This window comes from Moschus berezovskii, chromosome 6 (assembly GCF_049115385.1).
Source record: "Moschus berezovskii isolate FMDL1 chromosome 6, NW_MosBer_1.0, whole genome shotgun sequence".
In the NCBI taxonomy this organism is placed as follows: Eukaryota; Metazoa; Chordata; class Mammalia; order Artiodactyla; family Moschidae; genus Moschus; species Moschus berezovskii.
Genome location: NC_142465.1, coordinates 104,500,182 through 104,561,490, shown reverse-complemented (window position 1 = coordinate 104,561,490; position 61,309 = coordinate 104,500,182). Strand labels below are relative to the sequence as shown.

Below are 61,309 nucleotides of genomic sequence, written 5' to 3'. Positions count from 1 at the left end.
GATGAAAAGTGCTGACTCAAGTGGCAAATGAGCATCACGACCAGTGCATCCTCTCTACTCCCAGCACACTCTTTCCCACAAGCAGTACTCACTCTTGGCTGTCCGACCTCTTTTTATCTTCTTCCAATCCCCACTGCATCATTAGCTTATTCTCCTTTTCCTCTAGTCAGGAGAAAGTGGAGTTATGGGATTATTCTCTCATTATAAGAAAAAAATAACTTTGGACCATGAGGTTGAATGACTGATTGTGACATCACTTTATTAAAATGCAAGGTGCCCAGAGTTGCAAAAGTAAATATATAATTTTTTTGGGTCACTGGAGGCACAGGGACTGGGAGTCATATTATATTTGACTGTTTCCAACTACGGCTTTTCTGAACTCCATACCACCTTTCTCCTGGCTCAGATGCTCAACTAGCACCTGCTTGTGGGAAGGTGGCTCTTCTCTTTCCTACAGTTTGCTAAGTGTCTGGTAGTTCTGGTGCTATTCTGCTTCTTTTGTTAAGTCTGCCTTAAGTTCTGACCAAGATAATTCATATTTCATAGAACTGCACTGAAGGCAACGTCTCAAGGTGTGAAATTTGAGACAAGAAAAGAAGAAAAACAATAAGATGAATAGAAGATGAAAATCCATCTCTCCCTAGTTTACCCAGAAAGCTCAAAGAGTGTTGCTGTGTCCATGCATGTTTTAGATTCATATTCATTTTCTGTATGCTAGTATGTGGATACATACAAACACCTACACACCATCTCTTTTCAATCATCCTCTAGAGTGTAGGGAAAAGGAAATTTTAAAAAAATGAAACCATTGTATTTGTAAGAAACAGCTTATTTAACTGTTTTTTTAGCAAGAATTCAAATCTCATCTGATTAAAAACGGAATCTCTTATATTTTAATAAATAATGGATATTTCTCTGCTGTCTATGGGGTCACACAGAGTCGGACACGACTGAAGTGACTTAGCAGCAGCAGCAGCAGAAGACAGTGAAATGTATTCATCCCTATTTTATCTTCTTGTAATAAGGATTATATAAATACAGTTGAAACCACTTACATTGTTGTTGATAAAAACTTGTGTCTCTACTTAATAAAGATTAAGAAAAACTTTATTTTTAAATGTCCCAATCCTATTGCATTTTGTTAATCTTAATCTGAGCCTCCTGTTTTGAAGACATGGTTCACAAAGTGATTGCCTCTCAATTTTTCTCAAAATAAAATTAATTTATCTTCTGGTCACTTTAATTCAGCACTTTCCCCATTTCTTTGGTGTTTTATGTTTATCCTTCATCAGTAAAGGAGTCCTTCACTTCTCCTTTTCTTCCCTCATCAATCCAGTAAAATCTTTCCCAAAGTATCATGTCATACACTGTAAAACTCACTTTTATAATAATGTTACATATATATCTTTAGAAATCTGGAGCACTATTCTTATTTTGCTCTAAGTGTATATTTCAAGCACTGATAACACAATTGGGGAGTATGTGATTTGACTTCACCATTTCACCATACAATGTGCCAATGCAAAGATTTTATTAGTTCAGAATCCCTTTTTTTCTTTTCCCAGGGAATTCTTCCTCTCCCTTAAAAAGAAAATAATTTACAACTTGATGCTAGCAATTTTTTTTCCACGCAGAGAATGCACCCATTTTTCAATTGGTGAGATCAAAAAAATTTCTCTTTTGGGACCCTTGAAATACTATTACTATATTCTGGAACATTGATAGGCAAGGAAGAGACTTCATTCTTCATAATTAAGTGGACATCCATTAGTTTTCTCCAACTCTTGGTTCAGGTTTGAATGGTCTTTTAGTTACTGGAGTCAACATGGGCACTGATCAAGGGCATGAGTAAACTACAGGGGAGCAAAGTTGTTCCTACAGCGAACACTTGGGAAGAGGAGAATTCTGCTGAGAGCCCTGCATTTTCTGGAAGGAGAAACAAACACATAAGTGAAGCTGACATTTTAGTGGAGCTTCAGTCCGGGGTCCCTCTGCATCAGACCCCACCCAATAAAGGTTGGAGTGAAAAGCATATTTGGAATGTGTGTGGATAAAGGAGGGAGTGTTAATACAGGAAAGAGAATGTAGAACACAATAGAGGTCACTCTTTTAATCCAGATACTAGAGGAGGAGACTGGAGGCTAACACTGTTGAGTGAATCTGGTAAGTGGGGAAAAATACAGTGTTCAAAACTGCCTCACATTCAGGTCATGGTTGCTGGATTAGAGCAAATACTGAGACTCGTTGGTTAGGGCCATCCTGGTGAGAATTCCTCAGCACTTCTGGACTGTCAGGTGAGAGCCGCAAAACTTTCAGCAGTTCTAGGAGGGAAAATTTGCACTTGCTGATTTGCCATAGTTTACAAATATTCTGAGGGATGTGCGAGGGGGAAAGTGGTAACGTTTGCTTCAAGTGGAGATGAATGGTAGGGAAACTGGTACAAAAACAATTCAACTGCCCTTCTGCAAAAAGGGATCAATCAACCAGTGCTGACAGCACAGAGAGAATTAGAGGATTTTATACGTATATAAAATCTACACATATATGCTTATAAAGTCCTCTTTAATCACCTGACTTCCCTGGTGGCTCAGCAGTAAAGAATCCATCTACACTGTAGCAGATGCCGGAGACATGAGTTCAATCCCTGGGTCAGGAAGATCCCCTGGAGGAGGAAGTGGCAACCCACTCCAGTATTCTTGCCTAGAGAATTTCAGGGCAGAGGAGTCTGGCGGGTACAGTCCATGGAGTCACAAAGGGTTAGATACGAATGAGCAAGTGAGCACACATATGTATATAAAATATACACATATAAGTATACACATGTAAATATGTCTACCTATCTGTATCTGTCGTCTACTTATCTGTCCATCAATCTATCTATATCTTTTGTGTGTATATACATGAGTGCATTTAGTTATTTGTGACTTGAGATTTACATGGCTGGGCTGAACCAATCTTTGATGGATTTTTACCACCGACTTAGAGAACCTAATGAGGGAGAGAGAAAGAGCGAGAGAAGAAGAAGGAGAAGGGAGAAGTCCTTCTGATTCTACCACTTTTATTTTGCCTTCCATACTTGGGTTAATAAGGCAAGAATGAGAAGCACCACATGAAAAGTTCCAACTACTCTGTACTAAAGAAAATAAATGAAAATTAACAAAACAAAACTTATAGACACACACAGAGAGAGGCTTAATTTGAAATGTATCTTATGTGTGCTCTAGAAAAAGACTACCAGGGTTTCAAACATGTGACCTAGCTTTACTATACCTTACTTTTCTCATTGGTAAAATAAGCGTATTTATTTATCTTTATTATTAAGTCACATTCAAGGAAAAAATAAGCTAGTATATGCCATGTGCTTCATGTTTGACATGAGGTAAATAATAAACATTTTCCATTATTAAAAAAGGAAAATTCTGTGCAAAATTTTTTTGTACTAAGTAAATTTTCCTTTGGTTTGCCCATATATTCCATTTTCCGAGTAAATTTTTAAATGACTTTGATGTTCGAACATTAAAAAAAACCTTTCCTCTCACCTCATTTTGTGATAGTCAAATGGTCTGCATCATGAGGTTCAGTGAGAATTTCCTGTGTTGCGGTTCCAGAAGCATTTTAGAAGATAGTGATTTTACTACTTCTAGTCCATACTACACATCCTTGTCTCATCAGCAGATGATACAAGCACATTTTGATTCACAGTTTTTCTTTTTTAAAATTTCTTCACAGCTTTTGGGTTTTTGGTAGCCTCCAGCTTAGCTCCATGGACTAACCTCACTGTCCTTGAACAAGCATCCACTGTGCCTTATCTGCGTCGACATTAGACAACGTCTCACATGGCAGGTATGTGCAGCCCAAGTCATAAAGTGAAAAAACAAAAATAATTAAAAATATATCTCATGGGTATGGCTAATTCTGGGAAACATGTTAAGAAAAATTATGTACAGTTTTAGGTTTCTCATATATTAGCACTTTTAAATTTCATTTTTCTGATTCTTAACTCTGTCACTTAGAGATGATTTTGTGAAGTTTTCTCAACAGATTCGAAGAGTGGACTTTGACCAGGATAGCTCTAAATTCTGATTGAGATATCAATTTAGCAGGAAAATTATCCTAGGTTTCTTACCTACCTAATGGGAGTCATGTGCTCCACCTTGTTATGCTTATGTTATTGTTACCAAAATAAGTTTGTTATCAATATATCAAGGTTTTCCTGGTGGCTCAGATAGTAGTCTGCCTACAATGAGGGAGACCCATGTTCAATCCCTGGGTTGGGAAGATCCCCTGGAGAAGGGAATGGCACACACTCCAGTATTCTTACCTGGATAATTCCATGGACTGAGAAAACTAGTGAGCCACAGTCCATGGGGTCACAAAGAGTTGAGTCCATAAAATGAAACTTAGTTCCTGTTTATCTATTTTTACTACAGATCTCTAAGCTTCTTTTCAAATTAAAAAATAAGTGGTAAATACATTGTACTAAGACAGAACTGATAAAGAAGAGAAGGTACTGATAATCTCAATGAAGAACAAAGTACATCATATTGAAATGTTGGTATTGGGTAGAGTTCTCAATGGACTGTCTTCATTTTCAAACATTTTACTGGCAAAATGATTAGGTTATCAAATCAAAGAACTTCTTGGATTTTTCACTGGTTTCTGACTTTAAGAACTCCTGTATTTGATCTTTATCATTATCCCATCTTTCTTTATAGCTTTGCAGACCACTGCATGGAGGTTGATCTCTGGGGTCTTAGGAGTAATATGCATTTTGTTGATGGCTGCTTTGGGAGTTCTGTTAAAAAACTGTAAGTTTTTCTAGTCAAGCTTATATAAAAAGATCAAAATTGTGATGAAACTATCTTACAATAAAAGTTTGATTTTTCTAATGTGTAGTATTTTGTTATTTCATAAAACAGTGTCTGATAAAGTACATTTCTTACAGCACTTACTAAACAAAGTGTTCAGCCTGGACCCTCCACAGATCTTCAGGAAGGTAGGGTTCCTACTTTGGAGATCTTTCTTGTTGATAAAGAATAAAATAAGCAGTTCCCTGTTTTTCTCACACAGAAGCTTGATGGAATATTACAGTCATAAAAACTTGCCTGCTAGTTGCAGGATAGTCTTCTTTCATTGTTCACATAAGAATTTCTTAGATTTCATCAAATACGTAGTATTTGTATTTTAAAGAATAAGGAAAATATTACCCTGAAAAAACATTTTCCAATATAAGTGTTCATGTTTAAGTAACAAATAAAAAATACATTATATTTTTAAATTTATATTATATATATACATTATATTTACATTAAAGTAAATATTATAGCCAATCCTAATTACCTGATTGTATTTGCTTATAACCCATACATTTATATCTCTTTACCTTTACCTCTGCCTTTTCTATAACTCAGAAAGCAGCATGGAGATTTTTGCAGTTCTAAACCCTACTTAACACTTAACCTGTGAAAGTCAGCTCAAAGACCTAGCTGTTTTTTTTCCATCAAACACTCTCCAAGTTGCTTTACTATCTTCTTTGTTCATATAGAACTACATTCATATCTTTTTTTTCCTGAGCATTTTCCTGGCTTTATTAAGATACAATTGACAAATGATATTGTGTAAGTTTAATGTCTGCAATGTGTTGATCTGATATACCTATTATTATAATATTATTACCACTGTAGCACTAACTAGTACCTCCATCATGTCACACAACTATCTTTTCTGTTGGTGGTAGAAACATTTAAGAACTACTCCTGTAGCAACTCAGGAGCATTTACACTACAATACTGTTAGCTCTAGTTATAATGGTGCACATTAGTTTCCCAGAATGAATTCATCTCTGACTGAAAGCTTATATTTAAAGAAAGCTCTTGGGATTTTAGTTCCCCTACCACAGATTGGAGCCAGGTACTCAGCAGTGAAAGCACTGAGTTTTAACTACTGGACCACCAGGAAATTCCCATGTACCTTTTGACCAACATCTCCCTATTTTCCCCATATCTCAGCCTTTGTTAACCAGCATTCTACTCTACACCTTCAAAATTATTTATTTGACAAAGATTTGAGTGTCTACCATGTCATAGAACTTTTGTCACTGAGGATGGTCAATACTGAAGACACGACCACTAATATATTGGGTGGTCAGACTTCTAGCTAATCATTTTATTTATCATCATTTTGAAAATAAAATATGCAGAATTTTTCTCTCAGAAAATATGCTATAGTTCTTTTTTCCTTTTAATACTTTTTTCATCTAGTTTACTTTTAATTAAGTAGAAGAAAACAACTTTGGATCACTGCCTTAAAAGTGTTCTTCTAATCACCTCACATCCTACGATCTGCTATACTGTATTTGAACACAGTGAATTTCTTGTGCATACTTACCCAGATTAGCATTAAAAATAGTTCATAAAGACTAAAATGCATGCAAGTCTCTCTCTATCTCTAGAATATAATTTCCATGAAGAAAAAGAGTCATGTCTGGGTTGTTCAGATAAATATCTGCTGATGTAGTGTATGCAGTAAATTCTCAAAGAATATTTGTAGACACAATTAATGAATAATAAATGCTTTTTGAATGAGAATGTAGCAATGAAAAGAAACTGGATCTCCAATGTCATCAAGTCATGTTTTATTTTTTCTCTTAGGATCTGGCTGCTATTCTTGCCAAGAAAAGTGGATTGGTTACCAATGCAACTGTTATTTTGTTTCTAGTGAATTAAAAACATGGAAAGACAGTAAGGATTTTTGTGTTTCTCATAATTCCAGTCTACTTCAGTTAAAAACCAGAAATGAACTGGTAAGTATTTAATTCTTATTTTCTACATTTTATTTTATCCAGAAAAATATATTATCTATACTTTGATTCGTCTTTAATCAGATAGTAAATAGATGATTATATTTGAACTAATTTCCTATACTTTGAAACCATCATAAAACCGAGCCAAACTTTCTCTAAGGTTTACATTATAGGGGTGCTGACAGATAAAGTATAAGAAACTGTTTAAAGTGTAATCAAAGAAGGAATAATAGGTCATTATTTTTATTCCAACAACTTTGAACTTTTAGTTCTTTAAGTGAATTTATAACTGATTTTGTAATTATACAACATTTGCTATCACTTGGGTATACTGTGAAATGAATATGTAGAATATTATAAAATAATAACCCAACTCTTAATAAAAAGTTCTGTAGCTTCCTGGAGAAACTGTGGTAAAGATTTATCTATCCCTCCAGATGAGGTTGGTTTGGGATCAGATTTGATTATTGATCCCATTTGAAGGAAGTGTTCCATGAAAACTCTCATGCCCTTTATGACGTCTTTCATTCCTTCAAGAAATGAGATTTTTGTGGGTTTTTTTTCCTCCATAAATGAATGGATTTGATGAATGAGAAATAATAGGCATTTGACTATTTTTCCCAAATTAGAAGTTAAAAATGATTTTAGTGTGCATAATTGAAAAACTGATGCTGGACACTGGCCCCCTTAAACAAACATGATTCCTAGAGTAGATTCAAAATAGATTAATATGTTGGTCTCTGTTTCCATGCAGGGTTTTATGAAGTTCAGTACCAGTTTTTACTGGATTGGGCTTTCTTATAGTGAAGAACATCATACCTGGTTGTGGGAGGACAATTCTACTCTCTCCCAAGATCTGTAAGTTTCTGGTATTAAAATCTTTTTTTCTGTTCTTTTTGAGTTTATCCTTGGATCTGATCAGATAATTGAATATCCAGGAGCATTATAACTAAGATATCCTATTTTGGGCATGAAACTATAAAAAAGAGAATAGATACAACATAATAAAATTTTTAACCACATCCACAACATCTAAGTGTTTGCTCAAGAGCTTTCGACATATGATTTTGTTTCCTGCCTTGGTACAACCACTTGGATATGTATGCATATGTACAGATTTTCACATGTATGAAAGCACTCCAGAGAAAACAGTATGTCCATTATTTTTCTTAGTCTGGTGGAGACTGATATTCTCAGCATTGGCCCATGTTTCAAATATTCTGGGTTTATTTCCTGTATATTTATAAGCTTCAAATCTCATTTTCATTTTTAAATATGAGATTTAACAGTATCATCATTGAGAATTTTTATAATATGATTTTTTCATAGACTAGACTTAGTTAATACATCTTTAAACAACATAGAAGCAAAAAATAACACATATAAAAATCATTGAAAACAACAACAAAACCAAAAAATCCCTAACCTCAATGCTTATTGAGCATACTGTGTTTTGGGAACATTGTACTCTGAAATTGTGACAAATGACTTGAATGAAGAAGATAATGACTCGAGATGTAATATCTCATTCAAATGCTTTTAAATGTTCCCTAATTCTATCATTTAGCAAGAATGGCATTCTTGAATATTTTCATTTCCTGTTCTTGTATATTACAATTTTCTTCTTCCTTGCAGATTTCCTTTCCTTAAATCTGTAAATCCAAAGAACTGCATAATACATATCCCAGGAAGAAGCATTTTGGATAGACACTGTGGAAAGAAGTCTCATTATATCTGTAAACAACAGCTTATTTAGATGTTTATTGGGGCAGAAGTGTTGTGCAATGAAGATTCAGTATTACTTAGAATGGCTACAAATTGTATTACCTACCTCTGGGATCTTTAAAATGTTCCAAATTGTGTTTTATCAATCACATAATTTTCATGTATTTGAAAATATATATTTAAATTTTTTATCACTTTTCAATTGGTGTATAACATTATGTTAGCTTTAGGTATACAACATAACAATAACTAAGACAGTATGCCTAATTCATCAATCAACATATATAGCTACAATTTTAAAATTTTGCCATGTGTTTTAAAATTGATGAAATTTGTGTACCTACACCTGAAATTATAGAGTCAAGATAAATAATTTGATGAATGTTCAATGTATATGGTATGGACTTAACAATTTATGCATCTATTTTTGGAATTTCTTTCTGCTGAAATTTAAATAAAACTTATTTCAGGCCAAACAATATACATTAACATCATATTAGTTCTTTGTATGGTGTGCTAAATTGAAAAGTCCCATCCTCATCTTTTTTCCTCTGAAAGTAAAAATAATTTTAGTGTTTGTTTTTAAGTTTTTGGTGGATTTCTATTCATCTATATGTTCTAATTTAGACCTGAAAGTGACATATAATAATTTCTTCATATGTATCACAAGGGTTAAGTAACACATTGGTGTGTCTTCTCTTGATGTTACCAAGTTCTGCAGAACAATTGGAAAATTATACCCAAGTACGTGATCTTACAAGACTGCCTTCACATTTTTCAAGGGGAAGGGGAACCCAAGCTCTGATCACATGAATATAGTCTTTTTTTTGTTGTTTTTTCAAGTATTTTTCTTGCCTTATGCTTTTCTGATAGTAAAAACAGCCACTCTTACATATGCATTTCAGATTTCAATTTCTAATCAATCCCCAAAATCTTTTCCTAAATGGCATGTGATAAAATACTGGACATTTAGTATTTAGGAGGACAGGGAGCAGGCTTTTTTATTGAGGGGTTTCTGAGTGGGTCAGTGAAGAGAAGGGCACATGATGAGTTGTGAAGATTGTGACCTGAATAGATTTTTTCCGACCCTCAGAAATATCAAAACCCAATTCCTTCTTTTAAAAAATAGCTGTTGAATATACATCTGAAAAAAGTTGTACTGACATCTCTATCTGTTCACTTCTTTTGTATTTCAATTAAATGATTATAATTAAGAGCTCAAGGTTGATTTTCAAAACACAAAGAGTCAGGAAGAGATAAGAATCTTTCATGTTTTATTTCTCAAAATACAAATATAATAGTAATACAACTTGAAATCTTTGTTCTTGTATGAAGATTGACTTAGGAAAAATGCACTTAGGTTATACTATGAAAAACACAGGATAGCTGTAACATCTTTCGTGTATTTAACTTGGACATGCATTGTACTTTCTACATATTTAAAATGTTTTGCCTTTGCTGTCTGTGTCATTTTCATAACAATATAGTTTTTAAATTGCGTTTATAAAGAGCAGTATAGACAAGCTTATTAAGAAAACAGCTTTCTGTTCCAATTGTCCAATCAATCTGTTCTCTTCCCACACAAAAAATTTTCCTCTGAGTATTTTGCTTGTATGTTTTCCCTACAGAGAAAAAATGTAGGAAATATATTTCTACATAGGATATGTATAGATCTATGTTTATTTTCTATGCAGGAAATAAGTGAAATTATGAAAATTCTATTTTCATAATTTTTGTCAAGGATGAATATCAACTATATTCTTGTAGTGACATTCAAGCATAGGTTGAAATTGCTATTCTAACATCATCACTCTGAATTTTACATAGTTCAATCTTTTTTTTTTTTTACTGAGAACTCATGAATATTTATTACAATATCACAAGAGCAATGAGGAAACAAAGGTGTTAAATGTTACAGATTATATCTAATTTCAGAGAATAATCTATTTCAAAGTTGTCTTCACTGAGGAAGGAAAATTCCTGTTGCCTTCTAAAGATAGCTCAGAGGTTTTCTTCAGTTCCCATGTCATATCCATATCATCAACTCCTATATCCTATATTTCAGCTCCCATATAATTTCAGACTGGGAGCTGACTGAGGTTCAGATAATGAACTCCTTATTGCAAAATTCAGACTTAAATTGAAAAAAGTAGGGAAAACCACTAGACCATTCAGGCATAACCTAAATCAAATCCCTTATACAGTGGAAGTGAAATAGATTCAAGGGATTAGATCTGATAGACAGAGTGTCTGAAGAACTATGGATGGAGGTTCGTGATATTGTACAGGAGGCAGTGATCAAGACCATCCCCAAGAAAAAGAAATGCAAGAAAGCAAAATGGCTGTCTGAAGAGGCCTTACAAATAGCTGTGGAAAGAAGAAAAGCTAAAGGCAAAGGAGAAAATGGAAGATATACACATCTGAATGCAGAGTTTCAAAGAATGGAGAGATAAGAAAACCTTCTTCAGTGATCAGTGCAAAGAAATAGAGCAAAACAATAGAATGGGAAAGATTAGAGATTGCTTCAAGAAAATTAGAGATACTAAAGGAACATTTTGTGCAAAGATGGACTCAGTAAAGGACAGAAATGGTATGGACCTAACAGAAGCAGAAGATATTAAGAATAGGTGGCAAGAATACACAGAAGAATTATACAAAAAAGATCTTCATGACCCAGATAATCACAATGGTGTGATCACTCACCTAGAGCCAGACATCATGGAACACAAAGTCAAGTGGGCCTTAGGAAGCATCACTACGAACAAAGCTAGTGGAGGTGATGGAATTCCAGTTGAGCTATTTCAAATCCTGAAAGATGATGCTGTGAGAGTACTGCACTCAAAATGCCCACAAATTTAGAAAACTCAGCAGTGGCCACAGGACTGGAAAAGGTAAGTTTTCATTCCAATCCCAAAAAAAGGCAATGCCAAAGAACGTTCAAACTACCACACGATTGCACTCATCTCACATGTTAGAAAAGTAATGCTCAAAATGCTCCAAGCCAGACTTCAACAGTACGTGATCCATGAACTTCCAGATGTTCAAACTGGATTTAGAAAGGCAGAGGAACCAGAGATCAAATTGCCAACATCCGTTGGACCATCGATAAAGCACAAGAGTTCCAGAAAAACACCTACTTCTGCTTTATTGACTATGCCAAAGCCTTTGACTGTGTGGATCAAAACAAACTATGAAAAATTCTTCAAGAGATGGGAATACCAGACCACCTGACCTGCCTCCTGAGTAATCTGTATGCAGGTCAAGAAGCAACAGTTATAACCGCATATGCAACAACGGACTAGTTCCAAATCGGTAAAGGAGTATGTCAGGTTGTGTATTGTCACCCTGCTTATTGAACTTATATGCAGGGTACATCATGAGAAATGCTGGACTGGATGAAACACAAGATGAAAACAAGATTGCTGGGAGAAATATCAATAACCTCAGATATGCAGAAGACACCACACTTATGGCAGAAAGTGAAGAACTAAAGAGCCTTTTGATGAAAGTGAAAGAGGAGAGTTAAAAAGCTGAGTTAAAACTCAGCATTCAGAAAACTAAGGTCATGGCATCCAGTCCCATCATTTCATGGCAAATAGATAGGGAAACAATGGAAACAATGACAGACTTCATTTTTGGGGGCTCCAAAATCACTGCTGACTGTGACTGCAGTCATAAAATTAAAAGATGCTTGGTCCTTGAAAGAAAAGCTATGACCAGCCTAGACAGCATGTTAAAAAGCAGAGACATTGCTTTGCCAGCAAATGTCCATCTAGTCAAAGCTATGGCTTTTCCAGTGTCCATGTATGGATGTGAGAGTTGGACTATAAAGAAAGCTGAGCTCAGAAGAATTGATGCTTTTAAACTGTGGTGTTGGAGAAGACTCTTGAGTCCCTTGGACTGCAAGGAGATCTAACCAGCCCATCTTAAAGGAAATCATTTCTGAATATTCATTGGAAGGACTGATGCTGAAGCTGAAACTCCAATACTTTGGCCACCTGATACGAAGAGCTGACTCATTGGAAACGACCCTGATGCTGGGAAAGATTGAAGGTGGGAGGAGAAGGGGACAACAGAGGATGAGATGGTTGGATGGATTCACTGACTTTATGGACATGAGTTTGAGCAAACTCCAGGAGTTGGTGATGGACGGGTGGCCTGGCTGCTGCAACCCATGGGGTTGCAAAGAGTCAGACATGACTAAGTGACTAAACTGAACTGAATTGATAATTTTAGGGCATTATCATGTAAAGTACTGGCTTAAAGAAAGGTTACTAGTCACCCATGGCTAAGTCCCTTCTTACTATTGGCCTCATCATATCAATTACATTCAATCCAGGACCATCTGACTCATTTCATTTTTATTATTTTTTTTCTCCCACTCTTACCTGCATTATGTTTCCTTCATCCTGAAAATCTCTTTGTACTCCTTGGGATGGGAACAATTCCTTTAATAGAAAGATTTTGCACAAAAATTTTTTTCTTTCTGATATGATGTTTCCGATATATTCTCTGTAGGAGTCACTTACTTTTATTTTGATTTCTGCTTTTTGCTCTGAAATGAGCTGATTTACATGGAAGGATATAGGTGAATGACTATCTCAGTGTTGGATATAAAGCAAAGGTAAGAGGGTATGGAAATGTGTAAAAATCAGACACTATAACACACTGTATTTCCATAAGTTAGTTCAGTCTTTCTTCATTTCATCCTAGTACTCTGAATGTGTTACTCATTACCCTGAATGCATGTAATATGGGTTATGTATTGGTGGCTAACAAATTATGTTATGTTTAGAAACCTAAAACCACACATGTTTATTATCTCTCACTATCTATGGATCTGGAACCGGACACAGCTTAACTATAGTCTTTGTTAAGGGCCTCACTAGACAGAAACCAAGGTCTTGGCCAGGTGGTATTCTCACCTAAAACTCAGAGTCTTCTTCCAAGCTCAATCAAGCTTTTGAAAAAATTTTGTTCTTCGTGTTTGTAAGACTAATACCCATAGCTTACAGAGGACTCCTCTCTGCGTAGATAGTCACACCAGGGTTACTTTCATCTTGAGGATAAGGAATAGCACCCCTGACTCCTCTCTTTATCATGTTTATGTCTCTTTTGGACTTCCCTGGAGTCTCAGATGGTAAAGAATCAGCCTGCAATGTGGGAGACCTGGGTTGGATCCCTGGGTTGGGAAGACCCCTGTAGGAGGGCATGGCAACCCACTCCAGTATTCTTGCCTGGAGAATCCCCACAGACCAAGAAGCATGGTGGGCTACAGCCCATGGGGTCACAAAGAGTTGTGCATGACTGAGTGACTAAGCACAGCACTCTTTTAATTGTTTCCCCAATGAGGTCAGGTCTCCCCATAATAATCTCTCTTTTGGTTACCTGAGAGTTGACTAATCTGGAACTTTAATTACATCTGAAAAACAGCTTTATTTTTGCCATTTAATGGAATCTAATTACAGCAGTATCCCATCATATTCACAAACCCCCCTGGAATTTAGTTGGAAGGGATTATATAGGTGCACACCAGGGAGTGAATACTCTGAAGGTCATTTTAGAGCTCTGCTACCACAACAATTTATCCCCCAAAACTATGCTGTAATGGTACTCAATAGTTTATTGAATTTATATACTGCCCTTTGATTCCTTCCGTTCCGTTCCGTTCCGTCGCTCAGTCGTGTCCGACGTATGCGACCCCGTGGACTGTAGCCTACCAGGCTTCTCCGTCCATGGGATTCTCCAGGCAAGGATACTGGAGTGGGTTACCGTTTCCTTCTCCAGGGGATCTTCCCGACCCAGGGATCGAACCCGGGTCTCCCGCATTGGAGGCAGACGCTTTAACCTCTGAGCCAGCAGGGAAGCCCTTTGATTCCTTATAACTAATAATTTAGTTCACATGTGTCACGACAGGTAATCTTTTTAATTGCAATATATTATCTCTAAGGTCCTCTATTGTTGTTGTTGTTGAGTCGCTAAATCATGTCTCTTTTTGACCCCCTAGACTGTAGCCAGTCAGGCTCCTCTGTCCTTGGGGTTTCCCAGGTAAGAATACTGGAGTGGGTTGCCACTTCTCCAGGGGATCTTCCCAATGTAGGGACCGAACCTGCATCTCTTACATTGGCAGATCGATTCTTTACTACTGGGCTGCCATGGAAGTGACTAAATCTAAATCTGATTAATGAAAATAGAGTTATTTTACAGCTGGACTCTTTGCTTACCTCCAGAGAGACTTGAGAATTGTTTTTTGTCTGTTGACCTTGATAAGGGCAATTAGTTAATCAACCAAGTAACTAATTAACGCATGACTAATGATGAATTTATTCTTAAAAGCAAGCCTGCTTTTATTTTTTTTCCTTTTTTTAAAAATTTATTTATTTTAATTGGAGGCTAATTACTTTACATTATTGTATTGGTTTTGCCATACATTGACATGAATCTGCCCTGGGTATACATGTAGAATTCCTGAGTGGAATGTATGACCAATTTTTTTTATTGATAACTTAAGCTTGAAGTAATGAGTTAGATATTTAATCTTCACCATGTGAACAGTCTCAGCAGAAAAATTCTGCCTGAGCTGTCCTGTAACCAAGTTTCCACACACATCCATCAGCACAAATACTAGCAGTTTCATCCAGAGAGATGATGAATCATATCTTCAGACAAATAAGAACATTGGGGAGCTTGTTTCTGGATGTTTCTTTGAATTATCTTTCTCCTGTTGTCTTACATTAACTGCCTTTATTAAACACTTTATATGAGTATTCTCTTTGGAGCCTTCAATTTGTTTCAATTATCTAAACCTGGAAATCTTTGGAATATTTAAACCAACTTTTTCATTTCCATAATTTTGGAACTTTTGAAACATCTTTTATCCTAATGTAGCTAAAGGAGATCAGTCCTGGGTGTTCATTGGAAGGACTGATGCTAAAGCTGAAACTCCAATACTTTGGCCACCTCATGCAACGAGTTGACTCACTGGAAAAGAGTTTGATGCTGGGAGGGATTGGGGGCAGGAGGAGAAGAGGACAACAGAGAATGAGATGGCTGGATGGCATCACCGACTGGATGGACATGAGTTTGAGTGAACTCTGGGAGTTGGTGATGGACAGGGAGGCCTGGCGTGCTGTGATTCATGGGGTCGCAAAGAGTTGGACACGACTGAGTGACTGAACTGAACTGAGGGGTTGGAAAACTTTCCCTGAAGAACTGGATCATAAATACTTTCAACATTGTAAGTCAGTCTCTGTTGAAACTTCTCAACTCTGTGATTTGTAGTGCGAAAGAAGACTTTTATAATACATAAATTAATAGTTTGACTGCAATACAAAAGCACTATATTTTCTTTTTTTTTTTACAAATGGGGTAAATGTTCACCAACCCCTGTCAAATGTGTACAAGGAGAATATATGGACATCAGTGCTACTCTGCACTTCACTTTATCCTTTTCCTGGTTGCATCTTACCAGTTGTAAATGTACTTACAAACTTTGCTGTATAAAATCAGCTGTATCTTATTAATATCAGTTTGTACTACTTATTATAAAACCTGCATTGTAAAATCCAATGTGACAATCTTCCTCTGTATGCTTTTACTTTATTGAGCACAATACAATGGTTAGACTTGCATTTTTTCCAACCATTATAAGCTCCTTTTGTTTGTTAAAACACTAAAAAATAACACAGTGAGGCTATAAGAAAGCAAATGTATACATGGAGATCATAGCCACCTCAGGTTATCATGTTAGAATGCTCATTCACTGAGAACTTATGAATCTTCCGTAAAAGCTTTTAAAGGTGAAGAGTGTGGAATAGATTTTAAGTAAAGTTCTGAAAGAAAGAGTACTTTAATAAATACCTCCAAATCCTCAGTTTTATATAGCAAATATGGCTTTATAAAGCAAACCATATTTGCTATATTATATATATAAATAATATACCAATATTCCAAATCAAGCAGTATCTTGCTCCAGTCTACCACTGAATGCTTATGGTGCTAGTTAGGGAAATTAGTCCTTAAAATTGTCTATGAAAAAGTGAAAATAGAGAACATAGCTGAAGTATAGACACAATGAACCTATAAAGATAAACCTGCAACAAAAAGTTCCAAAATACTTAACAAAGGTTGAGACTCGGTAGTTTATAAAACTGGAAAAGGGTTTGAAATGGAAGACAAGAAGTGAGAAATTTGGGAAATCATCTTTTTTCCTTATTATTATTTTTTCTACTATCTGAGAAACAGGTAATATACATACGGTGATATCTCTTAGAGCTGTGAGTACAAAAGCAAAGACTTAATTTGGAGGATTTAAGAATACTGAGGAAACGAAACACAAAAAAGACATCCCTTTGCCCTCCCTACTTCTATCGCAGTATACCATCCATGAAGGAAACTGTCAAAAATAGGGCAGAACTGACAGAAGAGGGAGCTCTCTAACTAAGAACCTTAACCATTAAATAAATGCACTTGTGTTCAGTATCTAAGCATTGCCCTACTCTTTGCAAGCCCATGAACAGTAGCCTGCCAGACTCCTCAGTCCATGAAAATTTCCAGGTAAGAATACTGAGGCGGGTAGCCATTCCCTATTCCAGGGGATCTTCCCAGTTCAGGGATCCAACCCACATCTCTTGTGTCTCCTGCATTGGCAGGCAGATTCTTTACACTGTTGCCACTTGGGAAGTTCTATTAAATAAAAGGAGTAGAAAAAACAGATTTCATCTATATAAACAACTTTAAAAATTCAAGAATGTGAATATATTATTTTTACCTACAAAAAGTCATCTACCTAAAAAGGGAAATGAGCATAAGGCTAAAGAAGACTATATATATATACCACAAATTAGATATTTTCATACAGTCATGAAAAGAAATGCACACAAAAAAGATTGAAATAAAGCAGAAGTTAATGATACTCAGGAAAGCAACAGAAAGCTAAAAGCAAAGAGATGAATTAAGATTTATAAGGTAAAACGAAGCAAAAAGAAAGCAATAGTTGAAATCCTGATACTATGTACCTATGAGAATTAAATGACAAAGAAAGACATTTTATAATGATAAAAGCCAAATGCTACCATGAAGATTAAATAATTCTGAATTCATCTAGGAAATAACAATGACTATATAATATAAAAATTCTAGGAAATAAAAGAAGAAATACATAGTAATGTGTTTGCAAAAAGTGACTTAACAGGTCACTGTTAATATAAAACAGAAAGTTTGGACAAAAAATAAGCTATATTACAGATGATCTAAATGATATAGGCAATGTGATAGATATTCTGAACACAAATTGACCACTAAACACTGATAATATAAAATATACCTTCCTTCCAAATGTACCTGAAACATCTGCAAAAATTGAATATGCAGAGCTCTTGAAAAAAGTAAAAAGGTATAGATACTTCCTTAACTTGATAAAGTACATGTACACACTTATATGTGTGTAGGTAAATGTGTGTATGTGTGTCTGTGTATTCTAAAGTTAGAATTTTACTTGTAGAAATCTAATGAAAAAAGTGTAAAAAATTCCTGAAACACAAAAAAATAGGCTTCAAAAATATAAAGCTATATTCTGGTTTAGGTTAGGAACTTTTATTGTTAATTTATAAATTTGAAATGATACCAATAAAAATCCAATGACAGATGGATCAAGATAAGCTGACACTGAAGTTCATATGGGAAACTTAGCACATAGAATGTAAGTACAGTCAATATGACTGTAAAAGTATAGTTATGAGGAAGTACTAAACCTACTAATTATTAAAACATATCTCAAGAGCCTCCAGGTAAAACAGTGTACTTGGTAATGTCACACAAATAGGCAGACCAAAGGAATAGAACAGAAAGGCCAGAAATAGTCTCAATTTATCAATACATATGGGCTTCCGTCTATGGGGTCACATAGAGTCGGACATGACTAAAGTGACTTAGCAGCAGCAGCACAGAAATTTAGATTACAATAAAGGTGGTGTCCTCAAATCATAGAGTTTTAAATAGATACTATTGTTTGGAAACTAGATAGGCATTTGTAAAAGGTTAAAATTAGATATATGTGCACCTAGAAATTACTCAGAGTACAACCTTCAGTTACATTAAGATAAAGATAACTTTCCAAAAAGGATTTTATTATTGACAGTGGTAAAGTGATGGAGATTTAAAGTCTCTAGAAGCTTAGGCAAAGTTTAATTTGAATTCTTAGTCAAATTCTGAGTATATTTGAAGTTTCAAGCAAATAATTTTATTATCAGAGCCACAATTTTTAATCTACACAGTGGGACTATCTATCTGTGAATTTGCTGAGAAATTAAAAAAAAAAACACCTGAAAAGTAAACATATAAAACAGAAGTGAGAATATAGTTGATGCTCAGTTAAGATCCTCTGAAGGAGGAAATGGCAAAGCCCTCCAATATTCTTGCCTGAAAAATTCCATAGACAGAGGAGCCTGGTGGGCTACAGTCCATGGGGTAGCAAAGAGTTGAAGACGACTGAGCAATGAACAACTAAGCACACAGCTGTTTTCTTATTCTAGAGTTTCAAGGCTCCTTTGCCACATTCAGTTCAGTTCAGTTGCTCAATCGTGTCCAACTACCTACAACCCCATGAACCGCAGCACGCCAGGCCTCCCTGTCCATCACCAACTCCTGGAGTCCACCCAAACCCATGTCCATCGAGTCGATGATGCCATCCAACCATCTCATCCTCTGTCATCCCCTTCTTCTCCTGCCCTCAACCTTTCCCAGCATCAGGGTCTTTTCCAATGAGTCAGCTCTTCGCATCAGGTGGCCAAAGTATTGGAGTTTCAGCTTCAACATCAGTCCTTACGGTGAACACCCAGGATTGATCTCCTTTAGGATGGACTGGTTGGATCTCCTTGCAGTCCAAGGGACTCTCAAGAGTCTTCTCCAACACCACAGTTCAAAAGCATCAATTCTTCGGCGATCAGCTTTCTTCACAGTCCAACTCTCACATCCATACATGACCATGGGAAAAACCATAGCCTTTGCCATGTTTCTGTCTTCCAGAAGTGGAAGAGAGGAGCTAACAGAGATACAGAAGAAAATGTAAGAATAATCTCACTGAGGAATACAGTACTCCACTTAAAATCATGGAGTTAAGGGCTTGAAAAGAACATCTTACTTTTCCAATGTTTTGTTGCCCAAATGACTATATATCAAATAAATGACCTAAAGTCTAAGAGATACATTCAAATATTTACTACAAGGATCCCTGAGCCTTTTGAATCCTCTCTAGCTAGTTCCCACTTTTAAGATCTCCCTCCCTTGACTCTGTGGATCACAACAAACAATGGAAAATTGTTAAAGAGATGGGAATACCAGACCACTGACCTGCCTCCTGAGAAATCTGTATGCAGGTCAAGAAGCAACAGTTAGAATCACACATGGAACAACAGACTGGTTCCAAATTGGGAAAGGAGTATGTCAAGGCTGTATATTGTCACCCTGCTTATTTAACTTATATGCAGAGTACATCATGAGAAACACTGGACTGGATGAAGCACAAGCTGGAAACAAGATTGCTGGGAGAAATATCAATAACCTCAGATATGCAGATGACACCACACTTATGGCAGAAAGTGAAGAACTAAAGAACCTCTTGATGAAAGTGAAAGAGGAGAGTGAAAAATTTGGCTTAAAACTCAACATTCAGCAAACTAAGATCATGGCATCTGGTCCCATCACTTCATGGCAAATAGATGGGAAACAATGGAAACATGGTGAGAATTTACTTTTTGGGGGCTCCAAAATCACTGCCGATGGTGACTACAGCCATGAAATTAAAAGATGTTTGCTCCTTGGAAGAAAAGTTATGATCAACTTAGACAGCAAAGCAACTCCTAAAGCTCCATTCTAGAAAAATAAACAACCCAATCAAAAAATGGGCCAAAGAACTAAACAGACATTTCTCCAAAGAAGACATACAGATGGCTAACAAACACATGAAAATATGCTCAACATCACTCATAATCAGAGAAATGCAAATCAAAACCATAATGAGATACCATTTCACGCCAGTCAGAATGGCTGCTGTCCAAAAGTCTACAAGCAATAAATGCTGGAGAGGGTGTGGAGAAAGGGAACCCTCTTACACTGCTGGTGGGAATGCAAACTAGTACAGCCACTATGGAGAACAGTGTGGAGATTCCTCAAAAAACTGGAAATAGAACTGCCATACGACCCAGCAATCACACTCCTGGGCATACACACTGAGGAAATCAGAATTGAAAGAGACACATTTACTCCAGTGTTCATCGCAGCGCTGTTTATAATAGCCAGGACATGGAAGCAACCTAGATGTCCATCTGCAGACGAATGGATAAGAAAGCTTTGGTACATATACACAATGGAGTATTACTCAGCCATTAAAAAGAATACATTTGAATCAGTTCTAATGAGGTGGATGAAACTGGAGCCTATTATACAGAGTGAAGTAAGACAGAAAGAAAAACACCAATATAGTATACTAACGCATATATATGGAATTTAGAAAGATGATAATTATAACCCTGTATACAAGACAGCAAAAGAGAGACAGATGTATAGAACAGTGTTTTGGACTGTGGGTGAGGGTGGGATGATTTGGGAGAATGGCACTGAAACATGTATATTATCATATGTGAAATGAATCGCCAGTCCAGGTTCAATGCATGATACAGGATGCTTGGGGCTGGTGTACTGGGTTGAACCAGAGGGATGGGATAGGGAGGGAGGTGGGAGGGGGGTTCAAGATGGAGAACACATGTACACCCAGGGCAGATTCATGTCAATGTATGGCAAAACCAATATGATAATGTAAAGTAATTAGCCTCCAATTAAAATAAATATATTTAAAAAAATAAAAATAAAAAGTAGAGACATTACCTTGCCAACAAAGGTCCGTCTAGTCAAGACTATTGTTTTTCCAGTGGTCATGTATGGATGTGAGAGTTGGACTATAAAGAAAGCTGAGCGCTGAAGAATTGATGCTTTTGAATTGGTTCTGGAGAAGACTCTTGAGAGCCCCTTGGATTTCAAGGAGATCCAATCAGCCCATCTTAAAGGAAATCAGTCCTGAATGTTCATTGAAAGGACTGATGCTGAACTGAAACTCTAGTACTTTGGCCACCTGATGCAAAGAACTGACTCATTGGAAAAGACCCTGATGCTGGGAAAGATTAAAGACAGGAGAAGAAGGGGACAACAGAGGATGAGATGGTTGGATGGTATCACCGACTCGATGGACCTGAGTTTGAGTAAACTCCAGGAGATGGTGATGGACAGGGAGGCCTGGCGTGCTGCAGTCCATGGCGTCACAAAGAGTCAGACATGACTGAGCAACTGAACTGAACTGAGCTCCATTGGCTCTTCTCTCCATTGCTTCCTCTGCATCTTTTCAGCCTTCTCCATTAAGTCTTATTCCCAAGACTTTAGAAGTGTTACACCTTGTATTGAATTATGGTGTGAATCTAGTTTAAAAATGATAAGTATTACTAACGAAGTTTTTATGAGACTCAAGCTTTTCAGATGTATTTTGACTATAAACGTTTTATTTCACCAATACATAACATTTTTAAAATTTCATGTACTTCCTGAAACCTGAACCTAATCTCATAAATATCTAATGCCTTCTTTTTTAAAAAATTTATTTATTTTAATTGGAGGCTAATTACTTTACAATATTGTATTGGTTTTGCCATACATTGACAAGAATCCACCCCAGGTGTAAATGTGTTCCCCATCTTGAACCCCCCCTCCCACCTCCCTCCCCATCCCATCCCTTTGGTTCATCCCAGTGCACCTGCCCAGAGCATCCTGTATCATGCATCGAACCTGGACTGGCAATTCATTTCACATATGATAATATCTAATGCCTTCTTACAACATTTTTCTAAACACAGTTTTCAGGTAAATTCTCTCCAGAAACCACTGTAATCTTGGAGGTTCTAATATCTGTAAATATTTGCGAACCAACCCCAGTGGCTGGTTTAATCTCAAAATAGAGGGTTTCAGTATTTCCCCACTCAGGAGTGTGAGAGAATATAACAGGAATAGTCTCTCCCTTTCTCCATTGTTCAGTTCAGTTCAGTTCAGTTCAGTCGCTCAGTCGCATCCGACTCTTTGTGACCCTATGAATCACAGCACGCCAGGCCTCCCTGTCCAACATCAACTCCCGGAGTTTACGCAACTCATGTCCATCGAGTCGGTGATGCCATCCAGCCATCTCATCCTTTGTCGTCCCCTTCTCCTCCTGCCCCCAATCCCTCCCAGCATCAGGGTCTTTTCCAGTGAGTCAACTCTGCATATGAGGTGGCCAAAGTATTGGAGTTTCAGTTTTAGCATCAGTCTTTCCAATGAACATCCAGGATGGATCTCCTTTAGGATGGACTGGTTGGATCTCCTTGCAGTATAAGGGACTCTCAAGAGTCTTCTCCAACACCACAGTTCAAAAGCATCAATTCTTCTGCACTCAACTTTCTTTATAGTCCAACTCTCACATCCATACATGACCACTGGAAAGCCTTGACTAGACGGATCTTTGTTGGCAAAGTAATGTCTCTGCTTTTTAATATGCTATCTAGGTTGGTCATAACTTTCTTTCCAAGGAGTATGCGTCTTTTAATTTCATGGCTGCAATCACCATCTGCAGTGATTTTAGAGCCCCCCAAAATAAAGTCTGACACTGTTTCCACTGTTTTCCCGTCTATTTCCCATGAAATGATGGGACCAGATGCCATGATCTTAGTTTTCTGAGTGTGAAGCTTTAAGCCAACTTTTTCACACTCCTCTTTCACTTTCATCAAGAGTCTTTTTAGTTCTTCTTCACTTTCTGCCATAATGGTAGTGTCATCTGCATATCTGAGGTTATTGATGTTTCTCCTGGCAATTTTGATTCCAGCTTGGTTGCTCATAGAAATGAACAGATGCTTTTTGATTGAATAAATGCCAGTTAAAATGTTGAAAATTCCAACATTAATTATGTTTTATATTCCACCTTTAGACTCTGGCTTCTGTGCTTGTCCCGAAAATAGATTGAATACAGATGCAACTGTTAGTTCTTTAAATGAAGAATAAAGTTTAACAGAAAGCTGGATTCTCTGTGATACTCAGAATTTCATTAGACTTAAACTGGAAAGCAAGGATGAGTTAGGTGTACTTAATTCTGATTTTACACATTTTCCTTTGGCAGGCAGTTTATCTAGGGAACTAGTCGATCTGATCACATGGACCACAGCCGAATGTGGTCCACTGGAGAAGGGAATGGCAAACCACTTCAGTATACTTGCCTTGAGAACCCCATGAACAGTATTAAAGGGCAAAATGATAGGATACTGAATGAGGAATTCCCCAGGTCGGTAGGTGCCCAGTATGCTATGGCTGGATGGCATCACCAACTCTGTGGACATGAGTTTGAGTGAACTCCGGGAATTGATGATGGACAGGGAGGCGTGGCGTGCTGTGATTCATGGGGCCGCGGAGAGTAGGACATGACTGAGCGACTGAACTGAACTGAACTGAAATTATCTAGGGAAGGAAAGTAACCAAGGAATATGAATGCTTTGACCTGGCTTCCCATTCAAATACTAAATGAATAGTTCTTTAGAAAATATTGCTGGTTAATTCCCTGTACCTTGAAATACTCATTACAAAACTGGAAAAAAGCACCTCAAAGATTTATATAATAAGGATAAAATTAAAGATATCATGTAGAGTGTATATAGCATTTTAGGAACAATTTAGTAAGGGATGATAAACCAATACTTATATGGACGGAGGAGCCTGGTAGGCTGCAGTCCATGGGGTCGCTACAAGTCAGACATGACTGAGCGACTTCACTTTCACTTTCCACTTTCACACATTGGAGAAGGAAATGGCAACCCACTCCAGTGTTCTTGCCTGGAGAATCCCAGGGACGGGGAAGCCTAGTGGGCTGCTGTCAGTGGGATCGCACAGAGTCGGACACGACTGAAGTGACTTAGCAGCAGCAGCATATATATATCAAAGGTCCGTCTAGTCAAGGCTATGGTTTTTCCCGAGTTCATGTATGGATGTGAGAGTTGGACTGTGAAGAAAGCTGATGGCCGAAGAATTGATGGTTTTGAACTGTGGTGCTGGAGAAGACTCTTGAGAGTCCCTTGGACTACAAGGAGATCCAACCAGTCCATTCTAAAGGAGATCAGTCCTGGGTGTTCATTGGAAGGACTGATGCTAAAGCTGAAACTCCAATACTCTGACCACCTCATGCGAAGAGTTGACTCACTGGAAAAGACTCTGATGCTGGGAGGGGTTGAGGGCAGGAGGAGACGGGGATGACAGAGAATGAGATGGCCGGATGGCATCATCGACTCTATGGACGTGAGTTTGAGTGAACTCCGGGAGTGGGTGTTGGACAGGGAGGCCTGGCATGCTGTGATTCATGGGGTCACAAAGAGTCAAACACGACTGAGTGACTGAACTGAACTGAACTGAAGCTAAAATAATGCTAGAATTGTCAAAATGTTTTAAGTGTTTTCTATTCCACAAAGAGTAAAATGATTTTGAGAAAATGAATTTTATATAAATGTGAATAATTCATTGATTAGTATTTGAAGTTTTGTTTTTTAGTGACTACAGCTGATTAAAATTATTTGGGAATTAATAACCCACTAATAATAAATGCTGAGAGCTGTGAAAATTGTGCATGAACAATCTAGTGATGAAAAATAGTACTTACCCTAGAATGGAAAGAGTTCACAAAGAAACATCACAAGTGTCTATAAATAATAGTTCCAAAATAGCAAGTAAAATGTAAATATAAAATGAATGTAAAATGGAATAAAGTCCACTGGAAATAATTAAAAGTACTTGAAGCTACTTTTGTTATAAAACAATAAATGATGTATTCAAATACGTCTGTGACAAAGCAAGGGTTGAGTAAAACTGGTCTTTAGTGAAAATATGTTAGGTATCTTGTGTAATTCAAGGTAAGGTTGATGACATGCCCAATCTAGTGATGATACAGAGCTAAACTGAGCAGCAGTAAAACAGTTTCCTGTGTGGCTACATCCAGAGCACTCTTACTCTTGAATTCTGCTCTCACCTGTCAGAGTCTCTCATACGACAGGCAAAGGCATTATTAGCCTGTGTATTTCTTTTCTTGGCTTATTTTCTGGACTCTTGATGATCAAAATTCTTAAATTCAAACTGCTGTGATAAAAGATAAGATTGCCTCTTCCGAAGATATATACACACACTCTCCAAAAGTTCAGACGCTGTCTTCTAAAAATCAGGTATTTGTTAACTTCCCAGATTTCTATTGTTTCTCAACATGTATTTTTGGAATTTTGAGGGAATTTGGATCAAAGAAACTTAAGTTATAGATGCAAAGACAAACTTGTATATCAATATGTAGATATGTTTAAAAATAATAATATAATTTTATATGATTATATATAATTTTCAATCACACATATATATACATTTATATATCTCTATAAATATCATTTGGGAGAAAAGGAGTGAGTGACAGAGTGGGGAAAGAGAAAAGAGAAGAAGGAAGGGGGAAAGAATTGAAGAAAAGATGCTATAAGAGAAATCAGATGAGTTGGAATAAAGAAGGGATTCTAATTATTATCTCTTTTTAGTAATTTCACTTATACTATTTGATATTACATTATTATTATCACTGATACTGTTTAATTTGACATTTTATAATACCTTGACATTATTAACTGGTATAAATTTGAGATTTAAGGAAAATAAATGAAGAAATATAAAATTCCATCAGGGTAAAGCATAATTAGACATAATTAAACTATGCATAAATTGGATGTATTATCCTTCAGTAAGGGCATAAAAAATTTTCACACAGATTCCTAATAAATTTTCTAAAATGTTTAATCATGAAAAATATTTTTCACATTTTTCAAATTAAAGTTTAATACACAAATCGTTACTTTTAATATTTCACATAGAAATTTAATAAACAATTACAGCAGTAACAAAGGTTAATAAGACGCATCAAGAAATTCACAATACATTGGGGAGACATTCATGAAAGATAAGGTAAAAGGAGATAACTAATTGGATGGTGACAAATGAAAAATAATGAGAAAAATTGGAATAAGAGATGAATTGTTATTGGAAGATCTGGAAATTTTATTAAAGGTGGTAGAATTTGATCTACAGATTATTATGAGCAAATAGAGGAGGAAAATGTACTTGAGAAGGAAGAATTTGAGCAAAACATTGAAATTGGAGAAGTGCTTGTGGTATGTTGAGAAAGAACAAACATGTCAGTGGACTTATGGGGAAAATGAAAATAGATTGAGTTGAAAGATGAGACTAGAAAGAAAGCAGGAACAGGTGAAACTGTGAAAGAATGGAAATGCCAAGCTATAAGGATAAATTTCTGTCGAAAGAATTCAGTAAAGCCATCAGATCATCTTTTGCATTTTTACTTATAGATAAATGATATTAACAGGTTTGCAATTGTGAATAGACAATATTTAAAAGGCCAAAAGTAATATACCACAACTACTTTGCATGTGTGCTCAGTCCCTCAGATGTGTCCAACTCTTTGTGATCCATGGACTACAGCCCCCCAGGATCCTCAGTCCAGGGGATTTTCCCAGCAAGAGTACTGTAATGGGTTGCCATTTCATCCTTCAAAGGATCTTCCTGACCCAGGGATTAGACCTGCTTCTCCTGCATTGGCAGGTGGATTCTTTACCACTGAGCCACTTGAGAAGTCCTACCAACTGATTAAGTAACAGTTAAAAATTAATATTTCTTTATTCTTAAAATATTTTCATATTTGTAATTATATTCTAATCAATCACTAGTTACTCAAATTCTTTCCCAATATCACTTTATTCAATACCAATTTTACTTATGGATTTCACAATTTGCTTGAATTAAAATGTATTTTTTTGTTCATTTTCTTGTATCTCTGCCTTTCAGTAATGGGTGAAGAAGTTGTAACTTACTCCGATTTGCTATTTCAACCATCATCTCAGCCACAGAGGAGGCAAAGACTTGAAACTAACAAGAGAAAAGGTCTTTCATGTTTTCTACTTAAAAAATATACAGAATCATTCATTATCAGGCTCATATGCACACATACATGATCTAATTTTTTTTCTCTTACTAAACAAGGAAAATAAGTGCTTTTGAGGGAAGATTATATTTTTCCCCATGAGAGTCATCACTGTAACTATGTTGTAAACATAATATCAGCATTTTTAGAATGAGTGAAATGTTTGAGGATTGAGATATGTTGTTTATCATTTTCTATTATTTAAGATATCAACACTATATAGTAGGATATTTGGAAAATAGAGAAGTGAGAAAATGAAGAGATAATTTCATTATTCTAACACTGTTGCTGTGAATTAGGGACTATTTTTCTTGTTTTCCTGGTTTGTGTATTTGCTGGCATAGTGTGTTCAAAGTGTACTTTTTCAAGTGCCATGTTTCTTGATACATAAACGCTGATGTTATTACTTTATTGGTGCATATGATTATATGGAGTTCAAAGCTATATCTTCCTATCATTTAAAATTTGCTTTCATTTGTACTTTTCCTGTTGCTAATTTGCAGTCCTCATATGTTTTAAATCAATATGTGGAATGATTAGAAGTGAGCTGTGTATCAGTGTGCTAGTTCTATCTTGTCTTACATCAAATGGAGATTCAATACTCTGGCTAAGATGTATTATTTTAACAGGGACCTCAATTGATTACTTTCCAAGTTTTTGGATTGTTAATTATTACAATACAGTTTATGATATACAGATTCACCATGAAGTTAATGAAGTATTTTAAAATTTTGCTTAATATATTGTTAACAAATTTTAAAGACCCTTTGATACCTAATACACTCTGCTTGTTATAGATTCATAAATTGTTTTCTTTTTAAAATTCTGATGAAGAATTCATCTTACCGTTGTCTGTACTTCTCATCAATGCAGTTACCAATAGACTTATATGGGAAAATCTACTGGTTTGGGAAAACTTTATTAATGACATTATTAATTATATGTATTTGCATAAGTATGTATAAAATGACATACTTCACCACAGTTCATATTTTACCATGGATCAAACAGAATGACTTAGAGTCATTATCCTGTTTTATAAGTTTATTTTTACCTAACAAAGCTTCTTAGATTTTCACTGTCTATAAAGTTCTTTCACAGATGGAAATCAATTATCAAAAAACTCCACAAGGTAAGTTTCATGTTTATACCCAATATAAAAATATAAACAGAGACATGATGGTTAAATGTTCTAGAGATTAGAGTATGTAACTGATGGAAAAGACCAAAACCTTTTCTTCTTCTGATGACAACAGGTGGATTTTCTGTCCCTTCCTCTGTGGCATGTATCCTGTATTGGTGGATTTTGTGTGTTAGGCAGTTTCTTCTCTCTGCCCCAGCTAAGGTCCTCTGCTTTGTACAATTTCAGGGTTTGGGGAAGAAGCTGGTTTTCTGTCTCTTCTCTAGAAGCAGATGGCTTTTGCCTACTGTCAGTGCAGGGTACAGGGTGGGCTTGTTGTTGTTTTTTAGTCGCTAAGTTGTGTCTGATTCTTTGTGACGCCATGGGCTGCAGCTCACCAGGCTTCCTTGTCCTTCACTATCTTCTGGAGCTTGCTCAAACTCATGTCTATTGAGTTGCTGATGCCATCCAACCATCTTATCCTCTGTCATACCCTTCTCCTCCTGCCTTTACTCTTTCCCAAGCATCAGGGTCTTTTCCAATGTGTCTGCTCTTTGCATCAGGTGGCCAAAGTATTGAAACTTCAGCTTCATCATCAGTCCTTCCAATGAATATTCAGTGTTGATTTCCTTTAGAATTGATTGGTTTGATCACCTTGCTGTCCAAGGGACTCTCAAAAGTCTTCTCTAGCACCACAATTTGAAAGCATCAATTCTTTGTCCTTCAGCCTTCTTTGTGGTCCAACTCTCATATCCATACATGACTACTGGAAAAACCATAGCTTTGACTAGATGGACCTTTGTCGGCAAAGTGGTGCCTCTGCTTTTTAATACACTGTCTAGGTTTGTCATAGCTTTACAGGTTTCTCAGGAGGTTGGTAAGGTGATCTGGTATTCCTATCTCTTTAAGAATTTTCTATAGTTTGTTTTGATTCATACAGTCAAAGGCTTTAGTGTAGTCAATGAAGCAGAAGTAAATGTTTTTCTGGAACACCTTTACTTTTTCTATGATACAACAGATATTGGCAGTTTGATCTCTGACTTGTCTGCTTTTAGCCTTGAAAATTTGTTGAAATACTTCACTCTCATATGGCTGCCACTTTTCCTCCTATGCTTTGCCAAAGGTGAAGTAGAGTCTGCGCGCTGTCTGTCCATAGAGTCAGGGCTTTCTATCTTTAGAATTCAGATCACCCGATCACTTTATCAATTCAGCTGCCTCATTCCCTCAATATGAGCTATGATTTTGTAGGTTACCTTCCTTTGCTCTATTTTTAGGATGTGAGCTACATTGCTGTAGAGTTTACTGCACCTAAAACAGAAGCAGAACCCTGAATAAACATTTAGAGTTGATGTTAAAGACGTATTCATCTCTCTATATATAGATCACCCTACTCCACTTTCTTCATGGAAATATGTTGCTGTGTTTCTGTGGATCATTTGCCTGGGGCTTCTTCTGTCCGTTGGATACTTGGTCATTGAGTGTAAGTCAAAAATGAAATAAAAGTTCACTTTTCCATTATTCACATAGTGAAATATGTTGAAGATAATACATCATTTTGATCAGTTCTATTTCTTAACAAAGTAAATATTCTCTGGACAGAACTTAAGTTAATTTCTTAGAGACATATAAAAATGTCCATTTTCAAGCATATCAAGAACATTACATACTGCCTTACTATTTGTTCTCATGTTTCCTTTACCAGAAATATCTTTAAAATCTCTGTGAAAAGCTTTCTTACACTGTTTTCAGAACAATATTTATTTCTTCTTTGATTTATGTCTGTGTGAACTTGTTGTATATGTACTATAATTTGATTTTTATGATTATGACTTTATTACATTTAAGTTCTTTGAAGTAAATGATGTTTTATTCATCATTTTTGTAGCTCTGAATTCAGGACAATGTTTTACCTATAGAAATGTGTCAAATTTTCCTTTTTGAGTTTGAAACTGACTTTTCTGAGTTCTCTTCAGTGAATAAGAAGCCATTTCAACCAGAAGGATGTCCAGGAAATAGCTCCTCCAACAAGGAAGCAAATAAAACAGGTAATTTTGGATGAGTCCCTGAGTCATAAATTTATTTGCAGGAGATAAGAGACAATTAAGTAATTTGTTTAATGCATGTAACTGGATATGTGTAAATATATATATGTCAAATCTATTAAGACTCAAATGATGATTGCCCTATTAAATGACAACCTGAAGTTAAATAAAATATTTCCACAGGCATCATCATTTTGGGGCATATCTATATGATTTCATTTATGCATTTGTTATTGTCTTATTTTTGAAGCTTACAGCTTTTTAAAGATAATTATATACATATTTTATTTTCGTGTGAAAGCAAAGAAAGAATATTATGTTGATAATTTTGACAGTCATATACACTGGATAGGTTTCCTGACACATTTCTAATTTTGTCATTAAAAATTATTTCCTAATATACAGCTTATGAATCTTAAAGACCAAAATGTTTTCAATGAACTGAGTTATTAACTTAAAGATAAATTTAACACTAAATTTAAGTGCACACAGCCTATAATGTAAAAATCAAAAAGTGCTTTTGTTTGTAGATGGTAGATTTGCTATGTCAGCCTATAGATGTGATTTGCCCTGATGGAAATCATTAAGTTATATTTTAAATTTTTAATAGTTTGGAAATACCCTACTTGTTCAAACAACTGGCATCAATATGGAGAAAGCTGCTACTATTTTTCAAGAAACATTTTGCCTTGGAAGGAATGTCGCCGTTATTGCACTGATTTACATTCTGGATTTCTTACATTGAATACTGAAGAAGAGATGGTAAGGACAAGATTTTGTTTTATAAATTTTGGTATCAGAAAATTTTCGGATGACAGCAATCACTCAAGTTTTATATTCTTCTGAATTACTTTCCATAGTATAGTCACCAAAATCTCTGCAATTTGTAATTTTGAATGTGTACTTCAGTAAAACCTGAGTGGTTTTCCTCTAGCACTTGGGGTAAAGTCTAAGTAAAATGTAGATAAGATCACTTGTAGTCTGATTTCTGTCTATTTCTCTATCTTCTTCTGTTGTTAGGGACTCTCCATCACACTGTTCTATGGAAAGTGTGCCATAGTCTCCAACTGTATTGAAGTTATTTAAATTGATCGTGGCTCCCTTATGCGCTTTTATGTCCTTGTTCTGTTTACCTGTGACAAATTTTATTTCCTCTCCCTCCTATCCCAAACTATCTTCTCTCAGTTAATACATCTTGTTTTAAGATTTTAGCTTACTAGATGATCCACTTGGAAAACATCTTTAGTTCACTAAAATTTGTTACAATACCTTGTTAATTTCTCTCCTTCAATCCTGTATTTCTGTTCTTGTACCATGTGTCACTACTACTTATTACATAAGTCAATGAATACTATTCATTTTTTCAGTGCCTAATATGATCAACTACAGTTTTAAGATTTTATGCTTGCTTTTACAACCCATAACTTAAGAAAATGACTAGAATAAAATATGTACCAAAAAATTACTCAGTGAATAAATGAGTTATTAGCTCTGAGCATCCAGCCTATGGCTTAAGAATTTAGGGTTAATCTTTTCCAGATTCTTTCAATATAAAGAACAGAGAATCCAAAGAGAAGTAAAATATGCATATTTAAACTATAATATTTCTCTTTTGCAAGAAAAGGTCCACTTTTTGATTTATTTTCCTCTTCCTCTCTGCAGAATTTTGTAATAAAATTGTCAAAAATGCAATGCGATTTGCAAAAAGAAAAGTTTTCAATTAGCTTACACTACAGCAATAAACAACTGAACTGGGTTTGGCTAGATGATACAAAACTTACCCTGGACAAGTAAGTCTCTTGCTGTTTTAAAATTTCAGTACAGAACAATATTATTTTCTTCCAAATAGAAATATTTAATGTGGATGTGGGTAACATTTATAACAGATGCACCTGTAAGAAATCAATAAGTAAAAGACAGGAAAGATGGAAAGCAAGGAGTAAAATACTTAATAAAATACTAAATACTATACTAAGTTAAATATGTTCCTTTCAAAGCTTGTTGAAATTGCTTATTGAAGTATAATTATTTTGCATTTTAATTAAAGGTAATTGAATAAATAAACTTGCATAAGATTACAAAGTGAGTATGCTTCAGATTTGTCATTTCAATTTCAGGGTAGTTTGTCTGACTGCAAGACATGTGCATGTATTGAAATTTTCTTAAAATGTGCTCTCCAATTCTCTAGAACTCACCTAGTGTGCTTTGTATAGTTTGCTGTCATAAAAAAATCACTACAAACTGGGTGGCTTTAACACACAGAAATTTATTCTCTCAAGCAGAGGGAACAGAAGTTTGAAATCAAGATCTTGGTAGAGTTGGTTCTTTTCTGGAAAGATCCTTTGTCTGAAGGAGCTTGCTAAACTTTTCCAGAGAGAAAGCTAACTGTTGTTGATGATTACAAACAATTTTTTGTTCTGTATATACTGTGGAACTTGTTTATAAAGATGTTATTGTATAAAGGAAATACAGTAAACTTCCATGAAAATACAAGATATTCTGCCAATCCTTGGCATCATTTAAAGACAAGCCAGCCCTCTGTATCTGCGGGTTCTGAATTCTCAAGTTCAACCAACCATGTAGACACAGAGGACTGACTGGGATTTGAGCATCTGTGGACTATGATATCTTGGGGATCCTAGAAGAATCTCCTCACCCCCACATGCTGGATACAAAGAGACATTTGTCTAAACCCCCAACTTTGCTCCTTCTCTGCATCTCTCTGGGTATGTTGCTCTCCCATAAGGATATTCTTATTGGATTTAGGGTACAATCCAGTATGGTTTCATCATGACACTAGTCTCTTTTTTTCTTCCAATTTATTTATTTATTTAAAAATTTTTAAAGTTTATTTATTTTTAATTGAAGGATAACTGCTTTACAGAATTTTGTTGTTTTCTGCCAAACATCAACATGAATCAGCCATAGGTACATATGTCCTCTCCCTCTTAAACCTCCCTCCCATCTCGCTCCCCAACCCACCCCTCTAGGTTGATACAGAGACCCTGCTTGAGTTCCCTGAGACATACAGAAAATTCCCTTGGGCTATCTATTTTACAAATGGTAATGTAAGTTTCCATGTTACTCTTTCCATACATCTCACCCTCTCCTCCCATCTCCCCATGTCCATAAGTCTGTTCTTTATGTCTGTTTCTCCATTGCTGACCTGCAAATAAATTCTTCAGTACCATCTTTCTAGATTCTGTATATATGTGTTATTATACAATATTTATCTTTCTCTTTCTGACTTACTACACACTGTGTAATAGGCTCTAGGTCCATCCACCTAATTAGAATGGACTCAAATGCATTTCTTTTTATGGCTGAGTAATATTCCATTGTGTATATGTACCACGACTTCTTTATCCATACATCTGTTGAGGACATCTAGGTTGCTTCCATGTTCTAGCTATTGTAAGTGTGCTGCAGTGGACATTGGGGTACATGTGTCTTTTTCAATTTTGGTTTCCTCAGGGTATATACCTAGGAGTGGGAAGGCAGGGTCATATGGTAGCTTTATATCTAGTTTTTAAAGGAATCTCCATACTGCCTTCCATAGTGGCTGTATCAATTTACATTCCCACCAACAGGGTAAGAGCATTCCCTTTTCTTCACATCCTCTCCAGCATATATTGTTTGTAGACTTTTTGATGATGGCCATTCTGACCAGTGTGAGGTGCTATCTCATTGTAATTTTGATTTGCATTTCTCTAATAATAAACAATGTTTAGCATCTTTTCCAGAGAAGGCAATGGCAACCCACTCCAGTACTCTTGCCTAGAAAATCCCATGGATGGAGGAGGTAGGCTGCGGTCCGTGGGGTCGCTGGGTGTCGGACACGACCGAGTGACTTCACTTTCGCTTTTCACTTTCACGCATTGGAGAAGGAAATGGCAACCCACTCCAGTGTTCTTGCCTGGAGAGTCCCAGGGACGGGTGAGCCTGGCGGGCTTCCGTCTGTGGGGTCACACAGAGTCAGACACGACTGAAGTGACATAGCAGCAGCAGCAGCAGCAGCAGCATCTTTTCATGTGTTTGTTAGCCATCTGTATGTTTTCTTTGGAGAAATGTCTGTTTAGGTCTTTTTCCCACTTTTTGATTGGTTTGTCTTTTTTCTGGTATTGAGTTGAACGAGTTGTTTGTATACTTTGGAAATTAATCATTTGTCAGTTCCATTTGCTATTATTTTCTCCCATTTTGAGGGTTGTCTTTTCACCTTGTTTATAATTTCCTTTTGCTTTGCAAAAGCTTTTAAGTTTAATCAGGTTCCACTTGTTTACTTTTGTTTTTGTATCCATTATTATAGAAGGTGGGTCATAGAGGATTTTGCTTTGATTTGTCTTCGAGTATTCTGCCTATGTTTCCCTCTAACAGTTTTATAGTTTCTGGTGTTACATTTAGGCCTTTAATCCATTTTGAAGATGCAAAAATCCTCAACAAAATTCTAGCAAACAGAATCGAACAACACATTAAAACAGATCATACACTGTGAGCAAGTTGGGTTTATTACAGGGATGCAAGGATTCTTCAACACACACAAATCGATCAATGTGATACACCATATTAACAAACTGAAAGATAAAAACCATATGATAATTTCAATAGATGCAGAAAAAGCCTTTGACAAAATTCAACACCCATTTATGAGTAAAACTCTTCAAAAAATGGGCATAGAAGGAACCTACCTCAATGTAGTAAAGACCATATATGATAAGCTCACAGAAAACATTACTCTCAATGGTGAAAAACTGTAAGCACTCCCCCTAAGATCAGGAATAAGACAAGGGTGCCCACTCTCACCACTATTATTCAACTTAGTTTTGGGAGTCCTAGCTATAGCAATCAGAGAAGAAAAAGAAATAAAAAGGAATGCACATCAGAAAAGAAGAGGCAAAGCTCTCACGGTTTGCAGATGACATGATACCATACATAGAAAACCTTAAAGATACTATCGGAAAATTACCAGAGCTAATCAGTGAATTTAAAAAAGTCATAGGAAACAAACTCAATACACAGAAATCACTTTCATTCCTATATACTAACAATAAAAGTCAGAAAAAGAAATTAAGGAATCAATCCCATTCACCATTGCAGCAAAAAGAATTAAATATCTAGGAATAAGCCAAAGCCTTTGACTGTGTGGATTACAATAAACTGTGGAAAATTCTGAAAGAGATGGGAATACCAGACCACCTGACCTGCCTCTTGAGAAACCTATATGCAGGTCAGGAAGCAACAGTTAGAACTGGACATGGAACAGACTGGTTCCAAATAGGAAAAGGAACCTATTGTCACCCTGCTTATTTAACTTCTATGCAGAGTACATCATGAGGAACGCTGGGCTGGAAGAAGCACAAGCTGGAATCAAGATTGCTAGAAGAAATGTCAATAACCTCAGATATGCAGATGACATCACCCTCATGGAAGAAAGTGAAGAGGAACTAAAAAGCCTCTTGATGAAAGTGAAAGAGGAGAGTGAAAAAGTTGGCTTAAAACATTCAGAAAACTAAGAACCAGATCATGGCATCTGGTTCCATCACTTCATGGGAAATAGATGGGGAAACAGTGGAAACAGTGTCAGACTTTATTTTTTTGGGCTCCAAAATCACTTCGGATGCTGATTGCAGCCATGAAATTAAAAGACACTTACTTCTTGGATGGGAAGTTATGACCAACCTAGATAGCATATTCGGAGAAGGCAATGGCAAGCCACTCCAGTACTCTTGCCTAGAAAATCCCATGGATGGAGGAGCCTGGTAGGCTGCAGTCCATGGGGTCACTAAGGGTCAGACACGACTGAGCGACTTCACTTTCACTTTTCACTTTCCACTTTCACACATTGGAGAAGGAAATGGCAACCCACTCCAGTGTTCTTGCCTGGAGAATCCCAGGGACAGGGGAGCCTGGTGTGCTTCCGTCTATGGGGTCACACAGAGTTGGACACGACTGAAGTGACTTAGCAGCAGACAGCATATTAAAAAGCAGAGACATTACTTTGCCAACAAAGGTCCGTCTAGTCAAGGCTGTGGTTTTTCCAGTGGTCATGTATGGATGTGAGAGTTGGACTGTGAAGAAAGCTGATCACTGAAGAATTGATGCTTTTGAACTGTGGTGCTGGAGAAGACTCTTGAGAGTCCCTTGGACTGCAAGGAGATCCAACCAGTCCATTCTAAAGGAGATCAGTCCTGGATGTTCATTGGAAAGACTGATGCTAAAGCTGAAACTCCAATACTTTGACCACTTCATGCGAAGAGTTGACTCACTGGAAAAGACTCTGATGCTGGGAAGGATTGGGGGCAGGAGGAGAAGGGGACGACAGAGAATGAAATGGCTGGATGGCATCACCGACTCGATGGACATGAGTTTGAGTGAACGCCGGGAGTTGGTGATGGACAGGGAGGCCTGGCGTGCTGTGATTCATGGGGTTGCAGAGTCAGACACGACTGAGCGACTGAACTGAACTGAACTGAACCATAAAATATTATGACTAAAATATGCAAAATTTCTTCCAATATATCTACTTTTAACAGACATGATTTTCTAACATAATTTTTGTTATATTAAGATTTTGGATTTACTTAAAATTCTGAGTGATTATGTATTCATTTCTAATTGCTGCATTTGTAGTAAATGTATGCCCCTTTTCAGGAATTATATGATATATTTCTTTAAATGCTTATAAATTGCTCTGATTCTCACTGACATATCCAAATATTTAATCTTTTAAAACTATTTTCTAGACTTATCAGTAAAGAGGAATCTGATCTTTACTCTGGGGTAAATTTTCCCAGGAGAGAAAGAATTGTCATTAATGATTCATGATGATTTTTTTTTTACTGTATATATAATAAAATGTTTATAAAAACATTAATGTATAAACAAAATATAGTAGACCCCTGTGAAGATGGAAGATACTTTGAAATTGTCTGAGGTCACAAAGATGAAAGTCAGAATTGAAGACATTGTTAACACTCCAATTCTAGATTTAATATGAAATTTCAGATGACAAAATATTCATTATTTTATTATTAGAGAACTGAGAAAATGATATTTCTACTTTTTTATAAGTATGTCAAAGTATTATGAATTTAAAAAGTACAATTGATACATAAAAGAATTTCAGAACTTAATGGAAAGTTTTTTTTTTTTCTAGGCTTCAACTTCCAGGACATGAGAATGCTAATAATAAATGTGCACACATAAAATACGGCCAGATAATTGCTGAAGATTGCAATAGTAGTGGTGGTTATTGTATCTGTAAGAAGACAATATATTCAGATTAGATAAAGTGCCTGAGATTTTCCAGTGAGATGACTTCAACTATGTAAAAATGTGTTTAGCTAAAAATAAATGTCATTAAACATTGAAGTCTATATGTTATTCTTTAACTGTAATCCATAATTTGTAACAGGATTAATACAATAAACAGTATTTTCGTAACATTGGAAAATTGTTGTTTAATTGTTAAGTTGTGTTTGACTCTTTTGTGACCCCATGGACTGTAGCCCACCAGGCTTCTCTGTGCATGGGAATTCCCAGGCAAGAATACTGGAGTGGGCTGCCATTTCCTTCTCCAGGGATCTTCCTGACCCACAAATCAGACTCAAATCTCCTGCATTCCAAACACATTCTTTACAACTGAGCCACAGGGAAACTCAACATTGGATAGTACAGAGAAAATAAAGAATATGAGGGAACATTATTGAGATAGAAGTATGAAGGAAATTCCCCTATTACTGGGACAGAGGTACTAAATAAATCAAGTTTTATTCAGGTCTTCCAGTACTTTCAAAATAAATTTTATCACTTTCAGTTCAGTTCAGTTATTCAGTCTCATGCTTTTGTTTGATTTTATATAAAACACAACTCTTTCTTTGCCTTATTATGGTCATCTATCAGAGAAATAAATAGTTAAATAAGAAGACCCTGATGCTGGGAAAGATTGAAGTCAGGAGGAGAAGGGGATGACAGAGGATGAGATGGTTGGATGGCATCACCGACTCAATGGACAAGGGTTTGGGTGAACTCTGGGAGTTGGTGATGGACAGGGAGGCTTGGCGTGCTGTAGTTCATTGGGTCGCAAAGAGCTGGACACAATTGAGTGACTGAACTGAACGGAAGAAGATAAAATTGTCTCATAAAATGAATCTCAAAGAAAAATTGCATTTTTGATAAGCTAGAAAATAATGATTTAAAAGTGGTTATAGAGAGCCAGAAGATGTTAAAACTTTGTTAGCCACAAAAATTATCAATTCAAGAAATGAAAATGGATAGTCTCAGCAGGAGTGGAATAAATAGTATTTATTTCATTCAAAAACAAGATTTTTTTTTCCTGTCACTGGTCAGGCACTGAGTTTTAAAGACTGGAGATCCACATTTGTATAAATCAAAGAACTATGTCTACTTTCATAGAGCTTTCAAACTAAATGAGAGGACAGATATTAGTAAAGTAATCACATTGGTAGATTCATAATATAAATAAGTTCTTAGGGGGAAAAGATAGTGAAAAAGGGAAAAAGTAGTTATCAGATTATAACAAAGAATTTGATCTAGACTGAGAATTTAGTGAAGAACTCCCTGATGTGGAGAGATGAGAAATTAATAATTTTATTAAAGGAAAAGAGAAGGGATCTGGGAGTTAAGAGTATTTCAGAGACAACCAAGCAGCAGGTGGAATGGAGATCAGGGTGACTGAATCGCAGAGATGGAAAACAGTTTGGTGTAATCCTAAAAGAGGGAAAAAACCCAGAAAACACAAATCTTTGAAAACTGTGAGAAATTCTTGACTTCTTTAGGGTATTTTCAACCTTTAAACTCACCCAAGATTTGAAAGCCTACTGTATAGCACAAGGAACTCTATTCAATGCTCTGTGGTAACCTAAATGGGAAGGAAGTCCAAAAAAGAGGGGATATATATTTATGTTTAGCTGAATCACTTTGCTGTACAGAGGAAACCAACACAACATTGTAAAGCAACTATATTCCAATAAAAATTGATTTTTTAAAAAGGATAGAACAGAAAATCCAAATCCATACACAGTCACAAACAAGGTTGCAAAAACCACCAGATGACATGGGGCCACAGACAAAAATTATTAGATACCTAAGGAGCACAATTCCTCTAAAAATATAGCAAAATAAAATTTCTAGTTCACACAAATATAATAGCACAAATTTAATAATAATTTTAAAATGATTATTCTAAGAAAACCTCAATGAAATGAAGGAGGATATGGTAATATAAAACAGAGGCTCAAAATGCACATTTCTGCTTCCAGATATAATGTAGATAAGAAAAGTCAAAGCAGGAAAAGAAAGACTCTTTAAAAAAATGTTAAAATACATTTTTAAGGCATTAAAGGTCTACAGAAGGATTACTGTGCTTAGTTGCTTAGATGTGTCCAACTGTTTGCAACCCTATGGACTGTAGCCCGCCAGGTTCTTCTGTCCATGGGGATTCTCCAGGCAAGAATACTAGAGTGGGTTGCCATGCCCTCTTCCAGGGGATCTTCCCAACCCAGGGATGGAACCCAGATCTCCCACATTAAATTAGTTTAAATTCCAGAATAGGGAGCATTAGTTATCAATTTGCCATTTTTGCTACTGTTTTTTTTTTTTTGTGTGTGTGTATGGATCAGATCTTGGCCAAAGCAGACAGCCTACGACCAAAGAAAGAGAAAATGAAAAGCTTTCAGTGATTACATAGACTAGAATGACAATACTAGAGATTTGAAGATCCTCAAATTGTCACCTTTCCCATAAGCCATTTGTTAAAGTCTGAGATAAAACTGAGAGAAGACTTTGAAACAAAGTCAAGAGATTCTGAGGGGGAAAAAAAGAGAAACCTCCCAAAGTTTTCCTGTTGTTTAGGAGGCAAAGACTAACCAGAAGAAAGAGTTATAAACAAACAAAAAACAGTATATAGAAGCCATGGATGGAGTAGTGAACCAAGATTGGAGACCTGCACCAAGGTCACACCTGTGAGAATGAGTCTGGGAATAGCTAAAAAACAAGTTAAAAAGCAAGCTCGTCCTTTAGTAGAAGAAAGGCATAGATTCAGGACAAAAAAAAAAAAGTGGAGATTTTACTGTTTAAAAGTGGGGGTGGGATGACAAAGCTGAAGCATAGTAGACTCTTAAACATTTATTTATTTATTTCTGGTTGTACTGAGTCCTCATTGATGCACACGGGCTTTCTTTAGTTGCAGAGAGTGGGGGCTGTTGTCGAGTTGCAGTGCACCGACTTCTCACTGTGGTAGCTTCTTCCGTGGTGGAGCACAGACTTTAGGCACACAGGCTTCAGTAGTTGTGGCTTGCAGGCTCTAGAGCGTGGGCTCAATAGTCGTGGCGCACAGGCTCAGCAGCTCCATGTCAAGTCGAATCTTCCTGGAACAGGGATCAAACCTGTGTCCCCTGCATTGGCAGGTGGATTCCTATCCACCGCACCACCAGGGAAGTCCAAGAATAGTAGGATCTTACATACATGACTGGTAAGACCCTCAAGATATCTGCCAAAATTCGATACTGTGTGTAGTAAGATGGTAAGTAATTAAAATGAAAATAAGTCAAGAGAAGAACTAACTTTCTCATAGATTACAGAGATAATATAACTGTAAAAATGAAAGTGTTAGTCACTTAGTCGTGTCTGACTCTTTGGGACCCCATGGACTGTAGCCCACCAGGTTCCTTTGTCCGTGGGATTTTCCAGGAAAGAATACTGAAGTGGGTTGCCATTCCTGTCTTTAGGGCATCTTCCCAACACAGGGATTGAACCAGGTTTTGCAGGCAGATTCTTTACCACCTCAGCCACCAGGGAAGCCCACAACTAGAGTGTTACTCAAACTTAATTCCTCTAATTCCCTAATTAAAGTGACACATTCCTACCCTATCCACTTTAAAGAAAATTAAAAGATGAATCACTTTATGGTGAAAGATAACTTCATCTGGACCAATGTAGTTCTTTTATACACGGCATTTGACATAAAATAAAAAAATCACAACACATCCAAAAAGGCAGGAAAATATTATCAATAATCAAGAACAATCTACACACACACACACAAATAAGTCAGATACACAAACAGTTCATGAGTGGTGTTACCAGACTAGAAATTTAAATAATTCTATACTGTGATAGTAGCCAGTAGCCAAGTTACTCAGTCATGTACTGTCCATGGAATTCTCCAGGCCAGAATACTGGAGTGGGTAGCCATTCCCTTCTCCAGGGGATCTTCCCAATCCAGGGATCGAACCCAGGTCCCCGCCTTACAAGTGGATTCTTTACCAGCTGAGCCACAAGGGAAGCCTATACTATGATAAATGTGTTAAAAAATTATGAAAAAATCATAGACAAGAATAGATGTAATTAAGATTTGTTAAGAACATTGCCAGAAAATTTTTTGTCTCCACTAACAACCTAATGGACATTCTAAAGCTGTAATATCTGAAAGTAAAAATTCAGGGGATAAATTAAATATCAGATTGAAATGAAAAATACAGTATTGGTGAACTTAAAGACTGGTCAATATAAAAATACACAAACTCAAGCACAGAGACAAAATGAAGTAGAAAAAGAGAAACAGGTCGAAAGAAGAACAAAATTATGTCACATACTCAACAAGACAAATTTATATAGAACCAGAGTTGTGAGGCAAGAGTAGAAAAAGAATGGAACCAGTAACACCCACCTCACTCCCCCATCGTCCCAACAAAACAAAACGCAGCACACTCAGGTCAGTATAAACAAAAGCAAAACCATACCAAGGCACCCATGCTAAGTTCTTCAGCCATATCTGACTCTTTGTGACCATGGACTGCTGCCCACCAACCTGTCCATGGGATTCTCCAGGCAAGAATACTGGAGTGGTTGCAATGTTTTCCTCCAGGGGATTTTCTGGACCTGGGGATGGAACCTGTGTTTCTTGCGACTCCTGCATTGCAGGCCTATTGTTTACCCCTGAGCCACCAGGGAAGCCCATAACAAGGCATATTATAGTCAAAATGCTGACAACAAAAATAAAGAGAAAAATACCAATAATAGCCAGAGAAAGAGAAGATCAGTAATTCAAGCAGTTAACAGAAATAATGGAAGGCAGAATTTAATGCTATTTCAGTTTGAAAATGACAAAATAATACTACCAAAATAATATTTCATATCCAGTAAAAATATCTTTCAAAGATTAAGGTAAAATAAAAATATTTAAGGAAAATCCATTTTTGGCAATTCATCAATAGCAACAGGTCTGATAGTAATGGAGGTGATAAGAAATGAAGGCTGATGTATATATGTGCAGTGTTCAGATTTACTGATATATTAGATGTGTGAAAGAGAAAGAGGGACTTCAAGGATGACTGCAGGGGTTTTTTGTTTGTTTCTTTCAGCTTTGTATTTTGACACAAAAAAACCTGAAAAAGTATATGCACACACTTACATATATATCCTTTATCCAGACTATTTCTATGTTAAAATATTATCATATTTGTTCTCTCTCTTCCCTCTTAGATCATTCCCCACTCCCCCTCCTCAATATTTGTCCGAGGAATATGGAAGATTATTTTTCAAAATTTTTTGAAAAGTGGATTGAAGCTGCTTTCTTTTGGAAGGTATTAATATTGTTAGTAGGCAGACCATTATTCACCTTGAACACTTTAAATAAATTTTTGAATACAATACTCTTGGGCTTCGCTGTCAGGCAGGCTTTGAGCTATAAACTAAAAAAGAGGGCTGATTTGTGATTACAAATGCTCAATGGAGATTTTTACTTTCTCTTTTCATCAGAGGTCAAGACTAGTGCAGGGAAGACAAAACTTGACCTCTATCCATCTTAGGTTTTCACGTGGTTCTCTTGAATCAAACACTGAAAAAGTTTGCTAACACATGCAGTGCACATCACTTGGGGGAAACCTAAATGGAAGAGTAGTTCTAAGTGAGGACTTAGAAGTGCAGGTTATGTAGCAGCACAAAGGACAATACATTTGTAGAGAGATATTAGAACAAAGATAAACAATTTTAACCTCCTCAGGGCAACAAACTGTGGGAAGGTAAATATCTGGGAGGAAAGTAAAGAAAGAAGATTTAAGATTTGTCTGGTGCTGTCAGTGGGCGAAAGGGTCTATTTCCAGTCAAATAAGAGTTTATAGCCTGACAACATGGAAAAAAGAAGGGTAGAGAGATCTTGTTTTCTGTATTTGCTGTTTCTGTTTGTTTTTTGTTTTGTTTAGGTGATAAAAGGAAACCACCAACGGTTTTTTTTTTCCTCTCACAGGTTTTATTGAGATATAATTGATACATAATGTTGTATACATTTAAGGTGTACAATGTGATGCTTTATGCACATATGTTATGAAATGAGTACTACAATAAGCCTAGTTAACACAAGTATCACTCCATATAATCACAATTTATTTTTGTTATGGTGTGAAAATATTTCAGATTTACTCTCTTAGCAACCAACTTGTATAGCAAATCCCCAGAACTTATTCATCTTATGTATTTTTTATTTTACTTTTTAAAATTAATTTTATTAGAGTATAGTTGCTATACAGTGTTGTGTTAGTTTCTACTGGACAACAAAATGAATCAGCCACACATATACATGAATCCCCTTCCTTTTAGACTTCCTTTCCATTCAGGTCACCACAGTGTATTAAGCAGAGTTCCCTGTGCTATACAGTATGTTTTCCTTAGTTATCCGTTTTATACATATTCACTTTATAACTGGAAATTTGTACCTGTGGCCAACATCTTCCCACTTTCCCTCCCCCTAGGAGAAGGCAATGGCACCCCGCTCCAGTACTCTTGTCTGGAAAATCCCATGGACGGAGGAGCCTAGAAAGCTGCGGTCCATGGGGTCACTGAAGGTCGGACATGACTGAGTGACTTCACTTTCACTTTTCGCTTTCATGCATTGGAGAAGGAAATGGCAACCCACTCCAGTGTTCTTGCCTGGAGAATCCCAGGGACGGGGGAGCTTGGTGGGCTGCCATCTATGGGGTCGCACAGAGTTGGACACGACTGAAGTGACTTAGCAGCAGTAGCAGGCCTTGGCAGCCACGATTCAACTCTTTGTTTCTATGAATTTGGCTATTTTAGATTTCACATAGAACTGAGATCATACAGTGTTTGTCTGTATCTGGCTTATTCCAGGTCCACTGATGTTGCAAATGACAAGATTTCCTTCCTCTATATACCTGAATTCCCTTGATTATGTATCACACTTTCTTTATGCACTCATTTGTTTGATGGTTGACAGACACTTGGGTTGTATCCATGTCTTGGTTTTTTGAATAACCATGCTATGAAAATAGGGTGCAGATATACTTGAGGTTGTGATTTCAAGTTACTTCTTAATTATTTTTAGCTCAAAATGGTTTTCATGTCAGAGAGGCATATTTTGGGGTGACATATTCTGATTTGCTTCACTAGCAAGGGTCCTTGTTACTATTTCCTGAAATACAAGTTTAATTTTTTATTCAGTATATGAGATTGGGCTTCCCTGGTGGCTCATGGTAAAGAACCTGCCTGCCAATGCAGGAGGTGTAAGAAACGCAGGTTTGATCCCTGGGTCGGAAAGATCCTCTGAGTAGGAAATGGCAACCCATTCCAATATTCTTGCTTGGGAAATTCCATGGACAGAGGAGCATGGCAGGCTACAGTCCATGGGGTTGCAAAGGAGTTGGAAATGATTTATTGACTAAACAGCAATAACAGTATGAGATTGCAGGCTTTGAAGTTCCCCAGTTTAGAAAGAAAACTTGTATTTAATCCTTTAGTTAGGTAGCCCCTGAACTTTATTGCTTGTTTCCAATGCTTCAAGACAACCATCAAAACAGAAACTAAGGTTCCCCAAGCTTATTAAAAACTCTCAGAATGAAAGCTAGTTTCTGTGGTTGCTTTGCTCTTAGGGTTTTCATTTTCACTAAATTTTGAGTTTCCACAGTGTTTTTACCATTGTTCGTTTAGCAGTGCTTTCTCTAAACTGTATACACTATATCATAAAATTTCTTTGTTGTTAGTTTCAGTGAAACTTAATAATTTCCCTTCCTTAGTTACAGAAACAGAAGCCAAACGCAATTTAAATTTCTTAATTTCTCCAAAGCAAACATATGTGCTTTTTTGCATGCTTTTTATGACTTAAAATTTAATAATAAAATCTTAAGGCAAACGTGACAGAATGTTGGTGGTGGTTTAGTCACTAAGTCGTGTCCAACTCTTGGGACCCCATGGACTGTAGCTAGCCAGGCTCCTTTGCCCACAGGTTGCCCACAGGATTCTCCAGGCAAGAATACTGGAGTGGGTTGCTGTTTCCGTAATTCTGGGTGGTGCCTATTACACAAATTCAGGCAATGATTTAAAAACTTAAGTTGGTCTAAAACATTCCTCAGCCATTGATTGGCTATGTAGAAAATAAATAGTTTTCTCCATGGTATTTTATACTAATTTCCACCTAAAATGCTGTTCAACCCACTTCTTAATGCCCTCCATAAAACACACAAAGAGTAATTGCCCTGAGAATAGAGAATAAAATACAAAGTTATTATTAGTTACTACTCTGCTTATCTCTCCACCACATCTTATGTTCCTTGTCTTCTCTATCATTCTGTTTCCACCAACTGGCTTTCCCTAGTCACAGATTCTTCTAATATCTACATGTTTGCATGTAGCATTTCATTTGCCAAGAATTCTGGTACCCTAAATGATTTGTCCAGACAACTTCTGGTCATTCTACAGGCTTCAACTCAGGCGTAGAGCTTTTTCCCCAGAAGCCTTGTAAGTCTCCTTCAAATTCAACTATTTATTTTCTAAGTTTTGAAGCAATTAGTGCCATATTCTTTATTGCAAGGAATAATTCAACTTCTGCCAAACATATCATATGCTTTATTAAATTTGTAGAGGAATTTTGAAGATTTGAGGGTGTATTTATTGATTTTTCAACTTTCACTTTGAAAATTTCAAATATAGAAAATTAAATGAAATCTCATATACCCTCCACCAAGCTTTAATTTTTTAAAACAATTTTTAAAAACCTTTTTATTATGGAAAATTTCAAACATACATAAAACTGGAAGAAATAGTGTAATAAATCCCTATGGAGTCACCAAGTAGCTTGAAAAATTATCAACATAGGGCCAATCACATCTCATCTGTATCATTCTCTTGTCCCCTCTCCATTTTTTAAACCAGTAGTTTCTTGTTGGTTATTTATTTTAAATATAGCAGTGTGTACATGTTAATCCCAAGCTCCCTAAGTATCCTTCCACTCCCAGGTAACCATAAATTCATTTTCTAGGTCTGTAATTCTGTTTCTAGTTTGTAGATAAGTTCATTTATATCATGTATTTTTTAGATTCCAAAAATAAGCTATTTCATACAATAATTTTCTTTCTCTGCCTTCATTCAGTATGACAATCTGTAGGCTCATCTATGTTGCCACAAATGGTATTTTTTGTTTTTTCTTTATGGCTGAGTATTACTCCATTGTATATGTGTACCTTTTTATCTTTATCTATTAGTTTTTATTCCCTGAAAAAAAATTTTTATATGCTATACATGGAAAAATTCAGTAACTATATAGAATTTTCTTCTTAAGTTTTCTTCAAGAAGTGTGTGTGTTCTTCTTGAACACAAGAAGAACTTGTTTTGTTCTGAGTATTCTCTGAGAGAATGGCTTTTGAGTCTTCGAATGCTTCATATTCTATTAACTATAAGCTTTTACACAATTCTCTGCATGCAGATGTATGTGTTTGGAGTTAAGCAATTTTCTGTATAAGCTTTAAAACTTGAGCCATAGACTGCACAGGTTCCATTCTGCATTTCAACCATTGTTAGTCTAGAGAGAAGGACAGATTATATTCACAGTTTTATTAATGTAGAAATACAAACATGAAATAATATTTAAATGTAGACACTGAAATCATATCATTTCAGGAGATTTTAGGACCATGTGTGTTCTTTCTTAATCATAGATATGCAAAATACAGCCAACTAAGATATAACAGTAAAAATTACATTCTATTATAAATTATGTCACTATTTTTTGTACATTAGAAATTAGCCAATTTGAAAAGTCTGAAATCTTTTCATCTATGTATGTGAGTAAAAATGAAAGCAAAAAAATTAAAACAAATACTTAGGAATGAATTCAGAATTCAGTTTAGAAGTTGGCATATGTCTTATTTTATGCAAAAATAGTCTTCTTCAGATATATGCAATTTTACTTGATAAAAATATAAAAATAAACTGTGAAATCCTCTAATATACATATACAAGTGTGTGTGCATATGTGTGTTTGGCTATTCCATGTGCATGCATGCTAAGTCATATCAGTTCTGTCTGACTCTTTACAAACCCATGACCTATAGCCCGCCAGGCTCCTCTGTCCATGAGATTCTCTAGGCAAGAATACTGGAGTGGGTTGCCGTGCTCTCCTCCTGGGGATCTTCCCAACTCAGGGACTGAACCCAAATCTCTTAAGTCTCCTGCATTGACAGGCAGGTTTTTTACCAGTAGCACTACCTGGGAAGCCTGGTAGTCCATGTAGAGATTGCTATATCTGTATATCTATTTTGTCCCAGGATCTTGAATATTTTGTAGTTATATAATTAATGTAATAAATGGTGGTTTGTTTTCTACTAGGAACCAGCAGGAAATCGAAAGTTGAAGAAAGAGTAATGATGCTGCATCAGTGTGAAATTGAGAAAATGAAAAGTACAAGGTTTGATAGTATATGTATTTAAAAAGACAAAAGAACAAACTTTGTTAATATAGCAAAAACTAGCCATTGTAGGGGAAAAAAAAAATCAAGAGTTTTTTTAGTAACTGCTCTTAGTTGGTCTCAATCTATTTTCTCACATTTTTTCATATGCTTCTTCAATTTCTGTGTTTGCTTTCCCAACCTACTCTCATCACATTTCACTAGGGTACTGATTACACTGGCTTACAATTTACTTATTTATAACTATATCTCTGAAGTGTAAAGCTTTTGAAGACTCTAAGCCCAATTCATCTCTGTAGTTATTCCTGCGTAGTTCCTGGAAACCGAGTCACACTCAACAAATATTAATAATATACAGAAACAGAACTTGGGTATGCTAGTTGTTTTGCTTTCAGCAAAAATGAAATGCACTTGCAGCATGAAAAATATTGAAATGAGGTGATACAAGATCTTAGTATCTCCAGAGAGTAAAATCTTTTTTGTTAAAAAATAAAACCTTGGGTAACACAGAAATGAGGCCATCCCAGATCAATTCTAAGTTGTACAAGGGGCTTCAAATTCCAAGTATATAACAAAGTCGGAAGATAGGTAGTCCTTGTTGCAATATTACACAAAATACAATATTACATTTCCTTCCAATTGGTAAGGAAACTTACAGGTTGGGCAAGAGAATGGAGCCATCTTCCCACTGCCAGGAACCATTTGTGGAAATTTGTACTAGTCCCATCCAATGATATGACTTCACCAATTTAAAGAAATCCTGTTTGAAACCCCAAATAAAACCAGAGTTCAGAATTTCATAAATGCAAGGTCATAGTCATTTAACCATTTCCCGCCACACTTAGGGGAATGCATTCTCTCCACTAGCATCATTCTGACTTAAACACCACATACAAAATACCTGGAATTTCTGTGCTTTCTTATTTCTAATGCAGAAAGATTTGGGTTTGTTATATCTGAGTCTTAGTGCCTCTCTTGTGCTTCAGGTTCACATTCCAGTGAGTCAGTTTGTATGTTAAGACTAAATATAGAAAGGGGAATTAAAGCAAATACTCAACCTGGTCATCTTTGCTGTATATCTTCAGGAGACTGGAATTTTGAGACATACAAGAAGCTTGGCTCTGGTACCAGTTTTTGCTCTCATTAAAAAATTGGTAACAGTTATTTCTATAACATATCCAGTTTTTAGGACATGGACCACAGTAATTTTCTAGAAAGGTAGAATACATTGTTAATTCTGCGTCTGAACATTACGTGTGTGTGCCTGCTCAGTTTTTTCAGTTATGTCTGACTCTTTGTGACTCCATGGACTGTAGCCTGCCAGGCTCCTCTTTCCATGGGATTCTCTAAGCAAGAATACTAGAATACTAGAGTGAGTTGTCATGCCCTCCTCCAGGGATCTTCCCACCCCAGGGATCTAACCTGCATCTCTCTTATGTCTCCTGCATTGGCAGGTGGGTTCTTTACCACTAGCGCCACCTGGGTAAAGAAGCCGGTCTGAACATGAGTAGATTTTATCTGGACAGGTTAAGTATCTTTTTTATTTCAACTCTAAAATTCAAGATAATTAATTCATTATGATCCTACCCAAGGACATATCTCTACAGATTTATACAGGGAGGGATGCCAAAATGATGTCCTTTACTTTTTACAAGTACCTCCTCATTATAAATAAACACATCTACAGTGAATTATGGACAATTAATCATTTTCATATTCATTCACTTGTTCATGCCATTAGATATGTGCCTATGCCCATGTATGGATGTATGCAGTTTGTGCATCAAAATATCAGAAAGTTTTCACTTACCTTTCAAAGAAATTGGAGCATCTTGGTTGAATAATGCTATTAAAATAATAGTCATTGAAAGAGTTTATATTGTTAGTAACTGATGATAGTCTAAGCAAAAGTATAAGCTCAATCAAAAATATACTCAATATTACTAGTTTATATTTCTGTGCCTCTGAAAGTAATTCATTACAATGGTTAGATCAACATTGCAGCTAATTGCTTTGTCTATTATCACTCACAAGTTATGATCATGGCACTGCATATTGTTACCATTCCAATGAAACGAATCCCCATAGCTATAGCAATGGATCTGGCAAGGACAAATGGAGATGCTGTCAAAGACAAAAAAAAAAAAAGAGTGAGAAAGATGAGAAAAGGTTCTGTTATCTTTCTGTTTAACTTAAATATTGGAAGTGTTTTTAATTGAGGGGTGAGGCTTGATATCAGTTTTTCTCTGTGATTATTTTTCTCAGGAAAGATAAAACAAGTATTTTGTAAATTATTTTAAAATAAGGGTATAAAAATGTAATATCTATTCTTACTCCTTTCTTCAAATTCCCTAGTCCTAGTCCTCCATTAGAATACATTTCAGTTATCATTTAAAAAATTTAAAAATTTTCACACAGATATAATCAGAAATACAGACAGTTTCCTTCAACTCTCTTTTAAAAACACATATTTAAGGAAGTACACAAAATATTCTGGAAACATTAAGAAAATATACTGGTGATTACTCCATACTAAGTCTTACAAAGTTGTCAATTTTTTTTTTAATTAACTTCTTGCATTGTGTTTCATCAGTATATGGGCAAAATCTAATTATTGGCAAATGTTTATTTTTTTCCAGTACATACTTAAATGATTTCTTAGTTTTTGCTTTTAGATATAATGATATGAGTAATACTTCACATATATCTGTGCATGGTTTTTGAGTACCTCCCTAGGAGAAATTAATCAAAGGGCACATATTTTTTCAATTTTATAATGATTGAAAGTTTCAGTCCAAAGAAGCCACACCAATTTATGTAGCACCAAAAATAAATTCAAAAGCCTGTTTCTTCACACTTTCCTTCACACCAAATATTTCTATTTCTCTACATTTTAAGTATATATATATCTGATACACAGTATTATTTTTAAAATCTAACTTTGTTCTTCCTGTTATGAATAAGATTAAACATTTTTTCATGAGGTTAAACAATGTTTTTTTAAAAAAATTTCTCTGAGACGTCTATGTCTGGTCTGTTTCTTTTCAGGTTAAAATTAGTTCACTTCATGCCACATGCTTTGCAAATACAAGTCCCAGATACCATTTTGTTTTAACTTCACATATGATATTTTGGGATGTCAAAATGGGTAATGGTTGACTTAATCAAACATTTCTTTATGGCTTGTGCTTTTTCTGATATGAATAAAAGTATCTTACTTATTCTGAGTTTATAAAATATGTTATGCCCATGTTCCTTTGTGATATTTTGTGGTTTCCTTTTGTATTTGGTTTATTTGGTAGGGGTGTGTGTGTGTGTGTGTGTGTGTGTGTGTGTGTGTGTGTGTGTCTGTTTACTAAGTTATGTGGGAGCTGCACATAAAAATTTTATTTTCCAAGTGGACACGGACTTTTTCTAACATATTTGCTCAATGAATCAATGTGTTCTCATTGATATGAAACATACCATTAGCATATAATATATTCAAATTTATACCTGCATTTATTCCTATACTTTTTAGTCTATGTTTCCATTTAAACAATATGCAAAATTTTCTAATATGTAAAATACTTAAGTATTTGTTAGTGCACACAATGTAATATTATATTTCATTTTTCGGATGATTTTCCCTATTATTACATTTAATACGTGCTTTGTGCTTAGTCGCTCAGTTGTGTCAGACTCTGCAACCCCATGGATTGTAGCCCACCAGGCTTCTCTGTTCATGGGGATTCTCCAGGCGAGAATACTAGAGTGAGTTGGCATGCCCTCCTCCAGGAAATCTTCCCAACCCATGGACTGAACCCAGGTCTTCCGTGTTAGCAGGCTGATTTTTTATCATCTGAGCCACTAGGGAAGCCCCATATGTGCCTGAAGAATTTTAATAGCTTTCCAAGAACCTGTCAGTTCAAAAATATGATACAATAGTTTTTCCATAGAATTACACTAAATGTATAAATTCAGTTCAGTTCATTCGGTCAGTCGTGTCTGACTCTTTGTGATCCCATGGACTACATGCAGCACGCCAGACTTCCCTGTCCATCACCAACACCCGGAGCTTGCTCAAACTCAAGTCCATCCAGTTGGTGATGCCATGCAACCATCTTATCCTCTGTCATCCCTTTCTCTTTTAATATGGAGAGATAATTTACATTTTTAAAATGTCTTTTATCCTTGAATAGTTTCTGTTTCTATTACATGTCTTATTTTATGTTCAACAGTACACTTTTAAATGAGCAAGTTTATTTCTAAGGTTTTCAATTTAAAAATGTGCTGCTATTCTTTTCTGATATTTTGTTTTATGCATATGGCATTTGTTTTTCATCACATTTTCCTTGTTTTTGTAGTTAGTAAGGCAATTGATTTTTGTCATATTTTCAATCAAATCCACTTACTAGATATCCTTATTGTTTGTAATACTTTAGGTGAAAGCTTAAAAAATATTTTAAATCACATATTTTTTTCAAATAATATTAATTTTGCCTTTTAACTCCAATTTTATATCATTTACCTCTTCCTTTTTTTGTTAATTCAAGTTAACACCAGCAAAACAATCAATATTACTCAACAGTAATAATAATGAAAATTCTTTTCTTTTTCTAACTACAATGAAAATGCTGCTGCCATTTAGCAATAAGCATAATGGTAGCTTTCAAAAAAATATATCAAAGGCAGTACTTATATTTTAGAAGTTGTGGATGAAACTGGAGCCTATTATACAGAGTGAAGTAAGCCAGAAAGAAAAACACCAATACAGTATGCTGCTGCTGCTAAGTCACTTCAGTCGTGTCCGACTCTTTGTGACCCCATAGACGGAAGCCCACCAGGCTCCCCCGTCCCTGGGATTCTCCAGGCAAGAACACTGGAGTGGATTGCCATTTCCTTCTCCAATGTGTGAAAGTGAAAAGTGAAAGTGAAGTCGCTCAGTCGTGTCCGACTCTTAGCGACCCCATGGACTGCAGCCTACCAGGCTCAACCATCCATGGGATTTTCTAGGCAAGAGTACTGGAGTGGCTTGCCATTGCCTTCTCCGCCAATACAGTATACTAACGCATATATATGGAATTTAGAAAGATGCAAATGATAACCCTGTATACAAGACAGCAAAAGAGACACAGATGTATAGAACAGTCTTTGGGACTCTGTGGGAGAGGGTGAGGGTGGGATGATTTGGGAGAATGGCATTGAAACATGTATGTTGTCTTATGTGAAATGAATCACCAGTTCAGGGTCGATGCATGTTACAGGATGCTCGGGGCTGGCGTGCGGGCGGGAATGACCCAGAGGGAGGATAAAGGGAGGAGGGAGGTGGGAGGGAGGTTCAGGAGGGAGAACTCATGTACACCCGGGGCGAATTCATGTCAATGCATGGCAAAACCAACCAATATAATATTGTAAAATAATTTGCCTCCAATAAAAAATAAATAAATTAAAAAAATAAAATTAAGTTCTTTTTAGTTAAAAATTCATATCGATTTTTATCTGAAACCTTTTCAGCATTATGTATACGATCATATAATCTTTCCACTTTGATTATTACGTAGTGCACAGTTTCATTCCTATAATTAATCATTGTAAAATGATGTTATTTGATAATCTATTTTTAACATTTAATCAAAATTTATAGGTGAGAGTAACCTGTTGTTTTTCCTTATGTGTAAGCTATCTCAGGCTTTATTTTTCACCATATTCCAGATTGGTTGAGAGCATACCTTCTTCACCACCCAGAAACATTTCTGTGAATAGCGGTCAAGTCATCTCCTCCATAATGTTTAAGGACATAACTGAACTGAAGGAAATTTGATATTTCCCTTCTGTTTTCTATTTCTGTTTAGTTCTCCTTAAGGTTAGTTTTTCATGGCTTCCTAGGTGGCTCAGTGATAAAGAACCTGTCTGCCAATGCAGGAGACCCAGGTTTGATCCCTGGCTTAGGAAGATCCCCTGGACCCCTGGAGCAACCCACTCCAGTATTCTTCCCTAGAAAATTCCATGAACAGAGGTTCCTGGCAGGCTACAGCCCGTGGGGTTGCAAAGAGTAACGGAACACACACACACACACAAGTTTAGTTGTTCAGTCATCCCTTAGAAATTACTGTCTTCATTATTATGATGATTTCATCATTTTTAGGGAATTAAAGATTCTAAACACAACAGCTTCTGCTAAATTTTATTATATATTCCAATAGCATATGAGCTACCAGGGAAGATCATATAGCATATGAGAGAGAATCTCATTTCTGCTTTCTTCATGAAGGTAACATAAACGGAGTGCTTATCATAAATTTAGTCACAATTTCTAAGATTCACCTAGTACACTGAGAGAGACAAATGGAACACAGGACTTACGGTTTTCTCCACGTTGCCTTGCGGTTAATGTACATGTTCTCTTTGGCCATCGTCTAGAAGCACCAGGCTTTACTCGTTCACTGACATAAGTATAAGTTTCACTCATCTCTGGAGAAAAACAGTTCAAGCCACTGTGTCATGGTCTTTCTGCCACTCAGTTCATAAATGTTTAAAATTTAAGTTGGCATTTCCATTCATATCCTTTTTAAAGCATAACATCAAATTACTTTCATTTTGCATTACCTTATGATTTTTATACTTTGTGATATAAACAAATGCTGGGTTGAATGAAGCACAAGCTAGAATCAAGATTGCCAGAAGAAATATCAATAACCTCAGATATGCAGATGATACCACCCTTATGGCAGAAAGTGAAGAAGAACTAAAGAACTTCTTGATGAAAGTGAAAATGGAGAGAGAAAAAGTTGGCTTAAAGCTCGACATTCAGAAAACTAAGATCATGGCATCCAGTCCCATCACTTCATGGCAAATAGATGGAGAAGCAGTGGAAACAGTGGCAGACTTTAATTTTAGGGGCTCCAAAATCACTGCAGATGGTGACTGCAGCCATGAAATTAAAAGACGTTTACTCCTTGGAAGAAAAGTTATGACCAACATAGACAGCATATTAAAAAACAGAGACATTACTTGGCCAACAAAGGTCCGTCTAGTCAAGGCTATGGTTTTACCTGTAGTCATGTATGGATGTGAGAGTTGGATTGTGAAGAAAGCTGAGTGCTGAAGAATTGATGTTTTTGAACTGTGGTGTTGGAGAAGACTCTTGAGAGTCCCTTAGACTGCAAGGAGATCCAACCAGTCCATCCTAAAGGAAATCAGTCCTGAATATTCATTGGAAGGACTGATGCTGAAACTGAAACTCCAATACTTAGGCCACCTGATGTGAATAGCTGACTCATTTGAAAAGACCCTGATGCTGGGAAAGATTGAAGTTGGGAGGAGAAGGAGATGACAGAGGATGAGATGGTTGGATGGCATCAACCATTGGATGACTCAATGGGCATGAATTTGAGTAAACTCCAGGAGTTGGTGATGGACAGGGAGGCCTGGCGTGCTGCAGTCCATGGGGTCGCAAAGAGTTGGACCCAACTGAGCAGCTGAACTGAACTGAACTGATATAAACAAAAGTATATTTATTTATGCTATGGCAAAATATCTCTAGCAAAATCTTATGTACTATTAAAATGATAATGTGTTGTAATGAAATATAACATTAAAATAAAGACAGTGTATCATGAAAAAGACTGGTTTCTAAGGAGTTAGACATTTGTTTGATTCACAGAGCCACATTTACTAAACTAATAACTTCACAAATTGCAAGAAGAAAGAAAGAGAAAGAAAAGGGTAGGGGTTTGGATGAAGGAAGACAAAGAATATTAACACAGTCTGGTGTGGATTGTTTAAAAAGTGAAAGTAAATAATATACATCTGGTGTCAGTAATGTAAATCAGGTAGTAAAGAGTATATAGTAGTGTCTCTAATATTATTTATAGTGAAGGACCTACAAAGAATAAAATAGGCTCTAAAATTTTAGGATAAAGATAAGCAAAGACTCTTGCCTCTGAACAAAGAAAGTGAAAAATCATTTTTTAAATTTCTTTTGAATACTAATCATTACTGAATATGTAAAAGCCTCTTTATAAATGAAATGCTAATATGAATTGCCTTTTACACCTGAAATTAAACTGAAACATTATTTTCTCACATGGTAAAGAATCTGCTTGCAATGAGGGAGACCTGGATTTGATTCCTGGGTCAGGAAGACCCCCTGGAGAAGAAAATGGCAACCTGCTCCAGTATTCCTGCCTGGAGAACTCCACGGACAGAGGATTCTGGTGGGCTACAGTCCATAGGGTCACAAACAGGCAGACACGAATGAATGACAGACTTTCACATAATATGTAACGTAGCAAACTTTATTATTAAATGTGTGAATAAGGGAAGAGTATTTTATGGTTGAAGAAATTAATCTTAGAGGTGGCCAAAGTCATACTGCTTACCACTTATAATTAATTTATAATACTTTTAGTTTAAGAAGCATTTTCAAATTTATGTCACTTGAGTGATCCACTAAGGTAAATATGACTTGTTTTTTTCATCTCTATTTACTAGAAAAGGAAACTTAAATCCATAGAGGCTGTGGAGTGTCCCAGATCTCAAAGCTAGAGACTGTTAAAAGCTTGATTAAAATTCAATTCTAACTCCAAATCCTAAAGCTGTTATTATTTTAGGCTGCCTCAAACTGTGAGACACATTACTTTGTTAGTTAGTGAAGGGGGAAAAAGCTTTCAAGTTTTTGAAGCCTTGATTTAAAATATAATATGAACTTAAGTGATTCAACGTAAATTGCTTTTCTGTGACTTATATGTTTGTATCAAATTCTGAGTATTTAAAAATTATACAGAAAGAGTAAACTCCATTTATACAAAAGTACGTACCTATGCCATGATGAGCCCACCTATCTCAGACCAATCCTACTGTATAATTATGATTGTTTATCTATATCAAAGATGAATTCAGAGTCTTCATTTTTAGAAAGGGTTCCTGAATAAAATAAAAATGGGTTTTTTTTTCTAGTTTTCTTTCTGTGTGGTAAGTTGATATATTTACATTAGAAAAGTGAGAATACAGAAAAGGTTCATGCATGCAGATATTAAAAAAAGGAAAGAGTGGAAATGAGAATTTGTATAAAATCAAGTAACATTAACCTTAAAATTTTCCCTTACTAGAAAGTTAAAAATAATCATTTCAAACTGTTAAAAAATGTAGTAGTTGCTTTTAATTCACCTACACTAAGATACAGCAGTAATTACTTTCTTTGTAAGGTAAATCTGGGTAGGATATATAAACTTCTATTGAATGATTTTTCCTAGTATGCTTTTTTGAGCTTCTGTCCATATCATTGCCATTATTTACAAGTTATCACCATCATCATCATTAACAAAAATAATCTCACATTTGTTTATACATTAATATCTTCACATTGTCTAGCATAGCTCTCAGACGAAATGTGTTGAATAAATATGCATAATGCTTAGATTTTTTTAAAAAATTGTTTTATATTTGATCATGATTGTTGGAAACAATGAAAATAATTTGTTTCCTTTTTGCAAGTAATGTTGTATGTCACATAGTGTAAGTGACTTGCACAAGAGTGTGAAATTTTAAATTGAAATTCAGTTCTCTAGTCCCAAAAGCAAAGATTTATTCTTTTAGCTTTATTTGAAGGCTTCATCTTACAGCAACAGCAAAATGTCTGATTTTTCAATAAGTATATCCTACTTATCAATCATTAAATAAAGTGAAAAAGAACATACCCCAGAAGTAATAAGTATTCCTTGCCTTCAATAAGTCAATTCAAACACTTAAGGAACAACTAGAATTACTTTACAGCATAAATATTTTTAGAAACTTTCTTGAGGTTAAAACCTCAAGAGTTCTTATATCTTGAATAATACCTGTTAGAAACACACAGAGAGACACACACAGACACACACCTGATCAGAGATAGAAGATCCTGATTCTTGTGGATAAGAGCCTCCTGAAAAAAAAAACAAGACATGTCCTGAGTTCCCCATTTAGAAATGACACTAGTGATTTCCAGTCAATTTTGATCCCTGAAGAAAGATATGATAGTGTTTTTCTCATCTCATCTTTCTGTTGAAAAAGCACCTCACAAACCACAGTACTTCCGCCTCTCATTGCACAGAATATTTCCCTTTTTGATGGAATAAATGTTAGGTTCTAACATCATTTTATGACTTAAACATGGTAAATTCAGTGATAACAAATAGCCAGAGTTTTAAGAAACAAATGGTGGGATAACAGAATCACTTTCTGAATTTTTTCCAAAAGTGAATGATTTGTAAGTAGTGGGTAGAAGAAAAAAGGAGAAAAAAATTAAACTTCTTAATCACTTTGTGAAAAATTAAACTTCTTAATCATTTCATTTGAGTGGATTTAATTGTGCTATATCATATAAACTGAAACCACGGAGAAATAGCTTTCATGTATATACTGTTAATACATACATACATATATAGGTATATATACCTAAACATGTATGTGTATATATACATATGTGTGTACATATTGTTAGTGGTGTTCAGTCCCTCACTTGTGTCTGACTCTTTGCAACCCCATCAACTGCAGCACACCACTCTCTTCTGTCCTCCACTATCCCCCAAGTTTGCGTAAATTCATGTCAATTGAGTTGATGGTGCTATCTAACCATCTCATTGCCTGCCACCCAATTCTTTTGCCTTCAATCTTTCCCAGCATCAGATTCTTTTCCAATGACTCAGTTCTTCACATCAGGTGTCCAGAGTATTGGAGCTTCAACTTCAGCAACAGCCTTCCAATCAATATGCAGGGTTGGTTTGATCTCCTTGTAGACCAAAAGACTTGTAAGGGTCTTCTCCAGCATCACAGTTTGAAAGCATCAATTCTTCAGTGCTCAGCCTTCTTTATGGTCCAACTCTCATTTCCATACATGACTACTGGAGAAACCATAGCTTTGATTATATGGATATTTGTATGTATGCATACACATGACTTTTTAATAATAAAAATAGAAAGTGTATACAAAATAAAAATTCTCTGATGAATCATCATATGCCTAGTATAAATAATTATCAACTTACATCCCAAATTTCATTTTCTATGTATGTAAGTGACTCAGGTCTATCTCTGCTCATAAATAGGGCTCTTTTCTCTGTTTTCCTTCTGAACACCACTCATTGTATCACTGCCCCTCTGTTGCTCAGGACAATAGCACCAAGTCTCTTGCCAGAATAGCAACAAATATCAACAAATGCCTTAATGCTCTGGTTTTTAGCTATTTATAACTTGTTATAAATTATAAAATTATAATTTATATTTAAAAAATGATGACATTTCATTTCATTGAGAAATAATGACAATCAAACTGTGACATTCAAAAGGAGTTTAAAGAGACTGAATGACTAAATATAATAAATATTAGATGGTGTCCTGGATGGAATAATGAAATAGAAAATTGACATTAAGTAAAAACTAAAGAAATATGAATAAAGTAGTTTCTTTAATATCAACATCAGTTCATTTGTTGTGAAAAAATACCATTCTAATATATGCTGCCAATAGTAAGAGAAACTGGACACTGGGTTATGGGAACTCTTTGTATTTTTTTTTTACTTTTTATATTAAAGACTATGCTAAGAAAAAAAGTTATTTAGAGTAAGTTTTAGTGAAAGTTGGACTCTTCGTACTTCTTTATAATATTATATTCTATAGAATAGTAGCTATCATTATCTTTATTGTTATTATAAATTAGATGGGGCAATTTGAAGAAGAAAACAAAAATATGTACTCTAAAGGAAAATAACTTTAAAAATGAGTCATTTTTATGAACTCTTACTGAACAGTTCAGTTCAGTTCAGTCTCTCAGTCGTGTCTGACTCTTTGCGACCCCATGGACTGCAGCATGCCAGGCTTCCCTGTCCATCACCAACTCCTGGAGCTTGCTCAAACTTATGACCATAGAGTCAGTGATGCCATCCAACCATCTCATTCTCTGTTGTCCCCTTCTCCTGCCTTCAATCTTTCCCAGCATCAGGGTCTTTCCCAATGAGTCAGTTCCTCGCATCAGGTGGCCAAAGTATTGGAGTTTCAGCTTCAGCATCAGTCCTTCCAATGAATATTCAGGACTGATTTCCTTTTGAATGGACTGGTTAGATCTCCTTGCTGTCCAAGGGACTCTCAAGAGTCTTTTTGAAACCACAATTCAAAAGCATCAATTCTTCAGTGCTCAGCTTTCTTCACAGTCCAACTCTTACATCCATACATGACTACTGGAAAAACTATAGCCTTGACTACACAGACCTTTGTTGGCAAAGTAATGTCTCTGCATTTTAGTATGCTGTCTAGCTTGGTCATAGCTTTTCTTCTGGAGCAAGCGTCTTTTAATTTCATGGCTGCAGTCACCATCTGCAGTGATTTTGGAGCCCAAAAATGTAAAGTCTGTCACTGTTTTCATTGTTTCCCCTTCTATCTGCCATGAAGTGATAGGACTGGATGCCATGATCTTAGTTTTCTGAATGTTGACTTTTAAGCCAACTTTTTTTACTCTCCTTTTTCACTTTCATTGAGAGGCTCTTTGGTTCTTCTTTGCTTTCTGCCATAAGGGTGGTGTCATCTGCATATCTGAGGTTATTGATATTTCTCCCAGCAATCTTGATTCCAGATTGTGCTTCATCCAGTCTAGCATTTCTCATGATGTACTCTGCATATAAGTTAAATAATCAGGGTGACAATGTAGTGTTGACATACTTCTTTCCCAATTTGCAACCAGTCTGTTGTCTCACTGAACATGTGCTTGTAAAAACAGAACTTCAACCAGTAAATCCACTGTCTATTCAATAAATAAGAGATAATAATCAAGAGATAATTTTTAGTTAATAGAGCAGTTACATAGACACTGTAACTATTT

General features: G+C 35.9%; 3 protein-coding genes across 5 annotated transcripts; 2 read left to right on the top strand and 1 right to left on the bottom strand.

The window, feature by feature from the left end:
* Positions 1-3,663: 3,663 nt before the first annotated feature.
* On the top strand, positions 3,664-10,189 carry LOC129536671 (natural killer cells antigen CD94-like). The gene is made up of 6 exons (XM_055395712.2): positions 3,664-3,843; positions 4,716-4,808; positions 4,946-4,996; positions 6,651-6,802; positions 7,557-7,660; positions 8,438-10,189. Exons 1-6 carry the CDS (start codon positions 3,837-3,839, stop codon positions 8,556-8,558), a joined length of 528 nt encoding a protein of 175 aa, XP_055251687.1. The 5' UTR covers positions 3,664-3,836; the 3' UTR covers positions 8,559-10,189.
* Positions 10,190-27,468: 17,279 nt separating this feature from the next.
* Positions 27,469-39,544, top strand: LOC148777706 (natural killer cells antigen CD94-like). The gene is made up of 6 exons (XM_088837339.1): positions 27,469-27,580; positions 30,098-30,202; positions 30,696-30,767; positions 31,375-31,526; positions 32,427-32,554; positions 37,918-39,544. Exons 1-6 carry the CDS (start codon positions 27,469-27,471, stop codon positions 38,045-38,047), a joined length of 699 nt encoding a protein of 232 aa, XP_088693465.1. The 3' UTR covers positions 38,048-39,544.
* Positions 39,545-40,846: 1,302 nt separating this feature from the next.
* On the bottom strand, positions 40,847-58,503 carry LOC129536294 (NKG2-D type II integral membrane protein-like). Of its 3 annotated transcripts, none has more exons than XM_088837338.1 (7): positions 58,338-58,503; positions 54,823-54,930; positions 50,509-50,601; positions 50,288-50,323; positions 49,536-49,687; positions 49,134-49,237; positions 40,847-41,149 (listed from the first exon to the last, which is right to left on the bottom strand). In XM_088837338.1, exons 2-7 carry the CDS (start codon positions 54,926-54,928, stop codon positions 41,086-41,088), a joined length of 555 nt encoding a protein of 184 aa, XP_088693464.1. In that variant the 5' UTR covers positions 54,929-54,930; positions 58,338-58,503; the 3' UTR covers positions 40,847-41,085. The 3 variants fall into 3 exon arrangements, with proteins under 3 accessions (XP_088693464.1, XP_088693463.1, XP_055251093.1); XM_088837337.1 differs by lacking the exons at positions 40,847-41,149; positions 58,338-58,503 and adding exons at positions 43,980-47,592; positions 58,158-58,182; XM_055395118.2 differs by lacking the exon at positions 40,847-41,149 and adding an exon at positions 43,982-47,592 and having other exon boundaries at positions 58,338-58,501.
* Positions 58,504-61,309: the final 2,806 nt, after the last annotated feature.

Excerpts from the sequence above, each read along its gene's own strand:
- LOC148777706 (XM_088837339.1), top strand. The coding sequence starts at position 27,469 with ATGGGTGAAGAAGTTGTAACTTACTCCGATTTGCTATTTCAACCATCA. Across the intron at positions 30,203-30,695 it reads TGGATACTTGGTCATTGAGT|TGAATAAGAAGCCATTTCAA; the intron begins GTAAGTCAAAAA and ends AGTTCTCTTCAG. Across the intron at positions 32,555-37,917 it reads ACAAAACTTACCCTGGACAA|GCTTCAACTTCCAGGACATG; the intron begins GTAAGTCTCTTG and ends TTTTTTTTCTAG.
- LOC129536294 (XM_055395118.2), bottom strand. The coding sequence starts at position 54,928 with ATGAGTGAAACTTATACTTATGTCAGTGAACGAGTAAAGCCTGGTGCT. Across the intron at positions 50,324-50,508 it reads CAGTGCCATGATCATAACTT|CATTATTCAACCAAGATGCT; the intron begins GTGAGTGATAAT and ends TTATTTTAATAG. Across the intron at positions 49,238-49,535 it reads TATACAGCAAAGATGACCAG|GATTTCTTTAAATTGGTGAA; the intron begins GTTGAGTATTTG and ends GGTTTCAAACAG.
- LOC129536671 (XM_055395712.2), top strand. Across the intron at positions 4,809-4,945 it reads GGGAGTTCTGTTAAAAAACT|CACTTACTAAACAAAGTGTT; the intron begins GTAAGTTTTTCT and ends CATTTCTTACAG. Across the intron at positions 4,997-6,650 it reads CTCCACAGATCTTCAGGAAG|GATCTGGCTGCTATTCTTGC; the intron begins GTAGGGTTCCTA and ends TTTTTCTCTTAG.